The sequence below is a fragment of the Dreissena polymorpha genome, chromosome 7, assembly GCF_020536995.1.
Source record: "Dreissena polymorpha isolate Duluth1 chromosome 7, UMN_Dpol_1.0, whole genome shotgun sequence".
Taxonomy (NCBI): domain Eukaryota; kingdom Metazoa; phylum Mollusca; class Bivalvia; order Myida; family Dreissenidae; genus Dreissena; species Dreissena polymorpha.
This window is the reverse complement of record NC_068361.1, coordinates 106,086,168-106,158,256: the sequence shown is the minus strand read 5'-3', so window position 1 is coordinate 106,158,256 and position 72,089 is coordinate 106,086,168. Positions and strand designations below refer to the sequence as shown.

Here is a 72,089-nt window from a genome sequence, read left to right as displayed (position 1 = left end):
ATTTAAAAGATCATTAATCTTAATTGTTTTTAGTAAGGACCTTGTTGACAGGATTGCGTATTTGCATTATATGTTATTTAATGTAGCAAAACTGTAATCTTTTCAATTGTGTGTAATAATTGCAATAACAATGAAAACGATACAACTTAACAAAAATGTGCCTTCACTCGAGTTCGAACCCTGGACCTCTAGATGCAAATGCAAGCGTTGTGTCTCTATATCACGCATCTTTTTAATTTGTATTGCAGTTTAAAAGATATTACGGGTTTGCAAGTATCGATGAAAAGCAGCGTAATAATAAATTCTACATAATTATTTACATGGTGATTTATAAAATTAACAATATGAAAGAAAGACATTTAAAGAAAATATCAGTCAAACGAATATAAATTCTTATTATGAATTCTAGTGTATTTATAAAAAATGTCCCCTTTAAGCAAACAATACATTTTTGTTTTTTAAACGTTTGTCGCGCGTTACTCGAAAAGTATTGCTTCAAGGGTTCTTAAACTTTACTAACTTTCTTACCATATTTCGCCGCAGCACTTATATAGTTTGTTTCGCAGGCTTTCGACACAATTGTACTATTATACCCGTTTCATTACCTTTCATCGCGCGACACTCAAAAAGTGTTGGTGTTGTAAGCCATCATGTAAACTTGCGCACCGTCCTATTTTGCGTTGAAACCTTTCGTCACGAGCGAGTTGCGGCTCCTTTCAAACAAATTACACATGTCAGCTTGTGTCACCCGTTACTCTCAACAGAATAACTACACGAAGGATGAAACCTTGCACACTTTCGCTCCTCTTTGTTTTGGTTAGGATACTTTTTTTACAAACTAGGATATTGCCAATTTTTCGAGCAAACAAAAACACAAAAACACGTTTGTTATAACTTATGTGGCGCGTAACTTAAAGGTCTGAAACTTCAGAAACCTATTAACCAGCGTGTGAAATTGAGCGACTCTATATTTTGGTTCATGCTTCCGACATAAATGATTTTTTTTAGACAAAAGGGAAATTCATGGTCATCAGTGTCAATTAAATGTTTGTTTTCAGCTCTGATGAGGTACATATGCAGCAGACCGGATAGATTTAACAATATAAAAGGTGGTCACCAAATGATCGCACGGCGCATGATGAAAGGCGATCCCAAGAAATCACCTGTGCGATGCGCTAGTGAGTTAAAAAAAATATTCATACATCAAATATAAAATACGTATTTTTTTTTTTATTAACCCCCTTTAAGAGAAAGAGCTGAATCGAAAACCATTAATCTGTGATGACATAACTTATGATACAGGCTGTTAAAATATATAAATCATGTATATTAATCAATTTCTATATGATTCAGTTCAGAAAGCACGGTTTTTGTCAAAGCATTTTGTTAAAGCAATACCGAGTTGTTCAGAAACAAAACGTATAAACCACACAAATAAATTCAAGCAATTCAGATCCTCATTCGATTAACATTACTTTACATTAATAAAGTGATTAAACATGATATTATATTAGAAAGCATTTGTATATCGACTTTTAATATACTAATTCCAATACACTGATGTAACGTATACGCACACGCTGTTTGTCAAATAATCTCTCTCAATTATGTAAACTCAATAGAATTACAAAAGCTTTACTTTTGCAATCAAAATCACTGACACGTTGAAATCGAATCGTTTAAGAGAACAAAAGCACTGTTCTCAGATTTACAAACATACACTTTTCGTCAAATGTTCAATACAGTATAATAATGACATATTACTACATTACAAATATATTTAACACAGATAATAAAATTAACCTAAATGACATAAAAATTCACGGTAACATAATTTATGTTACTTTACAAGGTTATCATCTTTTATAAGTAAAAACAAATTATTGTTGGATTTTGGTTTTCGTTTAACTATCGCTTTTAAAGAATGAACATGTATGCTTACTGAACGAAATAACATGAATGCATTTCAAATTAACACTTCTGTTACCACATGTTACCATTATTGATGTAACAAAAGCTTTAACACAGACGAACAGCAGTCCCCTACCAGTTTTCGGTGTAAGAACAAGATCTCCATATTTCATCAACCTAGCCTTAGTACGTTTTAGTAACGGTAGGATAAGGTTTCGGTTGTAAATGATTTCTGTAATCATAGCAACTACAACTTAGGACGGACGAAACAACGGAAACAACATGTATATTCCTCATACGGCCTTTTATTCACACATTAAATTTGATGAACCTAGCTGTAGTACTTTTTGAGTAATCACAGGATTTAAATATTCTTGTCAACACACGTGCATACGCCCTAAGTTCATTTAGAGATATCGCATCATCCAGATTGTGGATTTCAATTATTTCTGTAATCATAGCAACTACAATGTTCGTCTGACGAAAAACACAAGAAACTATTAGCAAAATATCCATATGGCCCTCTATCTACATAACAAGTTGTATAAATCTAGCTTAATTACTGTTTGAGTTGTCGCAGGGGGCTGACCGTAGTTTTCAATTATATATGTAATCATAGAAATCACAATGGTTGTCTGACGAACAAAATGACATAACGTACACATACACCAAATATGAACGTCATGCGGATTTCTTAATTGTAATTGTAGTATAGATACATGTTTACACATGCTTAAATTCAGATATCCCATCGTCTCAAGATAGATACAAAATAAAAAAAATTAAATTAATTTGTATTATTTAAGTAATGTCTTTTTATCGACAGTTGATTTATAAAATATAACGACATATTTAAGCAAAAAAAAATCAAATTTAAACAAAGAATACTACGGTATGTTAACGTTTTGTGCAAATAATTCCAATAGCACACGTACATAATTAAAGCAAGCCTAAGCAAATAAATGTTAACAATTATAAGACAACGCTCAATTTAACAGCATTAAACATACTGATGGCGAGGATTTAGAATTTCAGGTAGTATTCGTTTCGTGTTAATACGAACTTAATCATGTTAATTGCGAACAGTATATTTCTGCGTATATTATAGTATATTATAGATGTATTGTAGTAACATATTATTATTACTCTCATTCAAATCAAGTATCAGCACAAAATGGTGCACGGCCTACTTTTTCCATAGAATCCTAATTAATGGCCGTAGTAACTATATGGTGTATGTAAAAACGTACGTATTCTCAAATCCATGATGTAAAACAAAAATAAAAACACACAATCAAACGAACAAACATTAACAACAATCATATAAAATCAATAACTCATATTTGGCAATATAAACCATATATTAATTAAAAAATAACATGCTTATCATTGACCCACTTATAGTCAGAGGGATTTCCATTTGGTGTAGGACACTTTTCCAAAGGAATCTCAGTTAACAGATAAGTGATTGGCATGTATCATAAATTTGTTAATAAAATAGACAATACGGAAACTACAATAAAACTGTAATTTAACACTGTCGCTTATTTGCTTCTTGCGAGACACAGAAAAGTGTGAGAATAAACAAAATTTCATTATTTATCTATGCTGTAATTCATTGACAATACAGTAAAACAAACACACACACACATACGTGCAAATGGTGCAAAGTCAATACACTACATTTTGTCCCGGAAACCCACTGCCACTAGATCTAGCTATGCCAGCGATTTAATATTTGGAAATATTATGTCAATTTATAATAATGTTTGTATAACCACTTTGACCTTTTCCGGGTTTTCCTTTAGGCATTTTGGTGTGTAAAAAAAAGGCCGACTTTGACCGCAATTTACAGGCTAACTCTGACCCTGCCATACAATATATTTAAATTGTTAGAAACTTTGGATGTTCTTCTTTCCAACGGTACCATTATAATTCATATCGGACGAATAATAATGCATTTTAAACTCTTTTACATTTTCCGGGGTTTACCTTAAAGATTTCTGGGTTTCCCGGATATTTCCGAGTTTTATACCTCGCCTACCATTTCCTAATGAGCCGTCCACATTTTTTTCAGATGCTTCACATTTAAGTGCCAACCATTCCTTTGGAATTATCAAAATGTTTCTATTAACATCGAAGCGTCGTCAAGTTTAAGGCATTTAGACTGTCCAAATACATTAGAGTACATTGGCAAAGTTAGATCTCTTTACCAAACACCCCAGTAAAATATAAAATATTATGTAAATGTACTGCGCTCAAGAATGTGAAAACGTCAAAAACGACAGTTATAAAAAACAAGACATCACGCATTCTTTTATTAACGTATAACACATACTTAAAAGATAAGTTGCATTAAGGATTATTGATACACGACGACATTTTGTTTATATTTTTATTTTAGTCATTTCCGAATCCTAAAACGTCATTGATATTTTTGTAATTTCAAATCCTAAAACGTCATCCTACGTTGTTCAACTCCAATAACCTGGGCGATGAAATAAACCATTATGCAGAACCGGTAATCAATAAGTTGATATGGATAACGGGTGATGCCAGGATGTTAATAAACGTGTATTATTTTTTGTTTGAAAGAAAATTATCAAATCATATACAACCTAACTTAATGTACTTGATAAAAGCTCATACATGTATACAGTCATTCTTATTAGCAATTAAGCCAAGCGGTTAAGCATTTGACTGCAGATCCAAAGAGCCTCATTTTCTTCAATTATTTTTTTTTCGCAACTAAATGTTCTTCTTAAAATACTTATATTATAGAAACATTTGATGCACTACATATATTGATAATCCTTTCGATGCATTATTATTATTTTTATGCACCTATTAAAAAATCGGATTTTGGGGCAAAATCGGGGTACGAAGTACCAATAATAAAGATGGCTGAAATCTCTAAACTGTTCATATACGTTAATGTACGTACGTGAAAATAAATTGGAAAGTATATATAACTATATAATGTGAAAAACGTTCAGAAAGAACCTTGGTACACAATCAGCAGTACATGTATATGTTATATTTGATTAACCGTACACACCGTGTTTTTATTTTGCCTTTTTAACATTATCTTTGCATAATTACGTACAAGTAGACTTGTACAATCTGGCCAAAATATTTATATAAAAAAGTCACAATAATTAAAATGTTTAATTGAATTTACTGAATAAAATAGTTACGTTCTTTCATTAATCTTAACGTGTTTGTTTCTTTAATCCAACGTTTAGTTAGTTTACAATCATTTTGGCAACACAATATGAAACTACTACACCCCGATCAGAGATCTTTTAATTTGCAGTTGTTTGATGCCTATCCTTATCCTATGTGTTGTAACTTGTCATGCGCAACTCAATTATGTATAAAGATTTTCATAAGATAACACTAATTTGCAAACTTCTCAGCACAAATCTGTAAATTTTACAAAACAATTTCAGTAAAATATGTGTTTAAAATGAACATTGAATTTCGATTTTAGAACGAAAATGAATTTTCACCTATTTTAGCAACATTTTTATTTTGCTTTGTGAATTGTTGTTGTTTAATAATTGTCTCGACATAAAATTTTAGTTGATGGTGACCATGTAGAGACAAATTATTTCCCAAAAAGTGTGTTTATTGTTAGTATTAACATAGTTGCGATCTTTATTTTTAAATGAAATCTTAAGCAGGGGAATGGCCATGAATGAAAGATCGGGAAAAAAGGTAATCCATCCCTCATAATCATTGCGTGTAATATCGTGTAATTTCGGAGAATGTTTGAGAGCCATGGATATCACAAACAAAGCAATATTAAATCGTCTCCATGACGTTTTGTTTGAGAAGATGATGTCCACCGCATACAGCCGTCTACCGATATAAGGCGGACTCACGTTCTTATTATGAATCAATGGCAAGCGCTTTTTTATATAGATTATTCTTTTATTCAATCGACATACGTATCAAACGATATAACCATGCTTCGTGTCATATTACTGTTCACTGAATTTCAAATTATTTACCGCAATAGTTTAAATCATTAAAATGCGTGTGAAGACATTTTTTTATTGCAATTCACGTTGTAAAAAGCTGCATATCTCCCGATAAGTCGTTCTGTCAGCTTAAACAAACCGACGCATTCACTTAAAATTTTGCAAAAGGTTGTTAAATGTTAAAATCAACACATTTCATACCACGCTGTATGGATAACTAGGTAGACACCAGCTGTATGTAAATATATAAGTTCGTATTATAAAATACTGGCTTAAAGTTGTTAATAATAAACATATATTCATGCAAACTGTGTATAACCAAGCAATCAATGTTTGTAATAAACGGTATAAAAATTTGGGTATCTAATGTAAAAAAGTTGTTAAATGATTATTGATTTTTTTTTTATTCGAAAATGAAAATACGGTTAGTACAAATTCGTTTTTATGTGAATTAAAATGAAGAATTATAGATACATTTAAACAAGAATGGTTCGGCAATATGAATAAAAGTTCAGCTTGAGATATGTATAGGATACTCAACACATCTCTAGTATATGAAACGTACTTAGATTTACTGACAAAAAGAGAACTTTACTATACTACTGCCAAAAAGTTTGCGTACATACATACCCCAATGTAGTAACTTCCAAAGTGTTATGCCAGTGTTGTGACTTGAGTAGTGTGTATGCCGATTTTATGACTTAAATAGTGTGTGCCACTGTAGTGACTCGCATAGTCTGTATGCCAATGTAGTAACGTCCAAAGTTTTATGCCAGTGTAGTGACTTGCCTAGTGTGTATGCCAATTTCATGACTTACATAGTATGTGTGCCACTGTAGTGATTTGCATAGTTTGTATGCCAATGTAGTTACTTCTATAGTTTTTATGCCAGTGTAGTTACTTGCCCAGTGCGTATGCCAATTTCATGACTTACATAGTGTGTGTGCCACTGTAGTGACTTGCATAGCTTGTATGTCAATAAAGTAACTAATTTAGTTTGTATGCCAGTGTAGTGACTTGCCAAGTGTGTATGCCAATTGTATGACTTACATAGTTTATGTGCCACTGTATTAACTTGCATAGTTTGTATGCCAATGTAGTAACTTTCATAGTTTTATGCCAGTGTAGTGACTTGCCTAGTGTGTATCACTGCATGCCAATTTCATGACTACTTAGTGTGTGTACCACTGTAGTGACATAGTTTGTATGAAAATGTAGTAACTAACTTAGTGTGTATGCCAGTGTAGTGACTCGCCTAATGTGTATGCCTATTTCATGACTTACATTGTGTGTTTGCCACTCTAGTGACTTGTATAGTGTTATGCAAATGTAGTACCTTCCAAGGTCTTTTGCCTGTGTAGTGACTTGCCTAGTGTGTATCACTGCATGCCAATTTCATGACTTAAATAGTGTGTGCCACTGTAGTGACTTGCATAGGTTTATGCCAATGTAGTAATTTCCAAAGTTTTTTTGCCATTGTAGTGACTTGCCTTGTGTGTATGCCAATTTCATGACGTACATAGTGTGTGTGCCACTGTAGTGAATTGCATAGTGTGTATGCCAATGTAGTAACTTAAATAGTTTTTATGCAAGTGTAGTGACTTGCATAGCGTGTATGCCAATTTCATGACTTACATAGTGTGTGCCACTGTAGTGACTCGCATAGTCTGTATGCCAATGAAGTAACTAACTTACTTTGTTATGCCAATGCAAGGACTTGTCTAGTGTGTATGTCAATTTTATGACTAACATAGTTTATGTGCCACTGTAGTGACTTGCATAGTTTGTATGCCAATGTAGTAACTTCCAAAGTTGTATGCCAGTGTAGTGACTCGCCTATTGTGTATACCAATTTCATGACTTACATAGTGTGTGTGCCACTGTAGTGACTTGCATAGTTTGTATGCCAATGAAGTAACTAACTTAGTTCGTTATGCCAGTGTAGTGAATTGCCTAGTGTGTATGCCAATTTCATGACTTACATAGTGTGTGTGTACACTGTAGTGACTTGCATAGTTTGTATGCCAGTATAGTGACTTGCCTAGTGTGTATGCCAATTTTATGACTTACATAGTGTGTGTATTACATACGCAGGCGATAGTATTAATGATGTTCGCAATACAATTACGAGCGCACGCTTTAGTTACTATGTGAGACCGATATAGCTATTACATGCGCATGCGATAGCTATTACACGTGCATGCAAGAGTGATAACGTACGCAATAATATTACCCACCGCTATTAAATGCATACACAAATTGACAAGAGTTGTGATGTAATCTGCATGTTATGAGTTCTTTTAAACTAACAGCGGTGACGAATACCACTGGGGCCGCCTTGCGCAGACGCCGTACCTTTTCCGCATAGATTGCAATATCTGAGGGCAATATGATTTAAAATCACGTACTATTTCACAACTTCATCATTTTCATAAATATACAGATTTTTATTTAAGACTCAAAAGAATAATATAGCGTATTAACAATTATATTATTGTCAAAAACATCAAATCAATCATAGTGTTGACAACACTCAGATGACCTGGTAAGAGTAAAACAATTTTCTAGCTGAAGATGTCTCAAATTTTAGTAACTCGTATTTTAGTCTCGGATTCAGACTCTAAATGTTTGTTAAAAGGGACGCAGGATCCAAGAAAAGCATATTTTTATTTTTTGGCAACCGACCACCGAAGACAGTGTCACCCATCACTGAGGACAGTGTGACCCACAACTGAGGACAGTGTAACCTGTCACTAATGACAGCGTATTACAGGTCGACATGTCTACATGTATTTAAAAAGGTCTTAAGTTAAAACATGTAAATATACATTTGCATTGCAATGTTGATAAGCAAGCTTTAAACAGACGCTATATCCTTATGTTTGTTGGTTTGGTGGCTGCTTTCTGACATCTTATTGGCGTATAAGCAGGTTTGAAGGACGCCAACACAACACGCCGATGGCTCCGACCCTAAACGTTTTCTATCGCGTCTTTACAGCGCCTGCAGAGATAACGATGCCAAAGATGTGTTTCTACGGCGTTTCATACGCACTCTCTCCAGTTTCTCTTGCAAAAGTCATATTCAATGTATTTGAAAGGCGACCCTATTTGAAATAAGGTTAAAGTAATCGCGGCGACATGGCGTTCTATGCCTAGTCGCTGCGCCAAACGTTGCCGGCGACTGCATAACGAGCACCTTTGCGTTCTGTGTATATCTTGGAGGTCGTGAGTGCGCCATTCAAAGACCGATGTGCTGAAATTGGGATGTAATGGTTTAGCGATATTAAAAGAGCTATTTCATTAGTGATAGTAAATACGCGAGTACGTGATCGTTATCACGTGCACACATAATAGTTATCATGTGCGTTACACTATTATAACGTGCGCTCTTGATAGAATTACATACGCAGGCGATAGTGTTGATCATGTTCGCAATAAAATTATGGGAGCACGCTACAGTTACTAAGTGAGAATGATATAGCTAATATGTGCGCATGCGATAGCTATTACGTGTGCACGTAAGAGTGATAACGTGCGCATGCGATAGCTATTAGATGCACACGCGATAGCTGATCAATGAGAGTAGGTGTCTGTTTATTCGTTAATTTTTACTTAAGCTTTTGAAGTATTTATAAAATGATTGCTTATCACATAGGGTACGATTTTATAAACGTAATATTTAACTTCATAATTGTAAAGAATTGTTAATGTGACACTTCGAGTGCACAGAACATCATTTGCAGTAGAATATCGTTTTGAATGACATATATATATAGAGAGAAAACAAGAGCTGTCACCATAGGATGACTTATGCCCATTATAAACGCTTGATAGAAGTTATGAGTTTTTTTTTGAAACCTTAACGCAGATTTTGAAACCTAAACGCGGACCCTAAGTTCAAGGTCAAGGTCACAGAGGTCAAAATTTGTGTGCGTATAGAAAGGCCTTGTCCATATACACGTGCATACCAGATATGAAGGTTATATCTCAAGGGACATATAAGTTTAGAGCATTATTCGAAACCTTAACGTAGATTTTGAAACCTAAACGCGGACCCTAAGTTCAAGGTCAAGGTCACAGGGATCAAAGTTTGTGTGCGTATGGAAAGGCCATGTCCATATACACATGCATACCAGATATGAAGGTTATATCTCAAGGGACATAGAAGTTATGAGCATTTTTCGAAACTTAAACGCAGATTTTGAAACCCAAATGCTGACCCTAAGTTGAACGTCAAGGTCACGGGGGTCAAAATTTGTTTGCGTATGGAAAGGCCTTGTCCATATACACATGCATACCAATTATGAAGGTTTTATCTCAAGGGACATAGAAGTTATGAGCATTTTGAGAAACCTAAACGCAAAGTGTGACGGAAGGACAGACGGACGGACAGTCCGATCACTATATGCCCTCCCCCGGGGGCATAAAAATCGATTATCGTTCATGACACTGTAGTTGCGTATAGTTTTCATTTACACGGTTATTATAATAGTAAAATTCAAGTTCGACTGCAGACGTCTATCGCAAAACGGACCTTATGATTATTTTTTCCTTACGATACCTATTTTTAAACATTTCTATATTTGAAGTAACCGTTATTATATATTAGATATGCACTCAATTAAATCCAAATGAAAGATTTGGAAATATCTGGCATTCAGCGAGTGACCTTCATTTATAAACTTAACAGGCTGCATCGTCTAATGAGCAACCAACTATACAAGATATATATGTACATTAATATACAATATGAACTTAATCCGTAATAACTCATAACAATTAGTTTCTGTATTTATTCTTGATTTTCAGATACATGTAAATTATTCGATTGTGTATATTTTAATCAGTAGAATGCAATAATTGTCAAATAGTCAAATAATATCAATCTGTTATTAAATTCTATCCGCAATTGTATAAAAATAATGTATAAGTGTAAAAAAAAGACCGAATAGCCAAAACATCAATTATTATTCAACGTAAACTGTTTTTTTTAAAATATTAAATTATTGACTGTTGAATCACTTGAATTCGAATGAACAAACATTTTGCGTATTTATATTATTGACAAGAGATTTTAATTTAAAAAAAATATTAGACAATGCTCATCTAAGATATCTGATTCATTTTAAACAGTAACTTTATACTACATAGAGCAAAATGATTAGAAAAGTACACTGTATTTGATAAATAACTAACTTGGTCAAAAAAGCAACTAAACTGAACAGTCGTTAAACATAAGCTACACAAAGGAGTCACTGATCAGAATCGGGAAATAATTTTTGCGCACACATTTAGTAATGAAGCTTTATATTGTGTTTTTTTAATGAGGCCAGCAGTAGTTGTACACAATATTTGATTTACATAATTTCATAGTTGAGCAGTTAATTTTACATTATATATTTATTAAAGCAGTCAACAAAGCCTCATCCTTGAAAAGAAGCAATTCATTGCAGCATATAGTAAAGCAACCTGTGTACCATGACACTGGTGTAAAGCAACAACATATTTTGTTTTTGTTTAGATTTTTCAGTCATAATACGGTTTTGTTTCAATGTTTTATCACTGTCCATGAGATGAATTGTAAGTCTTCAACTTGATGTACAAGCTCTGCACACAGATTTATTCCAGAAAGTAGGCTTTAAGGAGGTCGCCTTTAGTGCTGCTCTAGATGGGGAACTGATCATGTGTCAGTGGTTCCCATCTCCAGGGCGTCTGGCCTTTTCATGGGCGCTGACAGTGACTTTGGCGCTACCAATCGAGCTAACTGAAGGGTGAGCACCTGTTCCAGCAAGATCCTCTCCCTTCACTTTCCAAGAGCACTGCGCATGGAAACTGACACAAATACTTCATGAAATATTCATTTTTTTCAGTATTTGCCTTATATTAAGACACTGAAGATAAGAACATCAGATTTTGTAGTAGAAACAAAGATGCACACTTGTTGAAAACAAACCATTTTCTTTTTAAAGTAAAAAAGGCAGGGTCTTCCCCAGGCCATTTAAGCGCCCTTTGCCGGGGCGCTTGAATGTCGAAATCAGAGTCCCCGGGGCGCTTGAAATTTTCCGATCAGTGTATTCTTCAGTAAAAGAAAGTGGAGATTGTCCAAAAAAATCAAAATTTCCCTATCAGTGTATCAATATTCCCTGTTTTAAAAGAGCACTCGGTACCTACTTTCACAAGTAATCGCCATAAACACCACATGGGGTAATGGATAATCCACTGATAAGAGAATAGCATGACGCGCGTATCGATTATTCTAGCCACATTACACGGTCATTTAAATGCTGACAAGGATGTATCTGGTAACTTTCCAGTCGTCAAACTGTGAAATTCATCGTCCAATCGGTTACGCGAATGCTTATGAGGGCGGGGTTAACTATCGACCATTATTTTTGATTGACGTCGGGCATGAAGTAAGAGTTTATCGCAGCTTGATTAGCAAGAAGTTGTACCATTTGAGTAATATAAAACCGGTAATTAGTACAGTACAGAACATTAAAGACGGTTTCGGGCATCATCATCACACCTTTTTACTGTAAACAAGTGTAACCTATGACTCATAATTAATACGAGAAATTAATTGCAAGTGGTAAACAATTAATTATTATAGCCGAGTAAGTTGTGCAAATGACTCCCGGTTACAATTATGTGATAACAATTTATTTAATTCCAGTACATGTATATTTCAACATGTCCATTTATAGAACTGATTCACCTCGTTTTTCTTACATTTATTCGACACGTAATGCGCTTTAACAAATTTTCGTTGAATTAATTTCGCAGACTTGTAAATGTTTCGTCCGATAATCGATAGTTAGAAGACTGATGATGGCAACCGGCCGTGATCCTTGTGGACAACGTTAATTTCATGCATAATTCCGTCAAAACATTTATTCGACTCGTAAAGTGTGTAAACAAATTATCGTTGAATTTATAACGCAACGGTTAATATTTGTTGAAATCTCAAATGGAAATAATTAAATTTGTAATCCGAAACCCATTACCGTAAGTCGATGTTAACGCGTTTTTAATCCGAAACACACTTCCGAATGTAAATGTTACCGCAACGTTAAATATTTTTGCTTCAAATAAGCAGTGCAAATTTATTTTGTGTCGAATCTTTTTCTCAATCAAAAAGAGCGCGAAAATTATGCAGCATGTACAACGTCGCGTCTATTGCATACAAATGGCGTGTATTGAGCGTTTTAACAAGCACACAACAGGTCAGGGGATTGACGCATATTCAGAGGCAATATTTCATCAAATCTATAAATAGTCACTTAAAAAATGGCAAGGTTTGTGTTAAAGAAATAACTGAAAGCTTTTATCGTAAATATTTACCAGAAAGAGATTGATAAAAACGGAATAAACGGGATTATCGGGAAATAAATAGAAACTTGAAAAATAGTAAGTATTCAGTAATAGAGTCGGGTTGAAACGGATGTATTGGGGAATCGTTCGAGTCGGGATTTTACTATCTGTGCGGAAAAGTTTTAAAACAATTAAACAATATAAAAAAACATATTTTTAAATGACTGGGGGATTTTTTTGAAGAGTCATAGCGCACCAAATGACGTCTTTTGACGCTGTTTTTCTTTGAGTTATAACGCACCACAGAACGTGAATTGACACGTTAAATTAAAAAAAAAATCAACGTCGGGAGGGGACACCCCTCCCCAACCCACCCCCGGGGCGCCTGAACAAATTCCTGGGGAAGGCACTGAAAGGGTAATAATTATAATTAATTGCCAGGACAGAGTGATGGGCCTTTTTTGAAGCGTGAAGCTAAGGATGGTGTAATGATAAATCACATAAAGTAAAAATACATAATATGTCACTGCCAGCGTATATTGCGTATGTGTGTGTTTGATAGAGAAAATCATCAAAAACTTAATATCTATTTTAATATGAATATTAAATATCACCTACTATGACAACACATACTATTCTTTGTATAATTTATATGAAAATTATTTAAGTTGCTGCTTATATGGGATCCCCACCAGGATTTGAACCTGGATTTCCTCTCCATATGGAAAGGTGTGTTTGCTTACACTATAAGGATTTTTCCAGTAACAGCAATATTGTTTACACTTATTTCTGTCAACTACATTTACTATTATCAACTAGTATAAACATGTAAAACAAACAGATAAAGTCAAATACATGTACATGTGTACAAAGAACACGTGCTTGGAAAGTGGAATTATTTTATCCCAAATTTATTCAAGAAAGAATAATGTACAAAAACATTATTTAGCTTAATAATAAAATTTACAATAATGTTACAGATATTAACACTTAAATTGTTCTTTTAAAAGTTTCCATGATAAATTAATTAAGAAAACATCAAAGTTTACATAGGCTTATGTTGTTACTGATGACTCAAGGGAAAACAATTTTAAATTTTCAACAACTAAACAGTTGCATGTACTCTTCACTATATACCTACCAAGAAGTTAAGGTGTGCTGGTTTATATTCGCCGCCTGAATGCCCGATTCTTACATCACAAGCTGACTGTTGACTATTATCTTCTGTATGTAGTTGTAGCCTTGTGGAAGCCATCATTGGTGGTGGAACTCGAGAAGTAAGCACACAACTACTCCGCAGGGAATCCTGATATATGTTACAAGTCAAGCCAGGTGGTTGGACAAAGGTGATGGAGCAATGCACATCTGTAATTGTTATGTTTAAGTTTATGGTTTATACAATATGAATATTTAACACCGCACTAATAACTGTAATCCAACACAGTTTGAACTGGACATATATACGTGTATATGCTTCCTTATTTGCTATTGTTAGCCCAAACATTTACAAATGAAAAATGAAATAATTTCATGTGATGTCTTCTGTGCCTTGAAACCACAATCAATCCAACATTAATTTTTATTAAAAATAAATCGCTAGCTAAAAAGTCTATGACAGTTATACATTGAAGTAATTAATCATCTAAACGGTTCATACATTTTTAAACCAAACCAATAAACTTTTCTTATCAATACCTTATTACAGTACAAGAACTAACTTCAAGAAGAGAATCTAAAATACAGTATATTCCACTTAATTGAATATCGGATAATCGAATAATTCGGTTAATTGAATAGAAATTGAAAAAAAAAACATTTGCAACTCTTCCCGTTGAAAAAACTCCACATATTATAGATGATTTTGACAGACACGCTCAATCGACTGCCTTTGTTTTCTTTTCACAGGTTACGCATGCGCAATTAATTTCCTTATTTATTACATATAAAATAGTTGATGTTCGATATCAATTTTCACTATAACCAAGCGTTTCAACACTATATCATCATACATTGGAAAGATAAATGCATAATCTTTTGAAAAAAATGCATGCCATCAAATTCTATGTGTTGTAACTCAAAAATTTTACCTTAAAATAGGCACACCAGTTTTGACACATGTGGAGGCGACCATTTTTACTCAAATAGTATGACCTACTTTCAAAGCCGGGAACCATCAACAGAAAAAGTACAGCAGAGCACAAAAATGGCTCTTTTTCTTATTGCTTACAAATATACCTTCAAATTAATACCAAAACGTACCATTTGCAGTCTATTTTACAAATCCTAGGCAGCATTCACTGAACAATGTGTGCTATATATCAAATTGACTGCATGTACCCATGAAAACAGGAGTTCCGGTTTGAGGTTATGTGACCTTTAAGAGAACCCAACCCCTTCAAATTTGAATTTAAGACTCTTTTCCCACAGGTAAAATATCTGTTTTGAGAAAGATCACAAAGTTCCGGTACATAGACACACAGGTTTATTCGTAAAAGTTGCCGTTGAAAGAGTCATGCGTAAAGGCGTTTCGCGTCAAGAATTAAGGTAGAAAAGCCGAACTTGGTTACACCATACATGCAGCACTTAGACTCCATACAAGTCATCACTTTCGATTCTAATAGGCAAAGTTGATGTTACAGATGACTGAATAAGTGAAAAAAATCATCAATGGCAATATTTGTGCATCAAAGCAGGTTTTGAACAGGTTTGGAACAAACCTTTTTTGGGGGCACATTTTAGACAAAACCCCATGTGAAAGCAGCATTTCTGATGTCATTTGACCCAACTAAAGGGCTTGCTTGCATGGAAAAACAACACACCTGAATTCCTGACTCAAAAAAAGTCATCGGCAGACATGAGCTTTAAGTCTTTTGCCACACCTGGACCTATGATTCCTAGGACAGGCTCCGGAAAGTGTCAGTCTGGCCCGGGTGCTCAAATTTCGTGTAATCTGAGAAAACAAAAAGGTTTTTTGTGCACATTTATCCATAACGGTGCCAACTAATGTAAGTGGGATACAATTAGAGTAAGCTTTCAATAGTCTTTGTTGCTTTATTAGCTACAAATGGATAAGTCACCACGCCGGAATCACATTGTCGGACACACTGGCAAAGTTATCGCCACAAAATGTTGTTTCATAGCTGCTGTAAATGTAAAACACCAAATTTTTCTAATTTTGGGCACAAAAGTGTGCCAAGATATCAAAGAAATCATTTTACAATAGATTTAATTGAAAATAACGGTGTACTAACCTACAAAGACACCGATCCTCTCGACACGACTGGGCGAGTGTTGAGGGCTGTCTCCGAATCAGTCATGCTGTACAGTTTTTGATGGCCTGCCACTTCAGCCGGACCTGTAAACCAATTGGACGACAGTTCAGGCAGAGCTATAGACCCATTTCGACACCGCCTACATCTGCGCGCTTAGGTTTACGCATAATAATAGTGATAATGAGGTCACTTAAATACAGATTTCCTGGTGTTTTTCATGCGGGGTCTATAACAACATTCCTCCAGTCAGCGTTTTCATTAGGAGGCGGCCGGCGGCCGATTTGACCGCCTCAAATGTTATTTGGGCCGGCTCAAATTCGGGAAAAAAAAATCGGCAAATCATTATGCTCACGACGATGACAAGATATTAAGTATTCGTTTATAAACTAACTGTCTGAAATTGAAGTAAACAACCGTAACCGATATATGTTAACTGTTTTCTCATTGATCGGTTTGGTATAATTGTCCAATCGCGAAGCGGGAAACATAAGAATACGACTTTGATTAAAGGTCACGAATTGACAATGTCAACATGTCTAAAAATATATATATAAAATGACTTTTTCTTTTGTGTTGAGTAAGAACGATAGTTCGCTGTTGAAGTTATTTTGTTTCAGTTTTGTTAACTTTTATCATTTACCGGCACCTCCGGATGGATGCATTTTCCGGTTACATTTCGGTTTTATTTTCGACAAATTTCGTTGATGGTTCCGATCATGCCGATGTTTGGTTTCTCCGCAGAGTTTTTAACCTGCAAACGGTAAGTGAATTTATTTATAACCACATTTTACAGGAGAAGAGTCTTTCATTAGGATAAATGAAAATCTCGAGCCCCAAACTCTCCTGATATTGTCATGATTAAGGTTGGAGTTTGCTAATTATATTGAATTGGCACTGAAATGTTTAGCTATGTCCAAATTTGTATTGGAAAATATTGACCAAAAGAAGCTTCCTCTGCAACATATTTAAATCCTACGATTGCCTAAGCTGGGGCAACCTATGCTCGATTTTTTGGGGGGAAAATCTGCATTGCCAAACTGTCAAATCTTTCTTAAAATTGCTATGCTAGGAGAACCTATGCCCAATTTTTATGCATCTTTTCCAGAGGGCTTCTGACAAAATATTAATGTCATCCATGGTCTTGCACATTGTCTTCTTTAGTAAATGGGCCGTTTATACTCTTCTTTAAAAACAAATAAAGTTCAAAAGTAAAATTTAATCTGAATTGAAGTTCAAAAGTAAAATTCAATTAAAAAAAAAGTGCTACATTTCCATATTGATTATTTCAGCAGTCTAGCTGTGGCTTGACATAAAATAGAGGCGGAAGATTCCCCCGAAGCAGCCAAGGGCCTCAGCATCAGCACCAGTTCTTACACTTGTGGATGCTGGGGTCCAAACCAATGTTACTGAGGGGAATGATGAGCTGAACCTGATAGACAGCTGTCGATATAGCCATACAAAAACTTAACCTTAATCAAAGGAATATGACCCAGAATCAGATTAGAATTACATCAAACTCTGTTTTATTTGTAACATTAATTATTAAAAGTCGAATTGGTGTTACTTTTTTATGTTTTTCTATACATTTATATCTGTTTTTATTAAAATGTTGATAATTGCAGAGTTGATGTAAACTGAGGACTTTATGTTTTCTTTGCCATTCACATAAATATCATCTATTTTAAATGAGCAAAATCATGTACATTATGTGCCCAAAATCGCTCAGAGGCCATGATTTGGCACCTTTATTTAACAAAAATTCAGGGGAGCATGCCCCCCGGACCCCCTAGCAACTCGCACCTTCGGTGCTCGCACAAGTTGGCCTCCTCAAATAACTCAAAAGCCTGCTACAAACAATCCTAATGAAAACGCTGATTCTACGATTCCTCGATTGGCTTAGCCCCCTTTACTAGCCAAGCCTCCAACAAATGTTCAAGAACGTTGGGCAGCCAAAGCCAACGATAACAAGAAGAAACATATTGTTAGTTTCCCTCCATTCACTGCCTTCGTGGAATTCATAAGAGACCAGGCTAATATATGTAAATAACTAATATTGATAAAGGCACCTGATATGTACATTTATGCAAAACAAAATACTGCGTAAGTTTTCATTATTTTATAAGAATTATAGAGCTACAATTCATATTCTAAAGATAAAAACATAGTTACATAAATTTGACATACGTTTTTGTGGTCACTCACATTTTGGGTTTATTTCGACCTCCTTATTTGAAGTGTATAACATTTTTGAAATATATTTGAAATATATATTTAATTTTATATACAATTTCATATCATTATGCTTGAATGTTCATTTTTCTTCGAAAGATACCCTCCATTCTGGTCTCAGACAATTAAAGGCTATATTCTTTTCCTTCAATTATTTCCATACGAATTCATCATCAAGACTACATGTTGTTGTATCTATAGCTTACCAGATATCTACATGTAATATATTGTATAATGCCCCACCATTAACTGGCTACATATTTCTTTGTAATGTATTATATGTGGAATGATGGGCATATTGCCTTTTTTTCCTGAATATATATGGCCTCAAAATATGTGTTCATGAACTTGAATTATTGCAAATGACGCTTTCTTATTATACAGTCCATGCCAGGTTTTTTTTTTAATTTTGGGGAAAGGGCCTGGCCTTTTTTGAGGGGAAAAAAATCGCGCTATACGCCGGATTTTGGGGAAAAAATCACACGAAACGCAGAATTTGGGGAAAATAAGGAAAGTCTTAAAAATCAATTAAGCATATTTTACTGTTTTTAAAACAAATTCAAGGAAACAGAAAATTTAATTATGCAATATTTTTCTATTATCTTCACTGGATTAGGTTATCTTATATATTTAAAGGCGTAACAAAAAAAAATAATTTTTTTTGGAGGGGAAAATGTAATCTAGGAGAAAATTTACCAGCTGAGGGGAACACAAAATCGGAGGGGAAAGGGCCGATATACAGCGGGTCACAAAAAAGGAAAAAAAAAAACCTGGTCCATGCATAAAAATCTGTAACAAACCAATACATTTAATAAAAAAATACAGGAACAAATTAATACTTTATTTCATTTAAATTTCCATCAGATTTATTTTTCAGAATTTATCAACACTATTTATTGCAGACTTGTTAACTCGATTTATTGTCAATTTATTGCGTATAGGCTTTGTACTTAAGTCCAATTTATTGCCAGTTTATTGACCGTATTTATTGACAATTCATATACCCTATTTATTGACAATTCATTTATCATGTATGAATAAATTATTCACAATTTATTGCTGATTTATTGATCCAATTTTTTGCCAATTTATTGCATATCTATTAGCTCATTTGCATGTGATTTGCATTGGCAATAACTATGCAATAAATAGCTTATTTATTGACTATTAGTTAACCATATTTATTCTCAATTTTTTTTTTGTTTCGGTTGTTATTATCGAACAAGGGAGCTGAATATATTAGGGGCTGAGTGCTTTAAGTATTTTTTTAAGATTTAAACTTTTGCACCAAAATTAAGCATACAACTTCAAAATGGCGTCCAAAATTTTCGAAATTTTAGATTCTCATATAAGGCCGTTTTTTTTCTGGTTTCTGATATGCTGAATCTCGTATTGGCCGACCTTTTTCCGCATTAGCCGTGTTTTTTTCATATTGGCCGCCTTTTTCTCGTATAAGGTGAGTTTCGAGCTTTATTGGCAGGGCTCAACTTGTATTGGGCGAACAAATTGAACACATTCTCGTCTAATATTATAAAGTTAATTAATAACCCATGATATTACAATTTATACGGCCTGATGTTAGAATGTATAATCACTGATGTTACAATTAGCACTCATTGATGCTGTGATTCATACATCACTGGTATTGCAATTAATACAATACTGATGTTTCAATGTATACTCACACAATTTTCAATTTGTACTCACATTCTATACCCTGTCGATGTTACAATCAAAACCTCTATGGTGTTATATACCTCACTGATATCACAATCTATACCTCACTGATGTACAATCAATACCTAACTGATATTACATTCTTTACCGCACTGATATTACAATCTTTACCTCACTGATATTACAATCTATACCACACTGATATTACAATCTATACCTCACTGATGTTGCAATCTATACCTCACTGATGTACAATCAATACCTAACGGATATTACAATCTTAACCGCACTGATATTACAATCTTAACCTCACTGATATTACAATCTATACCTCACTGATATGACAATCTATGCTCAATACCTCATTGATGCTACTATCAATACCTCCTTGGTGTTACAATCTATACCTCACAGATGTTACACTTTTTACCTCCCTGGCGTTACACTCCTACCTCACTGATGATACCACTGATGATACAATCAATACCTCCCTGACGTTAAAATCATCTATACCTCAATGATGATACAATCAATACCTCCCTAGTGTTACAATCTATACATCAATGATGTTAAGATCTATTCCTCACTGATGATACAATCAATACCTCCCTGTTGTTACATTCTATACTTCAATGATGTTACAATCTATACCTCCCTGGTATTACAATCTATGAATCAATGATGTTACAATCTATACCACACTGATGCTACAATCTATACCTCACTGGCTTTACAATCTACACCTCACTAATATCACAATGTGTGCACACTGATGTTACAAGCCATACATGCCTGATCTTTCAATGCATACATCACTCTGTCTCATATTACCGTTAATACTCACTGATATTACAATTTCCCTCAGTGGCACCATAAAACTTGCCAATCATTTTCACGCCAAATCTCGCCTGAAAATCGCGCCACAATCCTGGCTGAAGCTGATTGCAAAACATGACTCGCACTCGATGCTGATTCTCGGTTGGTCGGAACGGCTGAGACATCAAGTAACGACATATCTCACCAATGTATTGTGCTGCCTGAAATGAAAAAAATAATTGACAAATGTTTAATTCGATATAAAAAAGGTGGTGATTAAGAAATTATCAAATGAATTTCAGTTTAAAGAATTAAATAGATGTCTTCAGGCTTTTCATTTTATTTAACCCCGCTGCACAGACCTAGCGGTTGATACCTAAGTGACCCAGTTTCAAACTTGCCTTACATATCATTGATACATAATGTTCTTACAAAATGTGTATTTAACCTGTATATATCAAACTGTAAATTTCTTTTAGGATGCATACTTTTCATACTAAAACCACCAGTATTTGTTGTTAGCTATATATTTTATTCTTTATGGCTTCCTACCCACGTATCTGAATATGCATCACACTTATACCCCAACAAGTTTTAGAGTAAGAATTAAGTGAATTGTAAGTCCTTGATGTAAAAAGAACAATTATTAATTATTTGATTCTAGAAAATTGTATGAATAACTATTGTGACAGGACACAAACACAACTTTGCACACATAATAATTACAATTATCAATGAAGTGATGGTTACACCCTTAGAAAACAAAGGACAGAAACATTTAGTATCGTCTTAACCTATTTATTTAAGCTTGATCCCATTGAAAGCCAAAGGCTTATTGAGACTCACACAAGACCTAGGTAGAACCAGTATGTTGTGTATTTTGCAAAGATTTTAAAAATGGTTCCACTGTTGGGATTATAACCCCATGACCTTCCAGTTGCTAGGTAGGAACCATATCCACTACGACCTTTCGTAAAGAAAAACAACACGGTTTTCAAAATGTTTACAAAATAAACAAGAATATCAGTGAAACTGATGGATGCTCCCCGATAATGCGCTTTGTCAATCTATGTGTTAATAACCACCTTAAAAAATCTATTGTTAGCCTTGGTGCCCTTGGTCACCCCAGTGACCTCAAACCTTATCAAAAGGTAGAGGTGCATGCAAGGTACCTACATGCCAAATATGAAAGAGATCGGTACAATATTTAAGGCACTATGATAAACTTTAACAAAATTGTGACGGAAAAACCTTTTTTTAGACTATGTGACCTTGACCCCAGTGACCTCAAACCTAATCAAAAGGTAGAGGTCAATTAAAGGTACCTACATGCCAAATATGTAAGAGAACGGTAAAATATTGAAGGTGCTATGAGAAACTGTAACAAAATTGTGACGGAAAAATCTATTATTAGCCTCCGTGACCTTGACCCCAGTGACCTCAAACCTCATCAAAAGGTAGAGGTCCATGAAAGGTACCTACATGCCAAATATATAAGAGATCAGAAAAATATTGAAGGTGCTCTGAGAAACTGTAACAAAATTGTGACGGAACAATCTATTATTAGCCTCGGTGACCTTGACCTTGACCCAAGTGATCTCAAACCTCATCAAAAGGTAGAGGTCCATGCAAGGTACCTACAAGCCAAATATGTAAGAGATCGGTAAAATATTGAAGGCGCTATGAGAAACTGTAACAAAAGTGTGACGGAAGGAAGGAAGTAAGGAACTTCAAAGTGGCAACTATATGCTCCCCGAAAATTTTCGGGGAGCATAATAACACTCACTGTACAGTTATATTTCAAACAGTCATCCCAGAATCCAATGGCTGAGAATTACTTCTTGATGACCACAGTGGCGACCCATAGAAATGCCTGTCCCATCCCAATAATGCCTCCTGCTGTGTGATACAAGGGTAGAGGGTTATACAGTCGATTGGTGTATAGCGTATTTTAGTGAGTAACGGATAGGTTAAACGTTTTTTGCAAAATACTTTTATTAATGTTAAAACTTATAGTTTTCTATGAATTGAATACAAACAGCCTATCATTGTTAAGTCGATTCATGTTTTTGTTGACGTGTGTCAATGTTTACAACTGTTTCTTTTTTCGAAAGCAAAACAAGGTCACGTTATGTACGCACCGTTTTTGTGACGACAGTACAAGTGCAGACGAATGGTTTCTTGAATTTTGCAGATTTTGTTTGGAAAACATAATGTTCATTATGTAATATTTTAGTATTATGTGTCCTTTACAAAAGTAAGAATGCTCAGAAACCAAATTGATGCGTACCATATAAAATAAGCATGAAAGCTGCAACTCGGGATTTAGTGAATAACGGACATGTGGTGACCCATATTCAGGAATGTGGACACTGTCTCAAAATAAATATAAAATCCATTGAAGTTGTCCAATACACATGTGGTTAGCGTGTGGTTATGATATTAATTAGTGAAAACATCATTTTTAATGAAAAATAATCAAATTATAACGAAAAATCGATTTCCCCGAAAACATATTGGAAATTACAACTGGCTTGAATTCATGATTTGTTGCATGTTTAATTATGTTGAATTAGCTTTATAATCTGCTGCTGATAACTTAAGGCGCTTTGCTGTATTTGCAATTGATTATACTATTTGACAACAAATAAAATTATAGGATGGAAATTACAACTGGCTTGCATTTTTCTTGCGTCTAATTTGTCTAATCCGTTAATTCTTTGGTCAAAGAGATGATTAATAAATCGAAAGGATTAATAAATCGAAAGTACGGTTGACATTAAATGCATTATTTTTCTCTTTCCGAGATATTGTATTAGTATGCTGCATTAACAAATACAAGTGTATTTGAAGTGAAAACACCAATAATAAACAACCAGTGCTCACGCTGACGCCAGACATTAACAACAATGGCGGTTATTTGATCCGTATCGAGATAACTGTGTACACACTCGACCCTGTGTATTGTCATTCACGCGTCAATTAACTTGTGCGACATCGTGGCCTTGGGCGTTTTTCTCAATCAGTGTCCGACAGAAGTGATAAATTTCGGAAATTTTCTTTTATCTCCCCGTGCTTTACCAAGTATCGGTTACTGTTAATTCTTCATATTTTTTCGCAAATTATTATTTAATCGTCATGATTGAAAATCGCCGCGAATATTGTCGGCTGATTTTGTTTTGCAAGCTGTTTGTTTTCTGCAATTAGATTACGTTGAACATTGCTTGATGAAATATTTATTTAATCGCTATCAACTAATCCCCGTAATTTCCGCTATGTGTCGTCACAATTTACAAATACGCTTGTTTTAATCAATTACATGCGGGAATCGCTTTAAAATTAAAACCGATTTTAACCGGATTTTCAGTGATATCCTAAATAAAAACAATGATTCTGTCCATACATATAGCTATAAATAGGGTGCCGTTTGTCCGGGTATACAAATAAATCGGGTGCCGTTTGTCCGGGTCGACAAATTTACAGGGTGCCGACTGTCCGCGTCGACAAATTTACTGGGTGCCGACTGTCCGCGTATGTTAAAAAACACTGGGTGCCGTTTGTCCGGATACCCGACTATTCGAGTGCTTGACAGTATAACGTAAGCCATCATGGGGAAATTGTTCATATTCAATAAGGCCAAGGTAATATAGTCATACTCTAAGTGGAATTGGACCATAATTGAAACATATTGATTGCTTATGTTTTAACGAAGTTGTACTTTATAGACAGTTCTGAGTTCAAATATCTTTTCCACAATCTATTGAACATTTGTAAAGACATAAAACAAACTAATAAGATTTTATTTCAAGTTTGATAGCAATAGCTTGCCTTGGATGGGATGGTTGGACGGTCCTTCAAAAATGAAATAAATAAATACTTGTGTGTTTTTTACCATGTTTTTTTTTTGGGGGGGGGGGGGGGGGGGTGGAAGTGGAGAGGGGGGTATAATGTGGATGTGTGGTCATTTATTAGATGATCTTTGAAAAAAATGAAAAACAAGAGCTGTCAGAGGACAGCGCGCTCGACTATTCGAGTGCTTGACAGTATAACGTAAGCCATCATGAGGAAATTGTTCATTTTCAATAATTTATTAGACGATCTTTCAAAAATAAATAAAGGAAAAAAAAAAACAACTTTTTTTTTTGGGGGGGGGGGGGGTGAGAGGGGGTATAATGTGATGTGTGGTCATTTATTAGACGATCTTTCAAAAATAAGAATTTGGGGGGGGGGGGTAGGGGGGGGCGGGGGTGAGAGGGGGGTATAATGTGGGGTGCGGTAATTGATTAGATGATGTTAAAAAAAAGAAAAAAAATTGTTTGGGGGGGGGGGGGGGGGTAGGGGGGTGAGAGGGGGGTATAATGTAGGGTGTGGTAATTTATAAGATGATGTTTAAAAGAAAAAAAAATGGGGGGGGGAGGAAGGGATTCTGGGTAGGGGCGTGGGGTATTGTTTGGGTGGAATCCATTGTGGTATTCAGGTAAGTGTTGTTTTTTCAAATTAATAATAAAATGTGATCATAAATACAGAAGTTATGGCAATTTAAGCAAAATGTTCAATTATCTAAGTGTAAAAGGAGCCATAATTATGTCAAAATGCTTGATACAGTGGTCTGCTCTTGTTTATAGGTTGGGGTAATGTTGGTAAACAAGTATGCAACATATAAAAGCAATATGTCAAAGGATATAGGAAATATTTGGGGTAGTACGCAAACTTTAACATAGATTTACCAATAATATGCATATTCTAAGTATAAAAGGGGCAATAATTATGAAAAAATGCTTGATAGAGTTGTCTGCTCTTGTTTATAGGTTGGGGTCATGTTGGTTAACAAGTATGCAAAATATGAAAGCAATATGTCAAGGGACAATGAAAATAAATGGGGTAGTACGAAAACTTAACATTTGCCGCATATTCCAAGTGGAAAAGGGGCCATAATTATGACAAAATGCTTGATAGAGTTGTCTGCTCTTATTTATAGGTTGGGGTCATGTTGGTAAACAAGTATGCAAAATATGAAAGCAATATGTCAAGGGACAATGAAAATAATTGGGGTAGTACGAAAACGTTAACATTTGCACGCTAACGGAAACGTCGACGCTGGGGTGAGTAGGATAGCTCCACTATATTTATTTCATATATAATAGTCGAGCTAAAAAGGAAAAAACAAATTTGGGGGGGGGGGGGGGGGGGGGCAGCGTTTTCATTAGGAGGCGGCCGGCTGCCGATTTGACCGCCTCAAATGTTGTTTTGGCCGGCTCAAATTCGGGAAAAGAAATCGGCATTTGTTCACAACGATGACGAGATATTTAGTATTCGTGTATAAACTAACTGTCTGAAACGGAAGTAAACAACCGTAATCGATATATGTTATCTGCTTTCTCATTGGTCTTTTCGATATAATTGTCCAATCGCGAAGCGGGTATGAGTGTGCGACTTTGATTAATGGTCACGAACTGACAATGTCAACATGTCTAAATAAAGAAAAAGAAACAAATTTTTCTTTTGTGTTTCGAGTAAGAAAGATAGTTCGCTGTTGAAGTTATTTTGCTACAGTTTGATACGTTTTTCATTTACCGGCACCTCCGGATGAATGCACTTTCCTGTTACATTTCGGTTTTATTTTCGAGAAATTTCGTTTATGTTTGGTTCCGATCATGGCGATCTTTGGTTTTCTGCGGAGTTTTGAACCTCCAAACGGTAACATGATTTTATTTATAACCACATTTTACAGGAGGGTGAGTCTTTTATTAGGATAAATGAAATTCTCGAGCCCCAGATTTGTATTGGAAAAAAAATGACCAAAAGAAGCTTCCTCTTCAACTGAACATATTTAAATCCTAAGATTGCCTCAGCTGGGGCAACCTATGATCGATTTTTTTGGAAAATCTGCATTGACTTACTGCCAAGTTTTTCTTCAAATTGCAATGCCAGGAGAATCTATGTCCAAATTTTATGCATCTTTTCCAGGGGGCCTCTGACAAAATGTTTATGTCATCAATAGTCTTGCACAGTGTCTTCTATAGTTAATCGGCCATGTATACTCTTCTTAAAAAAAAGTTTGCAAGTAAAATTTTATCTGAATTGAAGTTCAAAGGTAAAATTCAATCTGAAAGAACATGCTACATTTCATATTGATTATTTTACTATTTAAGTCCTGAAGCCAAGCAGCCTATCAAGTCAGCAGTCAAGCTGTGGCTAGACAAGAAGGAGAGGCGGAAGATTCACCCGAAGCAGCAAAGGGCCTCAGCATCAGCACCAGTTCTTACACTTCTGGATGCAGGGGTCCAAACGGATGTTACTGAGGGGAATGATGAGCTGAGCCTGATTAAGACAGCTGTCGATATAGCCATACAAAAACTTAACCTGGCATCAAAGGAATATGACCCAGAATAAGATAGTGAATCATTGGATGATGTTTTTTGTGGTAATTACAGTAAAAATTTAGAACCACATCAAACTCTGTTATTAATTATTTAAAGTCAAATTGGTGTTACATGTTTTAATGCTTTTTATACAATTAACTTCTTTTTATCAAAAGGATACGATGCTTATGTACTTAAAAACACGTGTTTGATGGTTTTCGATTCACTATATCTTTCTTCCCTTAAAATTTGGAATCATTAGTGATATTATAGGCATTTTTCACTGTTGAATAAATTTGTGTCATTGTGTCGTATCAACAAATCTGCATGAATACTACAGTATAGGCATTTTTCACTGTTGAATAAAATTGTGTCATTGTGTCGTATGAACAAATCTGCATGTAAACTACATTTGGACTCAAATCGAACATCAAATCATTTCTGTCTTCAGTTGTCAAAACACCTATATACTGTTTGATTCCAATAATGTCGCTTTAATGGAATTACCATTTTTATTAATTTGCTTCTTAATATTAAATCACCTAAACTTGTTTTATAAGTAGCACAGCCCCATTAATATTTTTTTTTAGTACTGCCCCTGGAATTTGTTCACGTCATTATGGATTTTTGTGACGTCATACGACCGACTTTCCCAGTTGTAATCTACATGCATAGGTCATTGGGTTTATAAAGTTCCATTTTATTTATATTTTCTCTCTGATAGGCGTTTCTTGTTTGATTGAATTATTTTTATTTATTTTTTTAGCAGTCACATAAACAACCAAGCTATGTAATATGGAATTTTTACACCCATTATTGCTGCTTCTTCCTGTATTCGCGCGATGATTATCTGAGATATTAACTCCATGATTCTATATTCTCAAATCTTTTCTATAAAGAAGGAATGTAGTTGACAATTGTTAATAGTTTTATTTGATCGTTCGTCAAAAAGTTGTAATTCTGTTACTCTTGTATCTTCAATGCAATTGAGTAAGTAAATAGTAATTAAATTGAATGCGTTTTAATTCCCTTTTATTATTGTTTAATTTGAGTTACAATGCTATGACGTTAAATTTTATTTACACTTAAAGGGGCCTTTTCACAGATTTTGGCATTTTTTAACTTATTCATTAAATGCTTTATATTGATAAATGTAAACATTGGATCGTAAAAGCTTCAGTAAAAAATCAAGAATAAAATTAAATAAACAGCTGCGCCATGAGCGCATGATACGCCCGTCGTTCGCCAATGAAGTAGTAAGGTAATAAATAACCCTTTGAATCATTTTTTTACTTCAGTTTATTTGTATTTGAATACATGGTTTATTTTATAAGTACATGAGCATGGAGCGCCGTCTCCTTGACATTCATACCATATCTTTTTTTGAGTATATGTATGCATTTCTTTAGAGGATATGGAGTTGAAGTAAACCTGTTATAGATATTTTGACCAATAATAAAAGAGAAATGTAGATGGGTAAGTGGTAGTGTACAATCGAAATAGAAAAAAGCTCACCTTGTTCAATTTTTCAGGGATACTAAAAAAAAAAAAAAAAAAATCCATCGAAGGATATTTGAGGTACAGTAGGACATTCAATGAAATCACGAAATTTTGACGAACAAAGTCCCATAACTCTGGAACGACAATTCAGAATTCCGTCAAAAACGAAAGGGGATCAGGGTTTATCAATATTAAGATTGTGTTGAAATTTGAAAAAAATCTATCGAAGGATATTTGAGCTACAGTAGGACATTCAATGAAATCACGAAATTTTGACGAACAAAGTCCCATAACTCTGGAACGACAATTCAGAATTCCGTCAAAAACGAAAGGGGATCAGGGTTTATCAATATTAAGATTGTGTTGAAATTTGAAAAAAATCCATCGAAGGATATTTGAGCTACAGTAGGACATTCAATGAAATCATGAAATTTTGACGAACAAAGTCCCATAACTCTGGAACGACAATTCAGAATTCCGTCAAAAACGAAAGGGGATCAGGGTTTATCAATATTAAGATTGTGTTAAAATTTGAAGAAAATCTGTCAAAGGATATTTGACGTAGCGTACGACATTAACAGACGGACGGACGGACAGACGGACGCGGGGTATACCATAATACGTCCCGTCATAGACGAGCGTATAAAAAAGGAAAAGAACATTGCCCGGAGCAGGTTTCGAACCAGTGACCCCTGGAGTCCTGCCAGAGTCCTGAAGTAAAAACGCTTTAGCCTACTGAGCTATTCCGCCGAGTACACATTTATGATGTATTTTATACCTTATATAAGCAATCTTCGTAGTTTCACAAAATTTAACGACAAAAACAGAACTCTCCAAATTATTCAATCGTTTCGCGTTGCAACGCTTTATAATTTTTAGGTTTTAAAATCGTCAAAAGATGCATATAATGGCTATATTAGACCATGGTAAATGTTCAGTATTACTGTTTCCTCACAAATATCATAACTAAAACGAAAATTTGCGAATCTGAAACAACTTTTTTCAATTTTGTCAATTTACCAAAGCGTGAAAAGATCCCTTTAAATGTATTATGAATATTGCTGGGCCAAGTGTGAGGTTGAGCACTCTATAACCAGGTTTAAACCCCCAATGCTTTGCATTGACCGTTCCAAGGCGGTGACCCCAGCTTTATTCATATTTTGTGTTTATGTTGGTTTGAAGTGTGCTGTATTGTGCTGTTTTGTACTGTTTGGGCAATTGGTCACTTGCCTTAAATAAAGGACCAACTAATTGTTTTTAATGAAAAGTCAATACTGCTCCAACAGCTGGAGTTTCACTTCTTTATAATGTATATCTGTTTTTATCAAAATCTTGATAATTGCAGAGTTGATGTAAACTGAGGACTTTATTTTTTCATTACCATTCACATAAATATTAACTGAGCAAAATCATGTTAATTATGTGCCAAAAATTGCTCAGAAGCCACGATTTGGTACCTTTATTTAAAAAAAAATCCGGGGGATCATACCCAGCAACTTGCACCTTCGGTGCTCGCACAAGTTGGCCTCCTCAAATAACTCAAAAGCCTGCTACAAAAAATCCTAATGAAAACGCTGGGGGGGGGGGGGGATTCTGGGGTGGGGGATGGTTTGGGTGGAGTCCATTGTGGTATGTCAGGTAAGTGTTGTTTTGTCAAAGTATGAATCAAATCTGATCATAAATAAAGAAGTTATGGTAATTAAAGCAAAATTTATTAATTTGACCTTGAGAGTCAAGGTAATTCAAAGGTCAAGTTCAAATTCAACTTTCCAGGTACAGTACCTTTATGATAGTAAGAAAGTATTTGGAGTTTGAAAGCAATAGCATTGATACTTAAGAAGTAAAGTGGATCTAAACACAAAATTTAACAAAAGATTCAACGTTACTAAGACAATAAAGGGCCATAATTCCGTTAAAATGCCAACCAGAGTTATGCAACTTGCCCTGTACAGTCCTCATACATTAGCTAGCGAGTTTTCCAAGTCTGAAAGCAATAGCTATGATACCTTAGGAGTAAAATGGACCAAAACACAAAATTTAACCAAATGTTCAATTATCTTAGTATTAAAGGGGCCATAATTCTGTCAAAATGCCCATCAGAGTTACATTACTTTGCGTGCACAGTCCCCTTATGATAGTAAGTGTTGCAAGTATGAAAGCCATAGCTTTAATACTTTAGGAATAAAGTGAACATAAACACAAAACTTAAACAAATTTCAATTTTCTAAGTATAGAAAGGGAACATAATTCTTACAAAATGCTTGATACAGTTGTCTGCTCTTGTTTATATATTGGGTCATGTTGGTATAGAAGTATGCAAAATATAAAGCAATATGACAAGGTATATAGAAAATATTTGAGGTGGTACGCAAACTTTAACATAGATTTATCAATAAAATGCATATTCTAAGTGAAAAAAGGGCCATAATTCTTAAAATATGCTTGTTACAGTTGTCTGCTCTTGTTTATAGATTGGGGTAATGTTGGTAAAGAAGTATGCAAAATATGAAATCAATATGTCAAGGGCCATTGATAATATTTGCGGTGGTACACAAACTTTAACATTCCAACGCTCACAGGAACGCTGACGCTGGGGTGAGTAGGATAGCTACACTATTCATATTTCATAATATATGTATACAAGTCGAGCTAAAAAGGCCTGTGAAAGAATATTTTAATGTGTTTGTGCAATTAAATTCAGTGATTAATCTAGAATTTTACTTGGACTCACTATGAGTTCCTGGGAAAATCTATGTGTCCCAAACTAAGTTTATGAGTCCTGTAGTGCTTAACGATGAAACTGAAGAAAATAGCACTAAGACAAGTAATTAACAATAACATAGAAATCATGAAGTAAATGAACAAGTTACTGAAATTTTGATAAAGGTAGGTCGATCCTCCTTAATCAGACATAGTAGAGTCTTAAACAGAACTTCCGTGGCTTTATCCTGTTCAGAAGAGCCCTTTTGCAATGCAACAGCCAGGCTTTATGTCATTTGGGGTAAAACATGACTGACATGTCACAACAAAGTTGTGTTTTGGTAGTGTCAATTCTGCATGGTTTTAACCATACTGTTTTGACAACTGTTCTCTTCACACATAGAGCTGTAAATTAGTCTTATTTATAAGACGCGCAAAGAATTTAGAGATACATTTGATATGGGCTAAATTCTTTGGATCGTCTTATCGGGAAAAAATCCGAAATCTGTTGGACACTAGAAAGTTGAAATTTTTATCAATGTGCATAAAATTACAAAATAACATTACCAAATCATCATATTTTAGTTTAGAACTCCATTTTCATCTCAAATAACTTCGAATTGAAGTTAGAAAGGCATAAATTCTTCAGTTAAACTTCTGCTTAAATCGCAAAACAATCACTGACCTGTCGCCATGTCATGAAACTGATTTAAATATGAACCAATCAGGAGAAGGAATTACGGTGTAACGTGTAAGCGTAATTTTATTTAACATGAGCTTTTAACGCCGACTTTTACCTAGTAGATCTAGTATGCTCATCTTTGTCGATTTAATAAGCATATGTTCAAAACAGATATGGTGCAGTTTCTATTCACTCTTCTAAGTCCCAGCAACTGTTTATGCATGTCTTTTTCGCACCTCAGTCTGTGTTGTTCTATGTACTTACATCATACGTTACAAAGGACGGTATACTGTACGATCTGTATCACTATTATTTACGTACCGTATAAAAATAAAAGATGTTATTTATTTCAGAACTTTTTAATTGTCACTTTAGAAAAAAATCAAGGCTAAATAAATCCATAAAAGTATTTAACACCAGTTTACTATAGAACGCGCTGCACCACACCAGATGAACGCAAACTGTATTTTACGCCGATTATTCTTCCACATGCTTTACATCGAGGCCGTGTTATCGATTTATATTTACACAGCGAGCGAATCGAGAGATATTGAAAATTTGAATAGTGGTTGGATTTAAATTGCTCAGGCATGCAAAAGTATCATTACATAATTTTTACGGAACATTATCGAGAAATGAATTATCTACACAGGTATGTAAATATTATTGCAATCCGTTGATATTAAGTGTCTGATATCGGGGCTCCATGGGTGAAAGTTAAAAAAAAATGAAAATACTGAAATATTTTAGCTGGGGCCAGAGCCCCCGGTTGGTCCAGGGCAAAGCCCTGGTCAGGGGTACAGGGATGCTCCTGAAGGATAGCAAATTGATTTGCAAATAGGAAGCTATCCTCAAGTACAAGACCAACATATGTTGACAGTAATTCTTGCAGCTTACTTAAAATGTATACAATGGAAAACAAACAATGGTTATGTTTGTACATGTACAAAAACTTAATTCAGTCATTTAATCTGTTGATTTTTTTTTTATTAAGCATACACTCTAACTTAAAGAATTACTATAAATGTTTAATTATAAACACTCAAAATTGAGCTTTCTTTCTGTTGGACTTGTGATTGTTTTCCCACAAAAAGTACAATACACGCCACACACATCTATCTTTTTAAGCCAATTCCGTCCATTTCATTACCTTAGAATCACATTCAGAGAGCCATCGCCATCTGGAGCCATTTGTTTTTCGCTTGCTTTTCAAGATCTTGTGTGTTATATCCTACGGGTAAGAACTTCATTGCAAATTTGAATTTTGAACGCTAGCAGACGACGAGACAAAATGGCTGACATTGACAACCGCTTTTTTTTTTTTAAATAATATTACTTTTCGGCAGTTATCGTTAAAGTTCGTTGCAAAACACGGCTTCTTGTAGAAATCCGCAGAAGACCTTCGTACTTGAAACGGAGATTGACGAAAGCACTGACCGGGCGAAGAGCAATACGCCCAGGGGGATAGACTAATTGAGAAGCAATGGCCGCGTCAATCTATAATTAGATATGGGTAAACAGAACAGTGGAAAACCAATTATCACGCCTGGAATCGATCGTATTTTGTTTATTTTGTTTGTCAGCATTGCTGGACACATGGCCAATCCCCCCCCAGCAAAATCTCATCAGATTTACATGATTCACGAAAACGACCTTTGAGAAGCCAAAAAATATGGAATTCCGTAATAATACGGAACACTTTCACCCATGGGGCTTGAATGTTGCGCACAAAATCATTGCACAACAATATAGACGAGTTAATTGTTATTGTTTACATTCGGGATTTTCCGCGCATGCGCACTGACTGGTTGGCAAAAACACTGGTTACAGTAACGTAAAACATGTATAAAGGGCTTTTGTTTAGTCAATAAATTGATAATAAATACGAAATAAACATTAAAACTCTTTATAAAAAAAGTGCAAATATAGCATATTTAGTACCAAATAAATGTATATTCACAAATAAAATTTCCTCTTCATAAAAATACGAAGTAGTTATTAGCATAGAGTAAACGTGATCGGAAGACTTAAAGGGATCTTTTCACGCTTTGGTAAATTGACAAAATTGAAACAAGAAATATCTTTAAAAAAGATATACGGCGTAAATAGTTTAATGAATGAGATCAAGTATAGCGAATGTCTTTGTCTGTGCAGTTCTTAGCTGCATCACACGCAGTACGGGATGTTACTGGGAGTTTTCGCGGCTTATTTAAGAAATAATTCGTGTACGTTATAGTTTGTTGTCGAATAACCCACGGCCGGAAGTTTAGATGCGTAGGGATTAAATCACGAGTGCGAAGCACGAGTGATTTGAAACCACGCATCTAAACTTCCGGCCGTGGGTTATTCGACCACAAACTATAACGTACACGAATTATCACGATTCTAACACGATTTTTACTAAAGATTTATAGAATGTATCTTATTTTTCTTGCATACTATTTTATGTGAAGCTCCGCCCATAAAAATAGCTTTCGGCTGTTCTGTCGATCAGATCTCCGCCCTCAATAACAGCCAAACTGGATGGAAAAAAAACCCATTTCATTTCTCACGTTTGGTTAACTAAGAACAACAACTTGCGTAAACTAATATGTTTTCATTGTACTCTTTAAATTAACGCAAAAGTGTTGAATCTACAAGACAACAACTCCGATTCGAACTTCAGCCATTTCAGTATCGAAGCAGCAGACGAACACCGTGGGAAATTGGGTCAAGTTTACGCATTTCTGTTCATAGCGTAGTATTTTGTCACGTGACTTTCATTCATAAAATACCGGATTATTACGCTGGTGGAAAATGTATCGGCATGTTTTGTTTAGCTACAGCGCGTGCTTTCAGTGTATAAGCTCCGCCCATAAGTTATTGCAGAATAACCCACGCTTGATTTCCTTCTTTGTCTATAGAAAACAAGTCACGTGCCGTGTTAGAATTTACATTATAACATATTGCTGGTCATAAACCTATAGATACAAAACAAAAAACCAAAAGAAGAATGGAAGTGAAATTTAAACATATGAGTCAACCGGCCACACGAGAAGTATCCGTATTTATAGGCGCGTTCTTCGAACAAACCTGTTTTAGTGGTTTGTCGGGTATTGCTATTTGATTCGATTATTAACAGTATCAATTATCATCGTGCTAATGCTTAAAGTGATATTATGGGCATTTTGCACTGTTGAATTGAGCTGAAAAGAATTAACAGGTCAAAATAGTTAGTTAATATGTGGTTACTGATTAATTATCTGCAACTCACCTTGCTACCAGTTGTTTATAAAAATATATTTTATATTCGATATTCTTACGTGACCCACCCAGTCCTGTAAGCTGAAATGATCCGTAAAACAATTTCGTGTCTTTGTGTCGTATGAACAAATCTGCACTAAAACGAAATTTAGGTTCAACTCGTAAACGCATGATCAGTTGTCAAACGAAAGTACGGTTGATATTCAAATGCATTATTTTTCTCTTTCTGGTATATTGTTTTAGTATGATGATGCTGCATTAATTAATATAAGTGTATATGAAGTAGAAACATCAAAAATAATCAACGGTTGCGATAGACACCTATAAACTGTTACATGCTCATAATATCACTTTAGTACATTAGGCAATATGGACGAATAATTATTGTTAAATTTATCAACAATAATATTTATCATTGTATTGTTGAAAACACATTAAGAATCTATTATTTACATACCATAATTATATTGCTGAATATCTTCATTTAAAGGGATCTTTTCACGCTTTGGTAAATTGACAAAATTGTAAAAAGTTGTTTCAGATTCGCAAATTTCCGTTTTAGTTATGATATTTGTGAGGAAACAGTAATACTGAACATTTACCATGGTCTAATATAGCCATTATATGCATCTTTTGACGATTTTAAAACCTAAAAATTATAAAGCGTTGCAACGCGAAACGATTGAATAATTTGGAGAGTTCTGTTTTTGCCGTTAAATTTTGTGAAACTACGAAGATTGCTTATATAAGGTATAAAATACGACAAGTATGTGTACTTGGCGGAATAGCTCAGTAGGCTAAAGCGTTTTTACTTCAGGACTCTGGCAGGACTCCAGGGGTCACTGGTTCGAATCCTGCTCCGGGCAATGTTCTTATCCTTTTTTTAATTTTATTCTAGATTTTTTACTGGAGCTTTTACGATCCAATGTTTACATTTATCAATATAAAGCATTTAATGAATAAGTTAAAAAATGCCAAAATCTGTGAAAAGGCCCCTTTAACATATTTCTGGTCTAAAGAAAATTCCAGGTCACCTAGTTCACGGATAGCGTCTTTATTATATAACGATTATTTTACTGGCCGCCAACTCCGGTGATGACCTGTATATAAACTCTGAATGACCGCAATTTGACCCGATATACCTCGCGGGTTGAAATGCAATGCTTTAAAGTGAGGCCTCGCTTCCATTGCTCTTTATACTTTTACACGCTAACATGTTGACAGGAATAAGGAAGTAAGTACTAAATATGAGAACATAGCCTTTTAAGTATAAACGCTCTTGCGCTGGTAATACTCTGAAAATAAAAGGTGTACGCACAAACTGTATTGATGTCGAGAATTGAGTGTAAAACTGTTCTATCTATTAAGCCTTTTCATTCGAGATAAAATTGTTTCATACAGTAAAACAGTGTTACAAAGACGCGGATATGTTTCCAATGTTCTGGTGGTATACTCAAATCAGCCAATGGAATAAATGAAGTGTATTCATTCGTACCTAGCCGCGGGAAATTTTATTGGAATTTTATTGGACACTTACAAAGGTCAGGCTAAGGTGAAAAGCTGGCTTAAGACAGCTTACGCCGAAAAAGTTGTTTCAGATTCGCAAATTTTCGTTTTAGTTATGATATTTGTGAGGAAACAGTAATACTGAACGTTTACCATGGTCTAATATAGCCATTATATGCATCTTTTGAAGATTTTAAAACCTAAAAATTATAAAGCGTTGCAACGCGAAACGATTGAATAATTTGGAGAGTTCTGTTTTTGTCGTTAAATTTTGTGAAACTACGAAGATTGCTTATATAAGGTATAAAATACGTCCAGTATGTGTACACGGCGGAATAGCTCAGTAGGCTAAAGCGTTTTTACTTCAGTACTCTGGCAGGACTCCAGGGGTCACTGGTTCGAAACCTGCTCCGGGCAATGTTCTTTTCCTTTTTTAAATTTTATTCTTGATTTTTTACTGGAGCTTATACGATCCAATGTTTACATTTATCAATATAAAGCATTTAATGAATAAGTTAAAAAATGCCAAAATCTGTGAAAAGGCCCCTTTAATACTGACAATTCCACAAAACAAAACAATAAATTAGCCGTATTCTTTCTGATAATAAGACTTGAATAAATTATATTTAAACACTAATAAAACATATTTTAATTTTATTATAATTTTAAGTGGTGTGGATAGTGTTTTATTTCATCAGCGATCAATAGAGTCAGAGGTGCATTTAATCAATTATAAAAAAAAGCCCTAAAAAGCGGAATACAGTACTATTTTTAAATATTGTGGTAATTTTCTTTTACATTGAATGAATTTACGTTTCGTTTACATTGAATGAATATAAATTCAATTTACCATACAAACGGAAAAACCCTGCATATTAATTACCCAAATGTAACTGTCTTTGCATGTATATTGAAATCTCTATTAGTAATAAGGAGTTATAAAAATATAGCATTTTATGATAGATGCATATATTTAATTTATCTAACGGCCCCTTTTGTGACTGCTTATGTTCATGATCGTGTTTCGGACCCTGCAGTAATGTACAATCTTTACACATAATAGCGGAGTTAACTTTTGTCGGTACCCGTTAAATACCTTAATTGCATAGCAGTAAAATTGCACAATATTTAAATGTATAGTTATTAAACAATGTATTATTAAGTTTAACTGGCTAATAAATATATACACTCGTTCCCGTTAATACATTTCCGACAAATGTCTTTATTTTGTTAAAATATTTCATAAAAAATTAACTTATCAGTATTTTTAGCTTTAAAATGTGGCTTAAATGATTGCTCAATATGCCAAGAGATGACATAGAGGTATCGTGACTTATGTTTACTGACCAGACACTCGTCTGCAACATGTGGTTTATGCAGGGGTCCAAGTGTAGGTCCCTGGGTTTATGACACCATGTTTTCTTTGTAATTGTCTAGACAGTATCCGATCATAACGAGATAATCGGTTTGTGATAACAAAGGTGCAATTATACACCGGGATATAAATGCTGCAACAAAGAGTGCCAAAATTAGTGTGAACAATAAAATAAAACAATTACATTAAATAAAAGAATTTATTGAATGTGTAAGAAGGTAAGTTTTTCCAGACACATAAAGGTTCAAATCAGTTACCCTATGTCGCGTACATACAATTGACCTATTCGTTGTTTGTTTTTATCCTTATTTGTTTTCGTTCATTAAATTTAATTCATTCTAAAAGAATTTTAATTTCTGAGAAGTTTTTAACTAAAAATGGTCGCGATGAAGTGCCAAGTAGAGAGATTTTTGTTTAACCACATACCGAGCTCTTAGATTGTGTTCCACTCCCGAGTTTGTTGTCAGTAAAAACAAATAATAATAAAAACAATAAAATCGTTCCAAAGACGCGCATTTCCTTGCATGCTAATGTTTTATTCAGAAATAATTAGTAAAATTATATTCGATATTGTGCATGATTATCATTAAAAACGAAGATTTCGTCAACCTTCTCTATATGCGCTTATATAAATTGCACCTCTTTTGCCAACCAGTGGGCGGAGTCTAAACTTTGCAGGTGCGTGTGACGTCACGCGTTTACTCGTCTATAGACAAAGAAGGAAAAATGTCCAACACATTTTGAATGGCTCAGCCGTTGTTACCTTACCTTACCTAGTCCTTGTTGTGCCCGGAGGCACATAGGGCAAGGACTAGCGCTTTCCACTCTTCTCTATCTTTTGCTTTCTTTTCTAGTTTTCCCCAGGTCAAATTATGTTCTTTCATTTCTGATTCGATAGTTCTTCTCCATGTTATTTTTGGTCGTCCTCGTCTCCTTTTGCCTTCGGGTGTCCATCTGAGAGCAGTTCTTGTAATGTTCTCTTGGGGTTTACGTAGAACGTGTCCGATCCAGACCCATCGTTTTCTTTTCAGTATCGTCCTCATATCGGTTGAGTTTGTTTGTTTGTGCAGTTCTATATTGGATATTTTTGCCGGCCAGAAGATTCTTGAAATTTTTCGGAGACAGCCGTTGTGAAAACTGGAGAGCCAGTCATCCTCCAGCATTCTGCTCCGTACAGTAGAACTGACATTACACAGCTGTTATATATTTTCAGTTTAGTGTTTTTGCTGATGTTTCTAGTCTTCCAAATATTGTTTAGTTTGAAGAATGCATTTCTTGCTATTCCTAGTCTGATTTTAATATCTTTCTCGGCACCCCCATCTGATGTTAAAGTGCTACCAAGGTAAGTGAAAGTTGATGTACAGTTAATGTTATATCCGTTTAGGTGGATTTTTGGTGGTTCGTTTGTGTTAAGATGCATGATTTCTGTTTTCTTGATGTTTATCTTGAGGCCTATCTTGCTTGCATTCTCTTGCAGTTTGGTAGTTTTGTCTTGCATGTGTGTTTCTAAATGTGAGAGTAAGGCTAGGTCGTCTGCATAATCAAGGTCTTCAAGATTGGTGAGGAGGGTCCATCTAATTCCAGTATTGTTTCCATTAAGGGTAGATCTCATAACCCAATCTTTTGCGATGATAAATAAAAGGGACGACATCACACAGCCTTGTCTAACCCCAGATTTACTATGAAGCTGGTGGCTGATGATCTGCCAACAGAGCATTTGAAGTTGGAATAGAAGGCTTTAATAAGGCTCACTAGTTTTGATGGTATTCCATAATGTTTCAAAATTTTCCATAAGCTTTCTCTATGTATGCTGTCGAATGCCTTTTCTAAATCAATGAAGTTGATGATTAGTTTCCGTTGCCATTCGGTAGATTGTTCTATGATGTTTCTTAATACAAATATTTGATCGCTGCAGCTTTTTCCTTTCCTGAATCCTGCCTGCTGTTCCCTTAGTTTGTTGTCAACTGTTGTTTTAATCCTATCGATTATTATTTTGCAGAAAATCTTGCTGGGTATGGATAACAATGTAATACCCCTCCAATTGTCACATTTTGTGAGATCTCCTTTCTTAGGCAACTTGATGATGTTGCCTTCATTCCATGTGGCTGGTATAGTGTTGTTCTGCCATATCTTACAGAATATTGGATGGAGTATGTCTGTAGCCAGAGTAGGGTCTGTTTTAAATAATTCAGCTGGTAACTGGTCTTTTCCAGGGGATTTATTATTTTTGAGCGCATTGATAGCTTTATATATTTCCTCTTTTCGTGGTGTTTCTATGTTGATGTCTAAAACTTCTACATCTTCCGCAATATCTGCAGTGACAGCGGGGTCAGGGCGATTCAGAACCTCTTCAAAATGCTCATTCCATCTTTTATCTTGCTCATTTTCAGATGTTATTAGTGTTCCTTGCTTGTCTCTTATTGGCATGTTTTTGTTTTGCATTTTTCCACATAATTTCTTTGTGATTTGGTAAATTTCACCTACTCTTTGTTCTGAAGCAGCTTTCTCAGCTTCCTTTGCCATCTCTTCTACAAAGGTTTGTCTATCTCTTTTAGTAGCTTTCTTTACTTCTTTATTGCTGTTAGAATATTGTTCTCTCAGTCTATCTTTCAGTCTCTCAGAATGTGTGGTACAAATTTTCTTCTTTATATCTTTTCTCTTATCTATCTTTTTCCATGTCTGAGGTGTAATCCATTCTTTGTGTATTTGTCTTTTAAATCCCAGTGTTTTTTCACTTGTTTTCTTGAATGCTGATTCTATCTTTAGCCAATGTTGGTCTATGTTTTCCTCCTCGATGTTTATATCTTGTAATATTTGAAATCTGTTTCTTAGTTCTAATATAAATTCTTGTTTTGTTTTTGTTTCTCTCAGTTTACCAGTGTCGAATTTCAGCCGTTGTACGCTCCAAATATTACCAATATAAGAAGTAGCTTAATATTTGAGAGCGTCAACAACTTGGACTAAGCTGTACATAAAATTGTCTTGTTCGTCTGTTTAATCGACAAACCTTAGCCACAAGTACATGGTGAGCCATTTAGCAGGGTTTTTTTCGGCGTAAGCTGTATTAAGCCAGCTTTTCACCTCTCCTGACCTTTGTAAGTGTCCAATAAAATTCAAATAAAATTTCCCGCGGCTAGGTACGAATGAATACACTTCATTTATTCCATTGGCTGATTTGAGTATTCCACCAGAACATTGGAAACATATCCGCGTCTTTGTAACACTGTTTTACTGCATGAAACAATTGTATTTCTAATGAAAAGGCTTAATAGATAGAACAGTTTTACACTCAATTCTCGACATCAATACAGTTTGTGCGTACACCTTTTATTTTCAGAGAATTACCAGCGCAACGCGTTTATATTTAAAGGCTATGTTCTCATATTTAGTACTTACTTCCATATTCTTGTCAACATGTTAACATGTAAAAGTATAAAGAGCAGTGGAAGCGAGGCCTCACTTTAATACATTGCATTTCAACCAGAGTCAATTCGCGGCCAGTGTATGGATGTCAGAGTTTATATACAGGTCATCACCGGAGTTCGCGGCCAGTAAAATAATAGTTATATAATAAATACGCTATCCGTGAACTAGGTGACCTGGAATTTTCTTTAGACCAGAAATATGTAGATTCTTAATGGGTTTTCAACAATACAATGATAAATATTATTTTTGATTAATTTAACAATAATTATTCCACCATATTGACCAATGTATTAAGCATGAGCGCGATGATTATCGATACTGTTAATAATCGAATCAAATAGCAATGCCCGACAAACCACTAAAACAGGTTTGTTCGAAGAACGCGCCTATAAATACGGAAACTTCTCGTGTGCCCGGTTGACTCGTATGTTTTAATTTCACTTCCATTCTTCTTTTGGTTTTCTGTTTTGTATCTATAGGTTTATGACCAGCAATATGTAATAATGTAAAATAAGCCGCGTAAACTCCGCGTAACATCCCGTACTGCGTGTGATGCAGCTAAGAACTGCACAGAAAAAAAGACATTCGCTATCCTTGATCTCATTCATTGAACTATCAACGCCGTATATCTTTTTTAAAGATATTTCTTGTTTCCTGTATTTGTGAAGTGGCCTTGGCCTCCCATTTTGTGAAAAAAATGAGTCGCGAAGTGTTCAATATTAAAAAAAAAAATGAGTCACGAACTTTCTAAAATTGAGAAAATTTGAGTCGCAAACTTTCTAGAATTGTAAAAATTTAAGTTACAAACTTCTTAAAATTGTAAAAATTTGAGTAGGCTAGAGTAAATTTGTGAAAAACGGCCAATCTCACAGAAGGAAAAAAACCCTGTTTAGCAAAAACTCGCGTTTTATCTAACTATCTATCTATCTATCTATCTATCTATCTATCTATCTATCTATCTATCTATCTATCTATCTATCTATCTATCTATCTATCTATCTATCTATCTATCTATCTATCTATCTATCTTATCTTATCTTATCTTATCTATCTATCTATCTATCTATCTATCTATCTATCTATCTATCTATCTATCTATCTATCTATCTATCTATCTATCTATCTATCTATCTATCTATCTATCTATCTATCTATCTATCTATCTATCTATCTATCTATCTATCTATCTATCTATCTATCTATCTATCTATCTATCTATCTTTCTATAAAATTGTTAAAAGTGAATAAGTGAGAAAGATAAAAGTATGTTAGAATTATCATGCATGGTGAAGTGATTTAAAATTAAAACTGATAAAAAACATGTCTCTCGGAGTTCAAGGGGCAGAAGGGGAAAGCAGGGACCGCTTAAACTCTTCAAGATCTGGATGTAACACTGTAGTAGCAACCACCACATTTTTTTTAATGACACCATAATCAATCGCAAATTATACATTTTCTTAAATAATTAGTGAATACTAATCAGAAAATATACACTTTGTACCCTATATGTAAAAGAGGTAATGTTTAAATATAGAATAAAAATTGCAAAATTCAGGGGAGGTAATAAATGGATATACATTTTTGAAAGAAAATCTAACCCCACATTAAAAAGTACTATATATTTGTTTATATGACAGAATTAAAGATTGCATTAACATATTTTACATATATTAAACATTTCACACAGAGAAGGAAACCCGGTTGGTTGCAACAGTGCTGTATACGAGTTATTTAGAACTTCCCCCTCCTGGATTGCACGCTGTAATGAATTGAAATGCACATTTTTTAATGATAATAATGACAAATACTGTGTCTTTTTTGCAAAAAAATACCTCATTAAGAAAATATAATGTAATAATATAGTAATTTAAAGTGCATAATTGTGTTATGAGTATTTAATTTATTATACCTGCACAATGTAATTTCATGACATGAAAGTTCATTTATATGACATTTTATGACAAACCATTTTTTCAAATGGTTATATATGTACATGCTAATCAGGGAGACGCTTTCCGCTTTTATTGTATTTTTCGTTTAAAGATCTTTCCCCTTAACAAAAATCCAGTTTAGGTAGAGATTGTCGTGCCTGATGAGCCTTTGCGGACTCCACAGGCTAATCTGGGAGGACACTTTATGCACAGGCTAATCTGGAAGGACACTTTATGCACAAGCTAATCTGGGAGGACACTTTATGCACAGGCTAATCTGGGAGGACACTTTATGCACAGGCTAATCTGGGAGGACACTTTATGCACAGGCTAATCTGGGAGGACACTTTATGCACAGGCTAATCTGGGAGGACACTTTATGCATAAAGCTCATTTTCCCAGATTGAGGCATATATAATTTTTTGTTGAAATAATAACATAGTGTACATAATTCGAAAATTGGGACTGTGAAAATACTCATGTAAATAATATACACTAAATATATCAATAATAACTCATTTGTCTACACTGTTTTCTTAGTCTCCGATCACCATAGGATGGAATAAAAAAAAAATAATTCTGAAATAGAGATAAAAATAAAATAAAACATGGTTTTACTTTATCCCACAGTACTGCTGCATTAATTATGATGACAAATATTGAAAATGAAATAAACATTCAATACGTTTAGATTCATTTTAATACAATTTAAATGCAACTAGAAATGGCGCGGCAGAGGCCGACGCGTATCCCCACCCCGCATGTTTGACCCAGGGGCGCCCCAGGGTTGGTAATGGGGCCATGCATAGTTGAGATTGACCGTATTGTCATAAGAGAAGTTCAGTATCAATAAGAAGTGAATAGGTGTAGAAATGAAGAAATTATAGTAAAAGGCAATTTTGGGTGGGCGTGGCCAATGTGGGCGGGGCGCCCCAGGGTTGGTAATGGGGCCACGCATAGTTGAGATTGACTGTATTGTAATAAGAGAGGTTCAGTATCAATTTGAAGGGAATCGGTGTAGAAATAAGGAAATTATAGTAAAAGGCAATTTTGGGTGGGCGTGGCCTATGTGAGCGGGGCGCCCCAGGGTTGGTAATGGGGCCATGCATAGTTGAGATTAACCGTATTGTCATAAGAGAGGTTCAGTATCAATTTGAAGTGAATCGGTGTAGAAATAAAGAAGTTATAGTAAAAGGCAATTTTGGGTGGGCGTGGCCTATGTGGGCGGGGCGCCTCAGGGTTGGTAATGGGGCCATGCATAGCGGAGATTGACCATATTGTCACAAGAGAGGTTCAGTATCAATTTGAAGTGAATCGATGTAGAAATGAAGCAATTATAGTAATAGGCAATTTTGGGTGGGCATGGCCTATGTGGGCGGGGCTCCCCAGGGTTGGTAATGGGGCCATGCATAGTTGAGATTGACCGTATTGTAATTAGAGACGTTCAGTATCAATTTGAAGACAATCGGTGTAGAAATGAAGAAATTATAGTAAAATAACCTTAAAAAATGAGTAAAAATCTCTGACCCGGCCCCATCACAACCCCAATAACTTTTGACCCAGGGGTCAGATCAAAATTCCAAATAGAGTGGGGTCGCTCATATGCTCATAGCTACCATGTGTGTAAGTTTCAAGGTTCTAGTGCTAATAGTGGAGGAGGAGATAGTGGCCAGGACGGGCGGACAGACGGACGGCGGAGATAACCACAATACCCCCACGCTTTTCAAAAAGCGTGGGGATAAAGACAATTTTGGGTGGGTGTGGCCTATTATGGGCGCAGCGCCCCAGGGTTGGTAATGGGGCCATACATAGTTGAGATTGACCGTATTGTCATAAGAGATGTTCAGTATCAATTTGAAGTAAATCGGTGTAGAAATGAAGAAATTATAGTAAAAGGCAATTTTGGATGGGCGTGGCCTATGTGGCCGGGGCGCCCCAGGGTTGGTAATGGGGCCATGCATACCGTAGTTGAGACTGACTGTATTGTCATAAAAGAGGTTCAGTATCAATTTGAAGTGAATCGGTGTAGAAAGTAAGAAATTATAGTAAAAGGAAATTTTGGGTGGGCGTGGCCTATGTGGGCGGGGCGCCCCAGGGTTGGTAATGGGGCCATGCATAGTTGAGATTAACTGTATTGTCATAAGAGAGGTTCAGTATCAATTTGAAGTGAATCGGTGTAGAAATGAAGAAATTATAGTAAATGGCAATTTTAGATGGGCGTGGCCTATGTGGGCGGGGCGCCCCAGGGTTGGTTATGTGGCCATGCATAGCTGAGATTTACCGTATTGTCATAAGAGAGGTTCAGTATCAATTTGAAGTGAATCAGTGTAGAAATGAAGAAATTATAGTAAAAGGCAATTTTGGGTGGGCGTGGCCTATGTGGGCGGGGTGCCCTAGGGTTGGTTATGGGGCCATGCATAGCTGAGATTGACCGTATTGTCATAAGAGAGGTTCAGTATCAATTTGAAGTGAATCGGTGTAGAAATGAAGAAATTATAGTAAAAGGCAATTTTGGGTGGGCGCGGCCTATGTGGCCGGGGCGCCCCAGGGTTGGTAATGGGGCCATGCACAGTTGAGATTGACTGTATTGTTATAAGAGAGGCTCAGTATCAATTTGAAGTAAATCGGTGCAGAAATAAAGAAGTTAATGTAAAATAACATTAAAAAATGAGTGAAAATCTCTGACCCGGCCCCGCCCCAACCCCCATAACTTTTGACCCAGGGGTCAGATCAAAATTCCGTCACTGTCACCGTCGCACATATGCTCATAGCTACCATGTATGTAAGTTTCAAGGTTCTAGTGCTAATAGTGTAGGAGGAGCAGGTGGCCAGGACAGACAGACGGGCGGACAGACGCACATCACCACAATATCCCCACTTTTTAAAACATAGCTTATATGCTATATTAAATCAAATTACATTAGAAAAGAAATAAAACGCATCGCAAAAAGTATGCGTTTTCGGCAGGATTCGAACCTGCGCGGGAAAATCCCAAAAGATTTCAAGTCTATCGCCTTAACCACTCGGCCACGGCGACTTTACACTGGCTCTTCAATCTTCAAAGAAATCGCGGGAAATCATTATGCAATTTTACAAGAATACATGTAACAATTCAGTTTTTACTGCAAATAATGCATTACTAAAAAGTGGCAGGTGGAAAACAACTTATATATGCTCAAGATCTTTAAGTGTTCTAGTTTTTCATGTTGTTGTTTTATCAAAATGTATTCATTGTTTTCAAAACCTATTGCAATACCAGTTAACAGTAGTGCAGAAAATAGATATCATGGTTAGAATACGTACACAGAATAAATTTGTAATTTTAAACTAAACAAAATGATATGTAACATTAAAGTTATTTCTATTTTAGTAATTTTTCATTTCATTTCAATAGGTATAACATATCTTCTATTGAGCTTGCATGACGATTAAGCTGAACGGAATTCACTGGGGAGGGATATCATGTTTAGTCTATTTGAGGCGTATCAACCCTCACCAAGTTCATTTCTTTGTTTTATCAATGACAGGAACAAAGAAACACTGATTGTTTTTTATGATAAACCTATTGAAGAACAATGTTCTTATACGCTTATGGCTGCCTTTTGTATGCTGACATTTCTTTTTAATTTGAATTTCAAACTACAAAGTCATTTAAAGTGACAAACCGGTACCTTCAATGAATATGTAAAGCTATTCTTGTTAAACAATAGATAATATTTTGAACCAATAATGCATTGACAATTAAGATAGACAATATAATTTCATTAGTTAAGCTATTGAGCGGAAACAATATTTTTACTGCAGTAATTTTGAATTGCAAAACAAACACCATGTGCAATGCAAAGTGCCATTATAATAGCATAAATAAATCTCAATTTATTGGGCTAAACCCAGTTGTGAATAATGTATTATTCATTACACTTATAGACCTTGAATCCAGCCATCAAACCATTATGAAGTCATTATAATTTATTAACCATGATATAAAGTTTCACATTTTCAATGATCACTTTTTAATAAATTAGCTCTTTTTGTTTCATTCAACTGAGTAATTGAGCTAAAACCGTTTTACAAGAAAGGATCTTAACAGATCCCAGAATTCATATCTAGATATATGTATGTGATATCGGGAAACTATCATGAATACCGTAGAGATCAGCAATATATGGTAGAGATCAGCAATATCTGCCTACATGTCGTATTTGTATATTCTTTTACCAAAGTTAATTAATAAATAATATGTTATGTGCAATAATATTGCTTTTAATGAATTTATAACAATCAAATTTCTAAAATCCGCAAAAAACAGATAAAACATGTTTTCACAATATTGCACATTGAAACAGTTGGTGACGGTTTCTAAAAGCATATGCATATATTCAACATAATGAGTACCATAAGCGGTTTTAAATGTGTTGTAATACAAACACTTTGTGTAAATAAAATGTGTAATCTGATTAAGGTAATAATTGTGTTCGCGTACAATGTTATTATTGTTGTCAATTAAATTACAAGAACCCAAATTAATTTATTTTACAGGTGTCTTGTATACTGTATAGCAAATCTGCAAATTGCGTAATTTACCTAAAGAGATTTGTTCAGAGATTTGTGCATTTGTGAACAATGTCGTTAAAGTAATATACTTATAAAACTGCAGAATTTTACCAGTTTTATATAAGTATAACTACACTTGAAAACATAGACATTACTAGAAATGGCGTGGCAGAGGCCGACGCGTATCCCCACGCCGCATGTTTGACCCAGGGGCGCCCCAGGGTTGGTAATGGGGCCATGCATAGTTGAGATTAACCGTATTGTCATAAGAGAGGTTCAGTATCAATTTGAAGTAAATCGGTGTAGAAATGAAGAAGTTGTAGTAAAAGGCAATTTTGGGTGGGCGTGGCCTATGTGGGCGGGGCGCCTCAGGGTTGGTAATGGGGCCATGCATAGCTGAGATTGACCATATTGTCATAAGAGAGGTTCAGTATCAATTTGAAGTGAATCGGTGTAGAAATGAAGAAATTATAGTAAAAGGCAATTTTGGGTGGGCGTGGCCTATGTGGGCGGGGCGCCCCAGGGTTGGTAATGGGGGCAAGCATAGTTGAGATTGACCGTATTTTCATTAAAGAGGTTCAGTATCAATTTGAAGACAATCGGTGTAGAAATGAAGAAATTTTAGTAAAATAACCTTAAAAAATTAGTTAAAATCTTTGACCCAGCCCCACCCCAATCCCCATAACTTTTGACCCAGGGGTCAGATCAAAATTACAAATAATGCAGGGTCGCTCATATGCTCATAGCTAACATGTGTGTAAGTTTCAAGGTTCTAGTGCTAATAGTGTAGGAGGAGATAGTGGCCAGGACGGACGGACGGACGGCGGAGAAAACCACAATATCCCCACGCTTTTCAAAAAGCGTGGGGATAAAGACAATTTTGGGTGGGTGTGGCCTTTTATTGGCGGGGCGCCCCAGGGTTGGTAATGGGGCCATACATAGTTGAGATTGACTGTATTGTCATAAAAGAGGTTCAGTATCAATTTGAAGTGAATCAGTGTAGAAATGAAGAAATTATAGTAAAAGGCAATTTTGGGTGGGCGTGGCCTATGTGGGCGGGACGCCCCAGGGTTGGTAATGGGGCCATGCATAGTTGAGATTAACTGTATTATCATAAGAGTGGTTCAGTATCAATTTGAAGTGAATCGGTGTAGAAATGAAGAAATTATAGTAAAAGGCAATTTTGGGTGGGCGTGGCCTATGTGGGCGTGGCCTATGTGGGCGGGGTGCCCTAGGGTTGGTAATTGGGCCATGCATAGCTGAGATTGACCGTATTGTCATAAGAGAGGTTCAGTATCAATTTGAAGTGAATCGGTGTAGAAATGAAGAAATTATAGTAAAAGGCAATTTTGGGTGGGCCTGGCCTATGTGGCCGGCGAGTCCCAGGGTTGGTAATGGGGCCATGCATAGTTGAGATTTACCGTATTGTCATAAGAGAGGCTCAGTATCAATTTGAAGTAAATCGGTGCAGAAATGAAGAAGTTAATTTAAAATAACATAAAAAAATGAGTGAAAATCTCTGACCCGGCCCCGCCCCAACCCCCATAACTTTTGACTCAGGGGTCAGATCAAAATTTCGTCACTATCACTGTCGCACATATGCTCATACCGTATACGTGCGCTTATAAGACGCATTTTTAAGACTCAAATTAATAAGTTAAAGTGGGGGTCGCGTCTTATAAGCGAGATACTTGTGATAATAAGCGAAAATTTTCAAAATATCGAGTTTACTGGGCTTACGCTGGCCAAGTTGGACACTTGTCAATTGTTTTGAATCATCGCGGCAGCCATTTGCATTTACTCTAAAATCTGTATTCGCCCGTACCGTGTATCGGAACGCTATGTTCAGTTACCGATTAACTTGAAATAAAATGTATCGTTATTGATTTTGTTGTCTATTATTTTTTATTTGAATTTTGTTATTTTGGGGTCGTAAGGCGTTATATTGTCCATGGTTATACTTGAAAAGTTTGTATCACCCGATTGTCTGCGCGCGTGTCGTTAAATGTCATATAAATTGGACATATTAGTATATGTGTGTAAGCGTCGACACGATGCCAAACATAAAATAACAGCAAAATCAGTTCGCAGTTTGAAACTGTTAATTGTTAAATAAACACGCGATTACAAGTGCTTCTTGACAAATTTGTATCACCTGATCGTCTTTGTTCGACGCTGTTAATTGTCAATTAAGACATAATTGGCAATAAGGGTATCGTCTGAAAATAGTTACCAGTTTGCGACTGTCAATTGTTAAATAAACACGTTTATTCAGACGACCCCCTAATGCAGATGACACCTTATTCATTAGGGACCCACGACAGCGGGAGCAAAGAGCGACCGCATGCAAATTGGCCCCGTTTCATAAACGTTCGTACGCGCTGGTTTCTTACGTAAGTATACTTACGCAGTTCGTAAGAAAATCCGAGCGTTTCATAAAAAAAAACTTACGCAACCACCTGCTACGAATTCGTAAGTTCCAACGTTAAAGTTACGCATGGTCTAGGCTGTCGTAGCGTTCGCAAATATGGCCGCCTTAGCTATTTCACGTCTTCACAAATTTTCCAAAATAAAAAAAAAACGATTTTAAGCGCATTTTCGACAAAAGAAGCGTGACTTTTCTCTTGAAAATGACAAAATCGGTAAATTGTGGTACATTTATCTTTATGAAGTTCATTAAAGAGAGCACAGTTGTTTCCCTTGTTTGCGAAATCGCGACGAAAAAACAATGTCAAATGTAAACAAAGTTGAATGGATTTTTGTTTTAAATTACCTCTGGCCATGCTTTGTATTACGGGATAAGCATTGTGTAAATACAGAAGAGAGGATTGTTGCAGAAGTAAATTGTATATGAAAGTTTAGTTAGATCTATGTCAAACTGGAATGTATAAAGCAAACTGGAAATTGGAATACATGGTCATGGATGATGCAAGACACTGGCATGTTTATTGGATCAACCAGTTTTGGCACTAACGACTTTACAGAGTGTAACAAAATCAAAGAGTTTCCTTCTAGGATTGAATTTACTGGAAGGTTATCTTTGATTCTGTTCGATGCGTCACTGAATTATTGTAAATGGAATGTCCAAAACAGGAGAAGCAGAACAAAGGTTTTCCCTTTGTAAATAAGGTAAAAAAAAATTATAATTTCATTTACAGAATTGTATTGTTTGGGAAGTATTAAATGTTTGGATCTGGATACATAGAAGATACCAAAACATTATCTGGCTTTTGCTCGACTGTGGATATCTCTTGAGTCTGTTTCCTGGGTAGAACTAGTACAATCATGGTGTCTTCGGAGGCGATCTAAAGAACGCTCCCACCATGGGGATGGAACCCATGACCTCCCGGTCCATAGGCGGACACCATATCCACTACGCCACAGCGACTACTGTATAGAAAATGTATGTAAAAAGTTCTCTGCAGATTTTATTCAGCTGTTAGATCCAAATTATGATATCACAACTAAACATCTTTTTACCATATTTATAAAGGCTTCAAAATCATGTTTTAAATGAACAACAATAATAGATTTTTAATTATTAGTTGATATCTAAGCAGAAACAAACTTTCTTGATTTTCAGTGATAATTTTCATTGTTCGATGAAAGATGTGTTTGATTCAGATCAACTTTTTTTGCCAACTGGTCTGCAAGTGCAAGGTAAATATATGTTTTGTTCCCTATTAAAATGGACCTTTAGTTAACATGCATAGATTGCTTTACCAACATCCAACTGAAATATTTCTGGAAATGGTTATTATTTTCAGAAAAAAACACATTACTAAATTCAGTTTAAAAAACAACAATCTCTTTAATTATGACTTGTGTATTTATATTGTTTTATAAATTATGACATAATTGAAAAGTACATCCATGTGACTATTTCGAGTTAATTTGGTGTTCAAAATGTAAAAAAAATAACAATGGTATCATTTAAATAAATTGGTTGCCATGGAAGCAAATGTACTACACAACACAAAATTGTATATTTTCATATGTTATTATTTTTATAAGAACAAGTAAATGCATTTTAATCTTACACAAATTACATTTACTTATAATAAGTAGGGCATTATAACTCAAAAAAGTAATTAAGGCCCATAACTTCTCAAAAATAAATGAACCGGAACGAAGAAAACATAAAAATCTCAGAATTGCTTTTCACATTTTGAGATACAATAAAGAAGGGCTTTGCAAGTTTTACGGCCTTATTGTTTAACAAGTACTTACCCGTAATCTCATTTACTATTGAAATGGTATTAGGCATTCCATTGATCACAAAACTTAGAATAAAGATCAAAGGTAATTGTGCACAGATAGTAAAACTGACCATTTTCCAAAATTAAGGAACGGATACAAAATAAAAAATATTGTAAATCAGGGAGCAAAATGCCACTAATGATGTAGACTCAAACTGAAAATACAGCTTTTTTATGAGTAATCATCATGTGAAAAGGATACAATTAAACAGGGTAATGATTGGATAATTTTTAATGATTCTGTTTTTTCTGTTAAATTTTGTTATTTCACATGGATCACATATATCAAGTATAAAATGAAGGCTTAAATATAAAATTGGCCGAGTGTTATAGGTAAAATAATTTAAGGACCCCCATGGATACTAATATTTTTTCTGGTGTTTTTATCTGTTCTAAATTTCTATTTTGAGGTTAAAATCTAGCAATTAAAGGCTTCTACAGACATACTTTATAAAATGCCTGAATCTGTGAACAATTCCCTTTAAGGTTAAAACCCTTTGGATGTCAGCTTATTGTTTTTTTGATTACCATTACAATCAACATAAAAAAAAACATAGTTAAGGTATTAAATAGGTCAAACACTAAATTAAATGCATCACTTAAACACTGATTTCTCTTAAGTTTATACAATTATTTCTATAATAAAACTGTGTTTGTGTTTAAAAATAATAATTCTAAATTATTTTAGTTCTACACTTCAAATAACATTCCAGCATGTACATGAAAATGTTTTCTTATTATAATAATTCAGGTTTTAATTTCCATTGTTAGAATAAATATTCACAGATGTTCTCTATTAAAACAGTACATGGTGATCTTAATCTCCAACCAGCTGTAGCGCTTTAGGTCCACATAGTGAAGAGACTTACAGAGTTACAGCAAATCCTTTGACTGAGTCCACATCAATATTTCTGTAAATAAAAATTGAACATAAAAAAGTACCAGTGCAAAAAAAATCAAAAATGTAATCCTACTAATGTTCCTTAAAATAATTTGGAATAACACAAAACTGACAGTCATGGTTGAAACTCTTATGGCTGGTAATCATCAGGATACACCAAACTTTAGCATGTACAAGTTTCTTTATTTATTAAGATATGTTATGAAATCTTTGTCTCAAATGGATTCCCTTCACATCGGAATTCTTAATTTAAACTTGTCAATAAAATTAACTAAACATTCAAACAATTTTTTTTTTTTACTTTTGTAGTGTTCCGATGCATATGTTTTAGTAAAACCAAAGTTACAAAGAATCATTTAAAGGAGTAAGAATTATAACAGTCACTATATGCAAAACATAAGTTCTTACAAGCAGTTGAACAATCTGTTGCCAAAGTGATCATCCCTTCTTTCACCCGGTAGGATGCATCTGTGCAAGTAGTCGGGTCCTTTCCCTGGTGATTCATATAATTCATGAAGTATCTGTTCACCTAAAACACAAACTTCTTTAATAACAAATATCCATAATTAAATTTAAACACAGTATTAAATTACAAAAAATGACTGACATGCATGATTTTATGAAAATAATAATATTGTTTAACTCACATAATTAGATAGAATTTCATTTTTTTAGCAGGATTGTAGTATATTTACCCGACATATGAAACATAAAAATCTTACTTAAAAAAAAATATTTTTTAAATCAGAAAATATGTCTTACCAAAGCAGAATTATACTATTATTGAATTTAATTTATTATTGTCCAAATAACAACACACAAAGTAAATAACAGCTTATCTTAAGACGATTTTGTCAATTGTTTAGTCTTAACTCAACAGAAGGGACTGTTAAATAATAAATAGAAATTGAAACATTACTTAAAAGTTTAACAGATGTAAATGACTTTCTTTATTCATGTTACATGTAAGTTTTGACAAAAATAGCTCAAACTTACACATATCTTTAATAATATTACAATCTGACATATAAACAAATTAAGTATTAAACCTTTAATGCCATACCATCTCAATTTAAAAAAATAACACACCTGCAAATTTAGCCAGTATTAATTTACCGGTACCTTCCAAAACAAAACATTTGCTGTCAATGTTAAAGGGACTTGTTCACACTCTATCAAAATGAGAATGTTTCAACTTTTTGTCACAGATTTAAGATATAAATGAACAATATACATCAGTGTGCGAAATAACACTAATGCCGCAGACTTATACTGAAAATACACTTTCGTTAATTAAAAATCATCGTTAGAAATTGATAAAATTATAAAGCGTCTCATACGCGAAAGGATTTTAAATTTTTGATTTCTTGTGTCATTATATTTTGTAACAACACGCGGATGGTTTTACTAAGTATAAAATAAAAGGCAACCCATGTGAAGACGGTTTGTCAGGTCCGCACATAATGTAGTTGTAAAGACTTAATGACGACCCGAACATGAACTCTGAATTACACAAACCCACATGTGAAGACGGATTGCTGAGCGGTTTCGGCACTTGGCTTTTACTACATGGGTCAGTGGTTCGAGCCCCGGTGTGGTAAACTTTTTTTTTCTCTTTGTTTTCTTTTTCTACTTTTATTCTTGTTTTTATATTGGAGCTATAATTTGTGACATTACAAAGATTGCTTACATAAAGTATAAAGTATAAATAGTACACCTGAGCGTACTACATCAGTTCGGACAGCCAAGTGGTTGGTGCTAGACTTTCACTCCAGGTGTCAGTGGTTCAAGCCCCGATGTGGATTACATTTTTTTCTTTCTTTAATTTTATCATTGGTTTATACTGGACTGGAACTATTTAGATGTTTACATTTATCAATTTAAAGCATTTAATGACTACCTTCAAAACATGCCAAACTCTGTGAACAAGTCCCTTTAACAAAGGCGATTTTTATCATGGTGTCATGTAGATTCGTCATCTTACCTGATGCGGAATATCAACTCCTTAATATTTCAAATCCTCCACGTCAATCAATAGCAGTTTATATATTGTTCCATTGTAAATTAGCGTAGATCTATCCAACTTTGACAGTAAATTTCAACATCGTAGAGTTACTCTACGCTCGTTTAACCCCAATGGGTATTTCAATTTCAACAACAAAGCAATGGTTACACTCAACAAACTTTAAAAACGTTGTTTACATTATAATGAATAATTTCGCGAGGGGTCAGTGCCTTTTTATGTGTGAACTAGTTACCAAGATCACAAGTTATATATGTTTCAGTTCACTTGAATGAATTTCAACTAATCAAGTGCAGTTATTTAACGTCACACAAAAACACGTTTAGCGTCATAAAACGTCGACCTCATTTGAAAGCATTTCTGCTGACGACTTCACATTTATTTATTTTAAAAGAGAAAAATAAATGTATACATAACAAATAGTTTTATTGCTTATCTACTGGTTTTCGTAGTGTTTATTATAATCTGACAGATGGCGCCAAATGTTAGTTTTACGTCTTTTAAAACCTTTAATTAAAGAGCGCAGACTGGTTTTACGTTAGTAAGATTCGTAAGAATTCTTAAGTCTGCGAACGCGTTTATGAAACGTTCGTAGGAATTGGCGTAAGAACGTTCTTACGTAAAAATCGCAGAATTCTTACGAAAAACTTAAGAATTGTTTATGAAACGGGGCCATTATCCACAGGTGGCTTTCTTCTTGACCCGTGATTTCACTCTATCACGCGATTGGCTAATTTTATGAAAGTAGGCATTACCTATAGACAATGGGCGTAACATTTGCATAATCAAGATAATCTATATCTGCCTCTTAGTTTTCAATATGTTTGAAATTGTTATGGCAAATTTTGTTAGAAATTGTGTTAATTTGATAATTATTTTTACTGTATGAATAATACTTGAAAATAAATTAAAACCTACTTATATATCATGAAATAAACAAATATTATTTACTTTGTTGTTTGATTGTTTTATTTTTCGGACTTGCGTGAATTACTAATTGTATGCAGCGCGAGTTTGAAAAATTCTCAATGTGTTTCTAATTGATTTTCTTCAACATTCTGCCGTTTTTTTGGCCGATGAAAACCGCAAAATTTGACCGCGTCTTAGACGCGGGTCAGTCTTAAATCCACCGATAATAAAGTCCGAAATCGGGGTGCGTCTTATAAGCGAGGGCGTCTTATAAGCGCACGTATACGGTAGCTACCATTTATGTAAGTTTCAAGGTTCTGGTTCTAATAGTGTAGGAGGAGCAGGTTGCCAGGACGGACGGACAGATGGACGGACAGACGCACATCACCACAATTTCTCTACCTTTTCTCCGAAAAACGTGGGGATAATGATAGAGATGAAATATGTATAAGCAATACTATATGATTACCAAATACATGTATTTGCAAACAATGATATTGAAAAACAACCATAACCTTATTTTGCATTATTTCACAAATTGAACTGTTAGTTTAACGTTTGTTGATGATAGTTAGAAAGAATGAAAAAGGCATTTATATCATGTGAATGTGAAAAATGTTTATCCATTTCAGTGCTTAATTGCTCCAATAAGACCACAATACTGATGTTATTGCTGGGTGTTGATGAAAATGAAGTGAACATTGATGTAGTCTTATAACTTGGATGATGACTTACAATCTGCAACTCCTACTCCATTGACATTCTATGTAAAAAGTAAAATATAACCTCAAAGCACAGACATTTGAAAAAGTATGACGGACAGACGGACATAAAGACGGAAATGCAATCACTAGATGCCCACCTTTGGGGGCATAAAAATGTAGTCCTGTTAAAAATCACTTGACACTTTTTAACATGTTTACCTTCACCATGACTTACAAAATATCCTAAGGTGACTGGGACCTTTCAACTTCCTGACCACATTCCTCCAGAGGTGGCTGTGTTTCTTTGTAAGATGGCAGCAAAGTTTCGTTCGAATCTGAAATCTTTATTTAAAAAAAGTATTATAACATTGTAATACATGTATTAAAACACATGTATTTATTTATAGTTATTAGTTGTACATTGTATATAGTTACTTTAAACAGTATGAAAATGTGTATGATATTTTATTTAATATACAAACAAGTTATTGTTTCATGTCAAACAAAAACAAGTCAATGCGTTAAATAATTTCCTTGCATCTAAAATATGCCATATTTATGTATTAATGTTATGATCAAATCAATATCTTATTTGCTCATTTTATTAAATTAATAATCTTATATCTTTTAAAGAATATAAAATAATTATACCTTCCAAAAATATATATTACATAAATTGTATTGCTTTTAAAACATAGCACTTATACAAATTGTTAAACTATTTATAAAATGATTTTCTCAAATAATCCTTGCTTTCCCCTTGCTTGCCAGTGTCTAGGGCTGCAACAATATACCGGTATATCGGTATATATCGCAATACGCAATCCGCATATTGTATTGCGATATGATTTTCATCATACCGGTACGAAAATTTTACAAAAATTCATTCACATTTCGTCCAGAAAAGCCATCCGAAATAATGATAAAAAGGTAAACAAAACAAAGCAGTGTAAATTATTTTTTACGTAAAAAAAGCATTTTAAAAAGTGTATTATACGGAGTAGCGTTGTTACATGGGAGCATTCATTCGATGCTTTTGAACAGATTATCGTTGATATAATTGCGCACAGCTGTAAATGTTTCGTTCGATTCTGATTTGAGCATTATTTGTAATCCGAATTTCGGAAATACGCTTCCAAATTTGAATGCTAACGCGACAATAAAAAATTATAGCGTCAAATAAAAAGTGCTTTATCCTTTGTCTCAATAAAAAGCGCGCGAAAATTATACAGACATGTAGAACGTCGCATGGAAAGTATGGGTGTATTTTGTGTTGTATAAAAACGGGAACATCACGTCAGCTGAATTACGCGTGTTCAGTGGGAAAAACGCCCCGGTTGGACGTTATTTCATCACATCTTTAAATAGTAACAATTGCAAAAATGTATTTGATACTTAAGAAAATTTGCAAATGTTTGTGTTTCTTATTATTCTTGAGCACTTTATAGTAAATATTTACCAGAATTTGCTTTAAAATTGGAATTTATGGGATTATTGGGTAATTGGCAAGTTATAATTTTGGTACAAGTTAGCAATATATTGCGATATATTGCAATACGGGTTTTTGAACTGACAATATATTGCAATACGGTTTTTGGCGTATTGTTGCAGCACTACCAGTGTCTGTACCTCTATAACTGCATCACTGCCATCAGTTCCTTCAGAATCATACTCATACAGGTCTTCACTCATAGTTCATTAGTGACTGTAATCTATAAAATATACAAAATTTCAATCAATAGGTACGACTATCTGTATCAAGGTAATTTAAATAATTATGTTAAGTAAATAAATTTGGTACGAATGAAGTTTGGTACAAATCGTAAGATTTTGTTTCATAAATAAAACAGTTATATTCGATTGTTATCCATAATGTTTACACAAAAACAAGTTCAATGGGTTCAAATAAATAAAAAAAATACACAGGTGTAAGTATTATAATTATATTATTAAACAAACCAATAAACTTCTCAAGTGTTACAGCCAAGTTGTTGTTGTTGTTTGTTTACAATGAAACAGTTACCTCCCTTGTTGTATTTTACCGGGTAATTATAAAATAACAAACATAACATGTACGCGCAAAATATTTCAGATTTTTATTTTTTATTATGTAAAGTATACATTTTTCTTCTAAAGAAAACCATTAAATACTTAGAATTCGTAATATAACAAATAAATAAATTAAAATGAAAACTTACCATAAAAAATCGGCAAAGAAATCAACGCGATCGCGAAATATGTTGGTCAAATTCTTCAAGTTTCTTCATCGTTCTATTAAATCCATGTACTTTTTATTTGCTAAAAATACGTTTTCAACGAGTAATTGACGTGTTTTTTGGCAACCTACAGTGGGGTCGGTTTTCGTGAATATACAAAAAACTTATCTCCCCTGAATTAGGTAGGTGCGGTGGTTGCTAACTGTAGTGGCAGGGAGGTTGTTCCACATCACAATAGCACTTGGGGAAAAATGAAAACTTATAATAATTTGCAGTGGTATGGATCTGTCTGAAAGAGAGGGGGTGCATGTGACGAGTGAATCTGGTGGGTCGCTCCATATACATGTATGATGGTAGCGGCACGGCCACTAAACTTTGAACAATTAAAAAAAAAAGATTATTAATTTAGTGTCATTTCGTCTGTCTTGTAGGGTCTGCCAACCAAGTTTCTGTTGCATGGAGGTGACACTGTCATATGGAGAATAATTATGCTTGACCCAGCGGACTGCTCGACGCTGTACATTTTCAATTTTTTGTATATTTTTTAAAGTGTGAGGACTTCATACAGAAGAAGCATATTCAACCTGTGGTCTAACTATTGTCTTGTATGCCAGCTGGCGAATGTTGGAATTTCTTGTCTGTATGTTCCTGCGTAGAAAACCAAGAGATTTAATAGCGTTATTTGTAATTCTATTTATATGGGTGTTCCATCTTTTGCTGACTTGAATCAGCCTGGCTCCCGCTTGGTTTAGGGCTATTATTCGAGATTTCCTTGTCCGTGATTGTTTCCGAGACGTCATGTTCGCCAGAGTCACTGAGCCAATGCTGACCTAACGTCTGTTGCTTTTTATCTAATTTGATAACTTACTTTGGTGGCATATTTTATTAAACCTAACGGATACGAAATGACTTTCAAAACAATCTCGACGAAGCCTTTGTAAACCGAACTCACTTATTGGTTACCTACAAACGTCCGTGGAGTTAATAGCCAATGAAAATGTTGTTTGTAGAATGATTACCGCATGACACATACGGGCGTTGTAAAAATAATGTTTCGTGAGAATTTCTAATTCGGACAGATACCACTTGATTTTGAATGCTCTGAATGCTCTAGGACGCTCGTACTTCGGACCGATAAGTTTTTTCCCCGATTTTAATGCATCAAAGACGCAGGACGCGCACCTAGATAAAATACCCATTTGAAGATTTTACCACGCGAATGTTTCGAATATTTTTTAAGCTTATTTTTCCCAACTGGGCCAGTACCGATGTTTTTCTTTATACAGTTGTAGTTGCAACTGATAACGGCTTTTTCATGTAAACTTGCCCCTAGAATCTAGGCGACACTTTAATCATTAACATTAAAAACATAAACTATTTTCACGCATAAATAAACACAAACAGACGAGATCGTAAATCTTATTTTAATAATGATATTGGGTGGATTAAACTCGATTTTATAGACGTTTGTGACCCATATGGAGCCCGGTTGCACTCCCCATCTGGGTCCCATGTTGGCAGCCCACATGGGGCCCATATAGGTGCCCACATGGGACCCATATGGGTCCCATATAGATTATTAACTGGGTAATGACATAAAAACAATATCTGGAAGAATGTTGAGCTATACGAATGTACGCATAAAAGCTGAAATCTCAAAGCACTCAATTAGAATTACCGTAATTACTTTAAGTTTTCGGATACTTAATTTTTCAGACGCCCTCCGAATGCATTAGCATCATTTGAACATTTGCGAATTGAAGAAGGTCTTGAATTACAGGGACAACATTGATAAACAGTAAAATGGTTATAAATCAAATGTTAATCAGTTAATTGTTTACAATCGTCCTTTTTTAAACATTCCCTGGTTTACAGTAATTTGCTAGAGATTACACGCCTTTGGATTATGGATAGCTTTAAATACCGCAGGAATTTAACAGTAGACACACGACATTAAACTTTAAGTTTGAGAAAGGCTGTTTAACTTTAAAGTAAGTGCTTATTATATAATTATCGAAGTTAAAAAGTGTACAGTATCCATCCAGTGCCATATAATTGTATTTGCTAGAGTACGATGGAATATAGCACATTTAAGCCTAGATCTTCACAGACAGTCGTTGATCAGAAAGGTTCGTCATATTGTGTGACGATCGTGAGTGATCAGACGATGGAAGGCACCTGCCAAACACATATCTAAGTCGATTTGTAGTCTGTTTTTATTATGGATATAAATAAGGTATAACTGTTAAGTGATACAGAAAGTTTTATTATGAAACATCGAATTAAGCATCATAAATAGATACTGTAATGAGTGTGTCAGCATTTATAATCGATCATTCATTTAATTACTGATAAGTAATCTGGAAACATATTGATTGCATACCTATTATTTATTGTATTAAGTGACAAAAACGCGTTTGGGAAGTCAGTCATATCCGGGCTATGCAACTGATATGTTTACATACAATCCTAATGTGCAGAATAAAATGAACATGCATTAAGTACACATATTGGTATTTTTGTAGGAGGTCTACAGAACGCTCCCACATACCTGTTTACCCCATTTTGTGCCGATCAGTAGTTTTAGAGTACTTTATCACTAGTTTGGAGTACTTGTCAGTAGTTTTCACAAAATTTAGTTGTAAAGCCCATAAGACACGTGTTCTACCATGCACAGCGTTTCCACGAATGAGTTACTTATTCCTGTTTCTAAAATAGCTTCCTCATGGGGACGAGTTAGTTAATAAGTCGGGGTAACGAGTCATTGGTACGAAAAAGTAACTCATTGGGCAAGACAAAGCTAACTCAAAGGAAATGCTTGTTTACTTGTGGAAACCGATACATATAGTTTGTTAATACATAACCAACCAACTAAAATTTTAATTTTTAATGCGAGTTTCGAAATGGATGAAATAAGTGATTCTATAATAATTTCGGACGACATTAATCAGACTTATTTTTTTTCAAAGTGTGTTTGAATTGAATGGTTAATTTATTATTATTACGATTTCACGATTTACTTAGTTTTTCCAATGAGTAAGCATTGTCGTTCCTACCAGTTACTGAGTGTTTCCCACGACTTTTCTTTGTCGTCACCATAACATTCTAAGTCGTTTTACTTTTGAACGAGTATACGACATACTAGTACATAATAGCAGGCACATTTCTTATGAATGCCTCCGTACTGTGCATTAGATTTATAACAAGTGCATAGGGATTATCACACAAATCAATCGATCTAAAATACCTTTAAGTAACAGAACATATGGTATTGCTTGATACAAGATACGCTCGGCTCCAGAGACTATAAGGCTATGCGTCTTTTTAGTGCCAGGTGTGAAACTTGTAAAACATTATATCTCGATTTTACGTCTCATTGAAAATTGAAAGACGAGTTAGTAAGTTAGTAAGTTATGGTTAAGCGGGTGAATGAACTTGCGATCCCTTAATTCTTGCTGGCGCCAAAATGGTTTCCACGCGCGTGCGTACAGTATTGTTTGCGTACGTGTATTCATGCAATAATTGAATATTAGTATCGCTCTTATTCGTAATCCAACAACGACATTTTTTTCTTGAGTTCGGTGTACGGCCTACGATTTCCATAGAATCCTATATTTTGCCTTAATAAATATATCGGGTAAGGACAAAAGTTCGTTTACTCGAATTTATAATGTAACACTAACGAGAACCCACAGAGTCACATGCACACAAAATAAGAACATTAACATATCAAAGTACTGACAGTACTGTTGTGACGATGCTTTTGAAGAGGATGGATATAAAAACATCAATTTAAGTTTATCTACATCACCACAATTGTGTATGTGGTTACGAACATTTTGGGTACGAAAAAAATGGGTACGAAAATTTTGGGTACAAAAATTATGCCAACAAAAAATTGGGTACGAAAAAAAATTTGGTTTCGAAAAAAATTTGAGTAGGAAAAAAATTTGGGCACGAAAAAAAAGTTGGATACTCAAAAAAATTGGGTACGAAAAACTTTGGGTACGAACAGAAAATTGGAGGTACGGGGAAGTTTTACCTGTGGGGAACTTGACTCATTCAGCGAAACTGGGAGGCGGGTTACATTCTCGATCAAATATAACAAGAAATATATTTAAAAGATATTCGACGTGTATGTTCTGTACCACTTATCTTAAGAAAACGTTCTGTTACAGTAAAACGTTTGTGGGTTACAACATTACGTTTCAGCAGATATATTCAAAACTTGACATGCTCTTTAATTACACCATGCTCTTTAATTTCACATCCACATTATAAAGAAGTGAAACTCCAGCTGCTGGAGTAGTATTGAATTATTACTATAAACAATTAGTAGGTCCTTTATGTAAGGCAAGTGACCGATTGCCCAAACAATTCAAAACAGCACAATACAGCACAATACAAAACAACATAAACACAAATAAGAATAAAGCTGGGGTCACCGCCTTGGAACGGTCAATGCAAAGCATTGGGGGCTTAAACCGGTTTTGGAGCGCTCAACCTCACACTTGGCCCAGCAATATTCATAATACATTTAAGGGTAAATAAAATTTAACCTCATAGCATTGTAACTCAAATTAAACAATAATAAAAGGGAATTAAAACGCATTCAATTTAATTACAATTTAATTACTCAATGGTATTGAAGATACGAGAGCAACAGAGTTACAAATTTTTGAGGCACGATGGAATGAAACTATGAACAAGTGTCAACTACATTCCTTCTTTATAGAAAAAGATTTAAAAATATAGCATCATATAGTTTATATTTCAGATCATCATCGCACAAATACAGGAAGAAGCAGCAATAATGGGTGTAAAAGTTCCATATTACATTCAATGATTGCTTGGTTGTTTATGTACTGTATAAAAATGGTAATTCCATGAAAGCGACATTATTGGAATCAAACAGTATATAGGTGTTTTGACAACTGACGACAGAAAGGATTTGGTGTAATATTTGAGTCTAAATGTAGTTTTCATGCAGATTTGTGCAAACGACACAAAGACACAATTTTGCTCAAAAGTGAAAAATGCCCATAATATGATTAATGATTCCAAATTTTAAGAGAAGATATAGTGAATCAAAAACCATCAAGCACGTGTTTTTAAGTACATCAGCATCATATCATTTTGATAAAAACGAGTTAATTTAATTGAAAAGTTTAATATGAACGTTTTCTTTAACATATTTTAATATGCAAAAGGAAAATGCACGCATAGGAGCGAGTTTCATAGAAGTCGTACGGCTAGTGTATTATGCTGTTTATATACCATACTCGCTATAAAGTTTACAAATGGCAGGTTCGAAATAATTCGTTTTCTTGACACTCATAATCGCGTTAAACGTTAATTATACACGTTTTCATTCGCAATTTGTTTACAGAATTACGACAAATGACAAATACAATACAGAAACTGCATGGTTATTTCATTGATCTATAAACATATAATGGATTGAATATAACTGATTTAAAATTAACGTTTTCAAACTATTATTAGATCGTTTTCCCAAAATATGCTGTCTTATTTATAGCTGAGCTTCCTTTACCTTAATCAATGATAATCAGCGAGGTATGCCGATTAGAAAAATCGAGCTATCTCAATCGGACTGGCTCGGTCTTTTACCTAGGTCGCCATTGTGAAGAATTGGTTCATGGTATGATAACTTAAACGAGCTTCTTCGCAGCATCGTCAAAAATCACTTATTCATATCAGGCAACATAAGTCATAGATTTATTGAACACAAACAAGAACATGCTTATCACTTAGTGTCATTCAAATCTTATATTTCAACGGTAGTGTCATAAACTGCACTTGCAGTACATAATTTAGAGTTAACAGTTAACAGTTAAACTATTTGCATGAAGCATGAAGCGGCTTGTTAAGAAAATTGACGATAAAGGAAATACAAGATACACATTACAGCTTAAATGAGAAATTTTTATTAACGAATCAACAATACTGAAACATATTTCATATCCAAATCAACACTATATGAATATAAATAACAGTATATAACATGCTGAATAATGGAACAAACGCTGAAGCTTACACAGCTTCAGACTTATACTATGATAATTGTGCGTAAGAATGTTAGCTAACTCAAGTCTATATACCAACTTGAGATATTGAATGACTTACTACACGAAGTAAACATATCTGTCAACAATAAAACGGGTTAAATATTTGGCTTGGAGAAAATTAATACACATTAATTGAAACGTTCATATTACCTAGGATTTAGTGTTCGTTATTAATTATCATAAATAAAATGACTATATACTGATGCAGTCCTTGTAGTATCATATCAAACATATATTAGCACAAAACTCAATACAAATTCTAGTATCTTGGTGTCCCTTTGTAGAATATTTTATTACTTTTACAAAACATCTCGCAAACAAATTGTAAAGGCAAAAATACAAAATTAACATTATTTATTTTGACTGAAATTTACTAAGACTACAAAACTGAATTTCATACTAGTTCAAAAGCTTGAAATTTAATATTATTTACATATATCCAATACATTTGTTTTTCCAAAAATTTAAAATGCACAATCCAAAACACGAACACGTTATAAGGGTATAAGCCATGACATTGATCAAGTATATTTATAAACTTGTAGATATGGATTGGCGAATTCATTTCCACTGATAGCAATTTTATCAAACGTGTTATTGAAACATATACCAAACGGAACTATTATTTCATTACCGAAACGGAGAGACCTGATATGTTGTCCACAAGGACTGATTTGATGTATGCTAAAAAGATAGGATAGCGCATACACATTACCACATGGATCAATGGCAATTTGACGTCCGCCAGCTAGAAATTGGTGCTTATATTCAAATACTTTTTCTCCATTTAAGTTCAATGCCATTAATGTTTTCTTCAAATAACTTGAAATTATTAACACACGATTATGCACATTAAAATTACAAGAACATAATACCGATAGTGCACACTCTTTTATTTCTGAGCTTAAACTGATTTCACGAAGCAACGTTCCGTCATTATTTAAAATGTCGATCTGCCCATTGCTATATGACATACATATGTACTGGTTTAGTGCGGCATTTTTCGTAACATCGTGATACGGGATTCTTGTTTTCACTTTTGTAATAACGTGCACATTTCCATAACGTAGTTGTGCAAATGCAATTGTCCAAGCATATGGCAAAGCAATAACCATGTCCATCGGACCTGTCTTAGAAACTGACCAAGGCATATCGTCACAATTGAATTTAGATAATACAAAATCACTATCTTCCTCAATCACTAGTAACGCATTTACTTCGCGTAAAGATATCACGATGTACTTATCTATCCATATACATGAACACGCGTTGGGACGTTTTTCATTGTCAAACATGGGTATAATACTTAAATCTTTAAAACATTGAAGCTGTGGAATTCGCTCCGTATATGGCTTATAATGACTGTTATCGATATCGGATCCTGTTTCGCTTATATCACAAGTGCAGTCTTCAATTCGCAAGGAATTCTGAACCTCTAACAGTAAACTATCCACAGAGGTATCCTCAACACATTTAAAGCTAGATTTGCTTCTACATTTCTCCAATTCACCTATGGTTGATTTTAGACGACATACCGAATTCTTTTCAAGCTTGCGCTTTAGGAGAACAACGTGTTCATTCGTTCCAAATTTCTCAACCTGTTCAATATAAGTTGACTGCTGTTTAATGTCATTCAAAAACTGAAGTGTCTTTTCGTTGTTTGTTTTGATTTTTTCTCCTATAACTTTCTTCTTATCAGCAATAGATGATAGCACTTCATTCTCCAGTTGCGCGTATATGTCTAAGAGTTTCTGTTTAATAGTTTGGAGTGAAGCCAACGCTTGATTTTCTATTTCAAAAACCAATTCTTCGTGATTGCGTTCGAATTCCAAAAGACGCTCACCTTGCTGTTGAAAGTCATGCAACACTATCTTCAATCCGGTACAATCCACTTTCATATCATTCAAAATATCAGAAAGTACCTTAACTTCCTCGCACTTTCTGTGATCAGCTATCGCGCACTTATTACAGCACGTCATATCGTGGTCTTTACACAGATAAACCACTTCTTCCTTTTCGTGATTCGGACAGGCTATCAGGTTCTTCAGAAGTTTTTGTATCTCCTTGGGAGGTACATCCGCAAGGTCACACAACTTGTGGTGCTTGGAAACTTTTATCCTTGCATGATCCTGTTTACACTGCGCACAAAGTGGTTCCTCACATTCTTTACAATACACAACGCCCATTATGTCGGCTTTCTCCGCCAAACAGGGGCCGCATAAGTATTGTTTGACAGACATTTTTCGTATAATTCTAAAAATTCACCTCCGTTTGTTTATATGCTAAATCGAAAGTAGAGAAAAATACCTGGCATATGCACACACATCAGTATATAAGTCGACTGTGACACTTATTGTGTATCAGAACAAAAATAACTACCTTTTGAACCATGTATAGCTGCTAGTTACCCTTATATAATAAGTACATACAATGTTTGCACATCACCATCCACACTCTGGTACAGCTATATGCTGTGTTCGTATTATTCTTAAGCATAACATCAATCGTTTCACAAAGTGGTTCTTAACAGTCTCTGCAATTCACATATTTCTCTATTCCGGCTTTCTAATCCAAAAATGGGCAATATAAATCTGTTTTATAGACGAGTTCGTGCTCATTGAAACAAAATCGCCTACGCGTATTTATATTCTAAATCGAAAGTAGGGAAAATACCAAGCGTGTACACACTTGTCTGAGTACGACGTGGTATGCGTTATCAATCGTGATACATCGGCTATCTCCGGACTCCACCGTAAGATATGAATATATGGAATAAATCGTCTGCTAATCCAGAGAAAAGCGTTATTAAGATACAAGATACAAGATACAAGAATCTTTATTTCACGTCGGATATGAAAAAAGTAAACATTAGCTCATGAGCTTGTTTCCGACAAACAAATGTATATACTGTGAAACCATTTATTTTCGACAGCACAAAATTTCGTCATTTTTATAAAAATGACGATTTCGTCAGCACTTAAATTCGCCGATTTCTGATTTTGAATTTAAAAAAAATGCGTCAGTCAATATCCGATTTGTGTGTAATACATATTCGCGATCAATCGCAGTTGCGAAAAATCGTACGAATGCGGGAACACACTTGAGAATCACTGCAGGAGGTGGGGCCTGTTTGTCACATGCCAATTAACTAGTCTTTTGTTATCAAGGGACAGTAATGGACCCTCTTAATGTATGCCATTCACACGTTCATTGTTATGATTAGCGGACAAGTGGGATCGAATATCCGTTAACGAGTGTTTGTAATAACGAAGCCAATTGCCCATTAGTCTTTTTCTATTATTATAATTGCCATACTAATAACAATCGTAATTCTAGTTGGTATGATGTTTATTAAAATTCTGTCAATACCGTTTTAAAACTGTTTGTGTTATACGAAAGAGGTTCCAGTTTGTTAAGTGTTTTTTATTTCAAATAAAATGCTTTTTTATTCTGATATCAACATTAAAATTATAAACTCTATGTGTGTGTTTGTTCTTAAAAAGTAAACTACCGGTATATAAATCAATAATGTCAATAATTTAAAAATAAATAAATTGATACATTTAAAATAGTAATAAGTGTGGTTAAACGCAAACAATCAAACAACAAACAGCAATTAAAATATTCTTGATTAATTTGTGATAAATACGCATGTTGATCACACATCGTCATCTTTTCATTTGGTTTATTGTCTTTCATCGGCATTCGCTGCGTGATGGCTAATATGCAACACCCCTGAAAAACACAATGCACCTAATGGGTAATAAAGTTATAAACAATTAGCGCTTATTCATTACCATTCTACATAAACGAAGTCAACGCATTCGATACAGCTGTACTGCACACGCGTTTTAAAGAAGTGTAACGTGTCAGTTAAGTACCTTGTGTAATCTACATCCCTTTGTGTCAAAACCGGATTAATCTTGATTACGAAACAGCAGTGAATGTGTGCATGGATTATGTTGGAATTTAATGCCTCATGTCTACGGTAAAGTTTTAAAATATTGTTCAAATCAGTGTTTGTTTTTGTTCAAACATAGAGCATGATTGTTCGTAAGGATCTTAAATTCGCCGGTCGGTCGACTGACGAAATTTATGAAAATTAATACCTGACGATTAATAATGGTTTCACAGTAGTATAAAAAGTATTAAATGAGCTAAAATAAAAAATAAAGATTAAGCATATTTTATAAGCATTTAAAGTACATGTTAAAGCACATAGTTGAAGCACATAAAACACAAATTAAGTACAAGTTTACATTACGAGCAAAATATTTTGAATGCAACAAAACACATACATATAAGACACAGGGTAAGATACCTAAAAGCTAAAAGAAAGATTAAGCATATTATATAAGCACTAACAGTACATGTGAAAGCACATAGTTAAAGCACATAGTTAAAGCACATAAAACACAAATTAAGTACAAGTGCATATTAAGAGCATATATTTTGCATGCAACAAACACATACATATAAGAAAAAGGGTAAGATACCTAAAATAACATTAAAGTTTTCTTGCATGGTTAAATATTTACACATATTATACACATTTAAACTCTTAAAACAAAGCATAGCAGACCTTATATATATTTAAGATATTAAAACAGGTATAGCACATAAATACATGTTTAAAAGCATATTATAGCACGTGATTAACAAATACATAGCACATATATACATATTTAAGACATTTTAAAGCACACAAGAAACGAAACATAAAGCACATAGATATGACTGGTTAAAAGCATAATAAGGAACATAAGACAATCAGTAAACACAAACAACAAAGCAGGCATTGGCAGTAAGCTGAGCACTAGGTATTTACTGACGTTGGAATGTCTAAATCTGTCCAAAAAAGGTGAACACATCCAATTTATGACAGATTTGCTTCTCTAGTATTTGCTGGTACTAGAACAAGCATAAGTGTTATAGTGCCCGCTACTGCTCAACTGAAAAATATATAGGCAGGCAGCACCAAAGAAAAAGCTAACATACAATAAATAACATGGACAGAGTAACCAAGCTGAACAAACAAGGGGTTAACTGAAAAAATATAAAGTATAAAATAAAATAAGCAGGACAACAAGAACAAGCAAACGCGTGAGAAGCAGATTACTCACACATTTGCATTTTGGACCCGTCCAGGTGCGGATCAGCCGCACAAAGTCTTTGTATTTGTCGACTGTGCGTAAGTCCTCTGGGAGGCTGTCCCACACCCGGACAGCTTCAAAACGAAAGGATTTTGTGTCATACCTTGTTTTCCTTACTCGTGGCGTCTCTAGGATGTTTGAGTACCTGAAATTATTAGTAGAGGATTTGACTTTAACCAAGGATTTTATATTTTCTGGGGAAATATTGTGGATACATTTAAATGTTTCTGATGCAATGAGGCGTAACCTGTTTAAGTGAAGAGTAGTACTGTTAAGCTTTTTTAGTAGTGTATCATTATTATCAAAAAACATTAAGGGCTCTGAACTGCATCTTTTCTTGTTTCTCTGTGTTGGATTTACTACAAAAATGCCAGATTAGGGGACAATAGTTAAAGTTTGACCTGATAAATTATTTAAAGATAATTAACCTAGTGTTTACATTCAGGACTTTGCTAAGTCTTTCGAGTACATTTAATTGTTTGGCTGCCTTTTTGCACAAATTTATAACCTGGAGATCAAAGTTTAGCTGGTAATCAAGTTCCACACCTAAGAGTTGTACTACTTGTACACGCGAAATAGAGGGCGTTGTGTATTGTCGGGAATGTGAGGAACCACTTTGTGGTCAGTGTAAACAGGATCATGCAAGGATAAAGGTTTCCAAGCACCACACATTGTGTGACCTGTCGAATGTACCTCCCCAGGAGATGCAGGAACTTTTAAAGAGCTTAATGGCATGTCCGAATCACGAAAAGGAAGAAGTGGTATACCTGTGTAAAGACCACGATACGACATGCTGTAATAAGTGTGCGATGGCTGATCACAGGAAGTGCGAGGAAGTAAAGGTACTGTCTGATATTGTGCATGACACAAACGTGGATTGTTTCGCATTGAAGACAGTGTTACATGACTTGCAACAGCAAAGCGAGAATCTTTTAGAACATGAACGCAAACACGAAGAATTTGTTTCTAAAATAGAAAGTAAAGCGTTGTCATCTCTTAAAACTATAAAACAGAAACTATTTGACATGCATGCGCAACTTGAGAGTGAAGTGTTATCAGCTATTGCTGATAAGAAGAAAGTGATAGGAGAACAAATAATAACAAACAACAAAAATACTTGTCAGTTGATACCAAACAGCAGTCAACCTTTATTGAACACATTGCGAAATTTGGAACGAATGAACACGTTGTTCTCCTGCAGCTCCGCCTTAAAAAGGATGCGATATGTCGTCTGAAATCAACCGTAGGTGAATTGGAGAAAAGTAGCAGCAAATCTTGATTTTATTGTGTTTCGGATACCTCTGTGGATAGTTTACTGTAAGAAATGAAAAATGTATTGCGAATTGAAGACTTC

At 34.7% G+C, this 72,089-nt stretch overlaps 1 long non-coding RNA gene and 1 other non-coding gene across 2 annotated transcripts; both read right to left on the bottom strand.

Annotated features, from left to right (window-relative positions):
• Positions 1-46,882: 46,882 nt before the first annotated feature.
• Positions 46,883-46,961, bottom strand: Trnas-uga (transfer RNA serine (anticodon UGA)). Its single transcript has one exon. It is a non-coding gene; the product is annotated as a tRNA-Ser (tRNA).
• Positions 46,962-52,846: 5,885 nt separating this feature from the next.
• Positions 52,847-55,816, bottom strand: LOC127837272 (uncharacterized). Its single transcript, XR_008029202.1, has 3 exons — positions 55,626-55,816; positions 54,050-54,170; positions 52,847-53,651 (listed from the first exon to the last, which is right to left on the bottom strand). It is a non-coding gene; the product is annotated as an uncharacterized LOC127837272 (long non-coding RNA).
• Positions 55,817-72,089: the final 16,273 nt, after the last annotated feature.